Source organism: Trachurus trachurus (assembly GCF_905171665.1).
Source record: "Trachurus trachurus genome assembly, chromosome: 6".
Lineage (NCBI taxonomy): Eukaryota > Metazoa > Chordata > Actinopteri > Carangiformes > Carangidae > Trachurus > Trachurus trachurus.
The window spans coordinates 24802554-24868286 of NC_139897.1; the positions used below are offsets into that span (position 1 = coordinate 24802554).

Genomic DNA, 65733 nt, shown 5'->3' on the forward strand with positions numbered 1-65733 from the left:
CAGAACGTTACCAGACAGAGTTGTTTTAGAGGTAATTTCATGCAAAACCGCTGATGCACGTTCCCGTCGGGGGCAGTTTTTCGAAAACAACTCTGTCTCGTAACGTTACATTATTATCTCGAATGTGCAGGTCACAAATTGTCCACGAGAGCATTTTGGAGTTGTTGGATTGTGTATTTGATGAGTTTGATGAGAGAAACCATTATCCTCCGTAGCGTAGCTCTGAGCAGCTCACGGCTCTGCTCCTCCGTTCTAAAAACAGCTTGCACCGACAATTAAAGGTAACGAACCTACTGCTATGACTATAGGGATTATGGCAATGGGCCAATTTCCCAAAAATGTTGAACTATCCCTTGAAGATCTTCTTGCTTCTTTCCAGGTGGAGTTGTTCCCCATCGACGACGTCTTCCTGGGAATGTGCCTCCAGCTGATTGGCGTCAAACCGTCGCGCCACCAGGGCTTCAGGACCTTCGGCATTCCCCGGCCGTCCGCGGCGCCCCACCTCCAGACGTTCGACCCCTGTTTCTACCAGGAGCTCATGGTCGTCCACAGCCTCAGCGTCCCGCAGATCTGGCTCATGTGGAACCTCCTGCACGACCCCAAACTGAGCTGCCACAACAGGACCAGCCTGACGTCATGGCCCTTTAAGTGGCGGGGGAGGACGAGGACGGGGGCGGCGGCGGAGGGGGAGGGGGGGACGGCGGGAGAGGAGACGGACTACGGTGAGAAGCGGGTATTCATCACTCATTAGTGACCCTCTGCAGGGGCCGAGTGGCATCTGCAAGCGGCGGCTACAGAGTGGTTACACAACTTGAAAGGACCTGTGACGCGTTCAAAAGCACTGTTGAGTCGTAGGAACATTTATCAAAGCTGGCAGATCAACACGGGGGGAAATGAACTGGCAAATATGCTGTAGACTTTTCAGCGAGGAATCCCAAAGAGAATTTAGGAGAGCCACATCTGTGTGTTCACACGAGGCAAGATGATTCTGATCTGCAGAGAGGATGGTTAGATGAGTTTTAAAAAGATCTCTCTTGACTATTGAATGTGCAATTTTTACGAAGTGTTGTGTTACAAACACAGATCGACAACGACAACATCACTAAAAATGCGGTTAGCTGGTTTAACCCCATCCGGGTGTTGAATGCATGTGTTAGTCTGAGACCACAACAATGTCTCTCTTTGGACCGTGTGGACGGACCAGACTGGGAAAGACAGCAGATCGTCTTTTTGTGTGTTCTGATGTGAATCACTTGCAGAGATGCTCCTCTCCTCCTTGTTATGCTGGATGGAAGCACAAATGGACGGCTGCATTATCTGTTCCCTGGAGGAACAACAAATGAAAGCTAAATCGAGACCAGCTGGGACCACAGTACACACACACACACATAGGCAAAACCTCTGCTGAATGTTTTTGTGTACTTTAAAGGGATAGTTCAACATTTTGGCAAATTCGCCCATTGCCATAATCCCTATAGTCATAGCAGTAAGTTCATTAATTATCGGTGCATGTTGTTTTGAGATCAGCAGGGCAGAGACGTGAGCTGCTCAGTGAACACAATGGAGGTGAACGGTACAGGTCCCCTGTCCCTCATCAAACTCATCAAATACACAATCCAACAACTCCAAAACGCTCTGGTTAACAAGTTGTGACCTGCACATTCGCCACGCTATGAGATAATCAAATTATTTAACATTAGCAAATACTGAGAACTGCTTGCACTTTTGAAATCACTCCGCCCAGCAGCCGTGCCTAGAATGTAGTTTAGGCTGAATTTACCTCAAAAACAACTCTCGTCTCGTAATGTTACATGATTATCTCATAGCGTGGTGAATGTGCAGGTCACAACTTGTCCACCAGAGTGTTTTGGAGTTGTTGGATTGTGTATTTGATGAGTTTGATGAGGGACAGGGGACCTGTACCGTTCACCTCAAGTGTGTTCACTGAGCAGCTCATGTCTCTGCCCCGCTGATCTCAAAACAACATGCACCGATAATTAAAGGTAATAAACCTACTGCTATGACTATAGGGATTGTGGTGATAGGCGAATTTGCCAAAATGTTTAACTATCCCTGTAGTGTGAGCACTTGCACTATTATTACTATAATTATGATGATCTGTGTGTTCTATTTATAGCTTTATGTCTTCACCCTCCTTCTACTTTCAAAATGTTCAGTGATGAAATGATTGATTTATGATCATTTTAGTGACAATCACTGTTGCCACTAGATCAGAGGGTCAAGAAAAGTCACAAAGGTGTTGTGACGAAGACACTGAATATAACAAATAATACCTGAACTAAAAACAGCTGCGAGTTTGGATTCACACTTGATCTTTATTGTGTAGCCGGCTCAGCCTGAATGCATGCACACTACTACAGTCAGTGGGTTGTAATTGCAGAGTAGATGTGGCGTGTCTGTGTGTGTGGGTGGGCAGCCGATGAATGTTTTAATTAAAATAATTATAATTTTGTTGTTTTTTTTAATTGTGTCCATGAAACGATCCTCCAGCACAGCCTCATTTGTCACAGTGAAAATTTAGTTCTCAACTCTAACAATGTGAGACAGTGTCCTTCTTTTTGATTGATAATAAACGATGTGTCCCTGCCAGGCTTTGGAGATGCAGAACAGATGCTGAGGTTTGGCTCCTGAGGGAAGTCAAGTAAAATTTGCAGCATGAACTTGATCTTCAATGTTGAAAATTCAACAAAAGAAATATATATGTATAAAAAAAACAAAAAAAACAACTCACACTCTTTTTTTCACATCCACATTTTTATTACTTTTTCATATCCTGGTTGCACACACAGAAAATGAACTTTGATGTCAATGAGAACAGTGAGCATTTGAATTCATAAAAGTCCAAAATGTTGCATTGGAGTTGTTGGAGAACGCACGGCGGCGGCAGAAGCAGCAGCGGCAGCTCATCTCAACAACAACCATCATCATCATTATCAATAAATATTTTTCGCTGGAGCAAAGCTTTCAGTCAAACTAATCCTCCTCTCTGCACTACGTGGTTTTGTTATTGCCTTTTTTTTCAGTGGACATGCTGAATAGATCTACATATTTTTTTTTAATACACAAAGTTATAGTATTCAAAATATAAAACGCCACATTCCAATAAATTGTACAAGTTTGAATTAAGTATAACCGCCCCATTTCCAGAAATGGGCTTCAAATGTAGGGAGAGACCACAAAAAAACTTCCGGGGGGGGATTAGGTTAAGGGAGATGGGCAACAGGACATATGACAATGCAAAGCATTAATATGAGATTAACATTACACTGAACTGAAGCCGTCCATTGTAAATTACAACAATCAGATTATCACAATCACTCTTCCCTCCACTCAGTGACATTAAAAAAATAAAAGAACAAAAAAAAAAAAACAGATTTAATTGAGAAGCCACACAGACCTCCGGCTTTATCGCTTGTTTTTCCATCTCACAAACGTCAGAAAACAAAACAAGGATGTGATATGTCCACCTGAGTTTGGGTGAGATTTTAACTACCTGGCACCCCATAGCTCCTCCCTCTTCCTCTCATTAGCAATGTATCATCATCATCATCACAGCGGTGACCGTCTGCAGCGCTGGGCTAACCAAAGCAGGGTCCATGCATAGAAACAGTTTTCTTCCTCTGCCTGCATCTTAATGTTTGTGTGTCTGTGAGTGTGCTGGGCTCAGTTTTCTGTAACAATTGGACACCTATGTATATATATATATATATATACATCGCTCAGAACAGAAGAACCATCTTGATTTGCTTGTTTTTTCTCTTACTATCATCTTTCACCCATCTGCTCGACTTCACCCTGAGATCTTTTGGGAAATTACCAAACTATTCAAATTCAGCAGAGGGTGGAGAATCTCAGCAGAGGCGAAGAATGGTGTTCCCTCAGGTTTTAATTAGGTTCCCCTGTCAACATGCACTCAGCCTTTTGGATAGCTAGGTTGTTGTTTTTTTTTTGTTTTGTTTTTGGCAGAATTGCTTTGCTTAAGATAATTTTCCATAACAACCCGATGAGCTTTTAAGAGTTGGGAGCATTTGCACATTGTTCAGGGCATTTTAATGTAGTTATAAACACACACACACATACACACACCACGTAAAACAAAGAAACAGATCAAATACAAAACACTGAGATGATGAAACAAAAAAGAAAAAGAAAAGAAAAATAAACCCTGAAAAAGCCCGTCCTGATTTTAGGAAACCCAACTCAACCTGCCATTTTCTGCAGGTAACAGGTAAAGGGGAGAAAAAAAACGACTGCGACGGCCATTACACCATGTTAGCTCGTTGATAATGCTCAGTGACACACACACACATACTGTACTGTACAACGATGCAGTTCATATGCATTCTTAAATTGTATATACAAGGAGTTTCCAATAGAGGAGATAGAGACAAAAAGTCAAAGACAGGCTTGGTGGGAGATGAGGCACAATGTTCAACAGTTTCGTGTTGGTTTTTTTTATTTTATTTTCTTGATTTCTCATATTTGCTTGTACCAAAAAGCAAGTGGTAGTAAAATGTTTGAATATAGCTTTTTTAATGATAGTTATATTACATCTGTTTCCACCTATCCATCTCTCCTGGAACCAGAAACCACATCATCTCACTTTGGGGAAGGAGTTTGGCTACAACAAAGCTGCAGCCAAAGAGAGATATTGTTTCAGTGTAAACAAAGGGATATAAAAAAAAATAAAAAAAAAGCTAGTAACATCATGCCAAAGACTTTAAATCAGATTCTGTCCACTCGACTTTTTCTCCCAGGCCAAATGTGACGATCGATTTCCCTGCCTGTGTGTTTTGTTTCATTGTTTTCTGTGGATCAGTTGAAGCAGGGCTGAAGCATGGTGACGATCTACTGACACCAAAACACATCTGTGGACCTGAAGCTTTAAGCATTACACAAGACAAAAAAAGACAAAAAAAAAAAAAGTTTCAAATACTGAGTGGTCTGGACTTTTTAAAAAAAACAAAAAACAAAAAACAAAACTTTCCAGTGATTGTGAATGAGTCCATTATGAGCAGATGCCTCCGATGTAATCATAATCAAGGAGGAACTGTGAGCCAGCGCCTGAGTCGGTTGTGTCTGTACCAAAGCCGTCGAGGAGATCAGATCAATAAGAAGACGCCAGAATAAGAGCACACGACTATTTACACCATTTGTACATCAACTCCGAGAACATTCGGTCCTGAATACATTTCCAACAAATGTACAGATGAAGAGCAGTAAGGCCGGTCTGAGGAATCACTGGATTTAACGCAGCGTTAGAAAAATCCACTTCTTCAGCTGCTCTTATTTAGACTTGGTCTTGTTAAACGATCCTACTACAGGTCTGAGCCAAGACACAAGCAACTGTAAATAATGGCTATTATTAGTGAAGTTTTACCATTGATTAGGGATTAGAACTAATCTAAAATTTAGTTTTCTTGATTATTATTCAAAGTGTGGTTTAAAGCACAGCTGATAACACAATGTGCTGCCCCCTGCTTTCAGTGAGGGATACAGTTAATTAGTGAATTCACTCACTCAGCAGGGTTGTTGAACATTTACAAGATAACGTACAAGAGTAAAACATCTCACTGAAGCAAGTCTCCATGTCAAAACACATTTAAAACTGCTCTAATTTACGCTACTTCACAACAAAAGATCTTACCCGTGTCTTTTTTTTTTCAATGTTTTTTTTTGTTTGTTTTTTTAATGTTTTTGCAGCCTTAGCTCTGCTGCCTTTAACTCTCGACCAAATCTAATTTATCTCTGGTCAGCACTTTCCACATGACGTCATGCAGACGGGCCCTGACTTCAACCCTGATGCCTTCGCATGTGCAGACACAAAATCAGACATTCAGCAACTGTGACACAATAAAAACAAATGGCATTCGTATCAAGGGACAATAATAAAAAGAGAATATGTGTATTACAATTAATACACATTTTATTCAGTTGCTTGGAAATAATAATAAAAAAGAACTTGTATTCATACATTAGGAGGGAAATGGAAACTGTAGCCGTATATTATAATGAAGGAATGACAACAATGACCACTGTACACTGGTGATAGGGGCGTCTACAGCTGTGATCAAACCGAGCTGATTGGTTTCGAAACACTAACATGACTCAGCTACTTCTGTCTGGTGTAATTACTGTCAGCAGTTAGTGAAACCAGGAGCTGAATGTTTAGAGGCTTTGCCGCAGCAGAGACTTTTGATGCAGGGAGAAAGGAGAGGGAAAAAGGGGCCGAGGGGCTTTTTTTTTCTCTCCAACAGGGGGAAAAGGGTTCAGACAAAAAGATTACAGTGATAACGTCTGCGGATCAAAAACAACAAATCATCCTGAAACATCTTTGGCTATAGCATTTTGGCAATTCAACAAAGAAAAAAAAAAAAAAAAATGCAGACATTGCTGAGGGATGAACTGCAATGCATGAGTCACATGTGGAGATGGAGAAAGCGCAGAGGAAAAAGAAAGAGAGAAGAATGTAACACAGAGGACCTGACTGCAACGCCAATGCCAAACTTATGGATAAAACACATACACACATACACATTTGTACGTAACATTCGCACTTATGCAATTTAACATTCACACATCGACACACACACACACACACACACCACTCTCTCTCGCCACATAACTCCACAAATCTGTCTCCGAGCATAGGGAATCAACCAGTCAAGTAAAAAAAAAAAAAAAAAGTGTGCATTAGTGCAAATGTAAAAATTGATTTGTTTTTAAAAAACACAGAGCACAATGGAAAAATGGTCATGCTGCTAACGAGTGAAAACGGGCAGAGAAGAGAAATAAACCAAACTGTGTCACTCTGTGCCCCTCCTCACAACATGCACGAACGGATAAACGCGAAAGGTCGCCAGGTTTTTGTGCTTTGTAATCGTCTCCTCCCGTTCGATAAAACGTCGACCGAGTTCATGCAAAAAATCTTTGAGTCATGCCTGCGTGTTTCCATTATTTGTGTAGCGCTTCCAAAAAAAAAGGCTAAAAAAAGGCGAGCCAGCTTTCCTGCACTAGAAATACATGTTGATGCGGTAATGAAGGGACTGAAGTGTGTGTGTTAGTGTATGTGTGTGCTTTTTAAGTCTTAAAATGTCAAATTTAAAAAACCAGCAGTCTAACACATGCAGATATTCATATATGTGAGTGTGTGTGTGCTAATGTAACAGCATTGGGTTAATAGAGAGCTCACTGTTTTGTGTTTGTGTTTGTGTGTGTGTGGGCAACCACTGAACGAAGCTGAAGGACGAGTGTGGAGATGAGGAGGGAGGGAGACACTAATCTGGGAGGTGACGTCAGACGTTGGGATCGTTCTGCTGAAAGAGGATTCACATCTTGTTGTTTTTTTTTTGACGAGCTCGTCCAACAACGGAGCCGGTTCCTTCCCGGGGCCTCGACTCGACTCGACTCTCCCACATCCTGAGTGTGTTTGGTTCTCATCTGGAACGATCAAATCTTGTGGATTCTTGTGTTTTTCTTTCTGTTTTTTTTTTTTCTTGTTTTTGGTTACAGTCCTCTGCGGCTCGGTGTGTTTGGCTCTGGGGTCTGTTGGTTGGGCTGGGCTGATTTGGTTCTTGCGGTGTGGATGGATGAGTTCAAGGGTTTTGGACTGAGGGGCTAGGTTTCTGGTTCTGGTTCTGGTTTTTGAAGTTGTGGCAGGAAGACAGGCGGTACAACTGGTTGTGACTGGCAGTGTGTGGTTGGTTGATGTGTAATCAGAAGGGGTCAAAGCCAGAGCAGTTTCCAGCGGCGACGGGCGGCGGCGGCCACGTTAACTTCACGTTAACTCCATCTTTGATCTTTGACATGTGTGTGAGATTTGCAGCAGATGAATTCAAACGGCGTCTGTTATCGGGTTAGGCAGCGGCCATTACGTCTTTTTTTTTACTGGTTGAACCAACGCTGTCCAAACTAACTGTACAGTCGGGACACAAACTCTTCTTCTTGTGTGGTCCTGACCTGGGCGGATGCAGTCACTCGACGGCGGGCGGGCGGGCGGGCGGGACAGGAAACAGCTGAGCTCTACCAGGATGCAGATTTCTCGCAGCACCACAGTAAGGTTTTCCCACACGACTCGTGGAAATAATCTCACTGGTTTTTAGTTTCAAAAGCAGCAATGCTCCAGCACTGCGATGCGACCGCGTTACTAGATTCAGATATTCAAGGGTAGGGTTCGACCGTGTCGGCTGGGAGCGTCTGATTGGAAGGTTAAATCCTAGTACCCCCACGAAGGAGAAGCGGATTAATATCGGGTGTGATTTGGTTGTTTCTCAGTTATCTTGGCTTCTTGTTGGAGCGAGAGAATGACTTTGTAGTTCTGGGTTAGGTCTGCTTGGTTAAGAATCTGGCTCTGGGTTAAAAGTTCAGTCAGTAGAGGTACTAGATTCAGGACAGGCCAGAATGGGATGTGGTTCTGGTTTTTTTTTTTTTACTCGTTCAGTGGGAACTGCTGCTGGACTCGGGTCGGGCTTGACTGGTGGTCCGAGAAGCACCGTAGAGCGTCACTGATGCTATGTGGTTATTCTGCATCACCTGGGAGGAAGGACACAGATCATAAGTACAAAAGAAACAACAGTAATAACCGTTTTAATCATTATATCATGTCTAGGTTTTAAAGGGATACTTCAACATTTTGGCAAATTGGCCCATTGCCATAATCCCTATAGTCATAGCAGTAGGTTCGTTACCTTTAATTGTCGGTGCAAGCTATTTTTAGAACGGCGGAGCAGAACCGTAAGCTGCTCAGAGCTACGCTACGGAGGCTCATGGGATTTCTTGGTTTCCCTCATCAAACTCATCAAATACACAATCCAACAACTCCAAAACGCTCTGGTGGACAAGGTGTGACCTGCACATTCACCACGCTATGAGATAATAACAGAACATTACGAGACAGAGTTGTTTTAGAGGTAAATGCAGAGACTGCTTGCTGAAAAACTGCCGCGAAAAACGCGCATCAGCGGTTTTGCATGAATTTACCTCTAAAACAACTCTGTCTGGTAAAGTTCTGTTATTATCTCATAGCGTGGTGAATGTGCAGGTCACAACCACCGTAGCGTAGCTCTGAGCAGCTTGCGGCTCTGCTCCGCCGTTCTAAAAATAGCTTGCACCGACAACTAAAGGTAACAAACCTACTGTTATGACTATAATAGGGATTATGGCAATGGAGCAATTTGCCAAAATGTTGAACTATCCCTTTAAATTCATCACAGTGAGAACTGAAAATGTCATAGATGTTGTTTCTCAGTAAATTTTGGAAAGCAGTAACAGAGATGTCTTACACAGTGTGATGCAGCCATTCAGACAACCTGTGTGCCGTTTCTCAATTAAAGGGGAACTATGCAAGTTCGGTCGCTTTTCCGCTGTTTTGGTTACGCTCTTCTCGCCCATGTGCATTTGTTTACAACAAAAAAATCCATAAATGGAGCGGTGGATAATGTTACATAACATATAAGATGTTACGACATGTGTGTTTGTGTAGTCTTAACCGTCATAAACAAAAGATTGTGGGTCACAGAGCGCGTTTGTGTCGTGGTCTGCAGAGACGAGAGCTGGGCGGCCGAGTAACTACACTGATGTTGCCAGGTTGATTTTCAGCCATGAGACGCCAGGTGGAAGGCAGAGAGCCTCCGTTCTCACTCATAACAAGTCACAAGCCATGTAGTTAACGATCACAATTACTCCGGAGCTTTTTAATTAAGGTAAAAATGTTGCATAGCCACGGGAAGAATCCTGCTTAGTTCCTCTTTAAAGCTGTGTACACACTGTCCAGACCAGCTACACCCACAGAGACCAAAGTGTTCTCACCTCAAAGATCATCCTCTGCAGTCCAAAACAGAAGGTGGAGCCGAACGGGTTGGTGTTATTGGCTGACGAGGACCTGTCAAACACAAGCATGCGACAAAGACGCTCAATCTGGACACTGTTCCAAACATCTGGTTACAATACATTTCATACAGAAACTCATACAGAGTTTGGATAATGTAGTTGCAAATAACGCTGAGACATTTTCACAAAGGATCCTGGGGATGTGGGAATCATTTAGCAGTGTAAATCTATATTCCAGTATCTGTGCATGTGCCAGAGCATGTATGTATGTGTGTGTGTGTGTGTGTGTGTGTGTCATACTTTACCTGTGCAGCACCACAGGTTTCTCCATCGGGTGACCCAGCAGCTCCTGAATCTGATCCCACTAAAGAGAAACCGGGAGTTAACAGATGACTCAAGCACAAGAAAAAAAAAAAAAAACTTTCTATCAACAGTCAGCGCTGGTTTCACCACAAACCGACCTGTTTAAAAATCACGGGTCAGGACTTTTATATTACTTCCTGTGTAGCAACATGAAACTCAATATAATATACAACAGAAGTCACATCATCCAGCTCCACTAAAACTGAATTTGGACTCGTCTCCACATTCACAGGTCTGGGGCCAATAAAAGGCTCCGCTGATCCAAAACTTTCTGACTGTCGTTGCCAAACAGTAAAACAGACTGGAATCCAACTGTCTTCTGTGAACAGTCAAGAAATACTTGGATATCCTGTGAAACGTTATAGAATATACATATTTCATACTATACAAGGCATGAAATAAATTAAGTTTTGCATCCTAAGGTTATGTCAGGTCACTGTGATCCAACCACGGTGGCATCTTGTGGCAAAACCTGACAGACATCTACCAAAATATACAGAATTTGTGAAATACTGGCTACATTTCAGAAAATATAATTGATAATGCAACAAAACTTTTTTTTTATTCAGAGTTAGTGGCTGGACGAAGCCATTTATTATCACACAACTGTGTTTGATCTTTTTGAATCCTAATGATAAGTGCAACCACCAAAATGGCCCTGATCAAAAGTTTACATACCCTCAAAGTTTTACCCTGATAATATACACACAGATTGACAGGTTTAAATGGCTACTCAGGGTAACTTGATTGCTTGTAATTAGTGTCTGTGAATAAAAAGTCAATGAGATTCTGGGTTCTTGACAAACACCTGCACATTTCATCCACTGCTGCACTGACTTTGCTGGATTCTGAGCCACGAGGAAAGCAAAAGAGCTGTCAAAAGTCCTGAGGGAGGAGGTTGTTCAACTTCATAAAACATAAAAAGGAGATAAAAAGATATCCAAAGATTTGAGAATGCCAATCAGCAGTGTTCAAGCTCTCATAAAAGTGGAAATTGAGGGGTGCACAGTTACAAAATCTTCCAGGGTATGTAAACTTATGAGCGAAACTGTAAGTGTTATTATAAACTCCATCCATGACTGACCTTACTGTAGGTGGTTAAGATGCCGTCCTCTGTCTGAGCATCACTTCCTTCTGATGGAGACAAAACAAGAGACAGACGTAGAGTAAATGAGACGAGGATTAAGACAAACAGATGAGAGAGGAAGAGATGAACCCGAGACTAAAAGACGTGTCTCACCTTTTTTGATGACTAGTGGAATCTTAAAGTCACATCGATGATATCTGTGAGGACACGCAAAACACAATCAAAAGCAGGAACAGAGGCTGCAGTAAAAATAGACTTAATATTGTCAACTATTGTGGAGGAAACTGGGTCAGAGAAAAAAACAAGAGGGAAAACAATTTGTTAGGATATATTTACATATTGAAGTTGTAATGTCCAGGGAAGTTGGTGTGGAGGACAAACTTCTTGACCAGGTGAGATGTCGAGTCAAAGAGGATATCCTGAGGAGTAAAAATAACAAATAAAACACAATCAAGACTACACCATGCTCTCTACAGTCCTATCTGCTGCAAACAGTGGGTGAGTTACTGCAGATAGAGGCAGGACTACGCCCCCACACCCATCCATGTGACAGACAGAGCTGAAGTTTTTCTCGATCAGTGGATCTAAACAGCGGCTGCATCTTGTTTACGTTCTCAGACCAGACTGTCCAAACAAACAGGCCTGGGAAATGAGAGACGGTAACCCACGGGGTCACTCACACAGGCTGAATAGGTTTCATTTAAATGTCAACGTGACAAATCGCTGCACAACCACAGGAGTTATCAGATTGAAGTGCATTAACATGAACAGAAAACACTGTAGGTGGTGTCTTAACTTTATGGCTTCATTTCTGAATTACTTCAAATATGCTAAGGTGAGTTCATTTGTTCCCGAGTATAGCCACAGCTGCAACGACAATACATAATACGCTCGGACATCATGTGTTGGGATGAGCTCACGTACCACTCCGAGGGTGAAGTAGTTGAAGAAGTAGTCGTTACATTTAGACGGAACCTGCTTGTGAGGAGATGGAGAGTGGATCTTCATCTGAAAGAAAAAAAAAACAATTCACAACAATTCAGATTGTTTTTTAATGACAGTTTATGGAGAAGTGGAACTGTTAAAGTGGGTCTGGGGTAAAACAGTTCATGAGCATCAAGATGGGAGGAGAAAACCGAACCGAATGATAGACGATTGATCATTTTTAATGTGAAGGTATAATAATAAGAACACGTGATGTGATTGAAGGGCTCCTACCTTGTCCTCAGACTTGTAGAAGACTTTATGTGGTGACCCCAGAGCCCCCAGTACGTCCTGACAGGAGTCTCCGAAGTAGATGTTCCTCTCTAGAGACCTCACTTTAGCATCAGTCACCCCACCGGGGCCACAACCTGCACCCACACATCACAGAACGATCAGAGAGAAGGAACCAAGACACAGCAGCTATAGTGGTGCTTAGTCATATAGTTGTTGTTTTTTATTTAACCTATATTCTGTTAAGCTACTGTATTTATACATTTTTTATTCATCATTTCCACTTCATATTTGACTATGAATTGAATTTATACATAATTTAGCTGTAATTATAACTGTTTTGTGACACTTTTATACAAACTTGTGTAGTTTAGGGAAATTTGTGATCAATACTGAGCTACAGTAAGTTGTGTTCTCTGTTTTCTAGGAACAAAACCAAACCAAAAAGTTTGTGTTTTCATTTTTTTAACCATCCAGCTACATCACTTAACACTTTCTTAATACTGAGCAAATCCTCCATCTGAATCCTTTGAGATTCTGGCTCATGTCGACACAGTCAAACTTTTATCTCATGTTGATGTTTGGTGTGGACATGAACTCAGGCTTCTGACCTGGGTCTGTATGATTTTATGCACTGCTGTATAATGCACTTTATATTTATGCTTTTATAATTGAATGTAAATTATTTAATGGGTTGCTGCTGATGTTATAAATTGTTTTCTTTTTTATAAATGTGTTTTGATGCAAGCCAAAGACAAATTTCTGTCGTTGCATGCAAAGGTAGACAATAAAGTATTTCTATTCTACTCTGCTCTTAAGTGATTGACTAATAATTGATAAGTCTGTGTTAGCTACAGAAACATTATTCTGTGTTTCTTCCATCTTTGCTGTTTTAATACTGCAGTCCCATTTGTTCCTCGACACACTCACACACACAGATGCAGAGACATATGTTACCTGCAGTGAGAAGGCGGAGCTTGAGCCCCAGAGGTCCGGCCCGATCTCTCAGGACATCCACACACTCTGCATAGATGTTGCCAAGGAAACAAGCCAACGGCATCACTGGAGCTCTGAGGAAATAGAGGGGAAATAGGGTTGGGAGAGGGGGGGTGGTTGTGCCTGTTATAAACCTGAGGGTTTGTATTTTATATTAATAGAGCACACATATTAAAAATGTAATGTTTCTGTCTTTGGCCTAATAGGAGCATCATAATTCATATATACACACATAACAACAACAAACCAAACCACCATTATATTAGTCAACAGCCATCAAAGCTGTGGCGGCTGGCTTATCACATTAGCAGCCGCTTTTTATCTACTGCTCACAAAACACTTTTATCACCATATGAGATTAAAATCTTCTAAACATTTTCTATTATCTCTCTATTGTATTATGTTATTTCTAAGTAATGTGCAGCCTTCACAACAGCGTGTGTGTGTGTGCGTGTGTGTGCACCTTGTTTCCTGCAGGTTGTTGCCAGTGTAGATGTGCATCCTCTTGACCATGGCCCCGTGTGGAATCTGCAGGGAGGCCAAACCCAGGGCAAAGTTAGGCTGCCAAGGCAAAATAACTGGGAGTAGTACCAGACTGGGAGACAGACATTGTGTTTGTGTGTCCAGACATAACAGACATATTATAAAGACGAGGTAAAACGGGGAAACTATTTTGACATGTAGAGAAAGAGGTGATAAAAAGATGATAAAGCACAGAGGTGTCAAGTGTCACATAACACACAGTGACTGACCTACATACCTGTGTTCAAGTGGGAAAAACCAAGTCAATCTAATTTAAGTCTCTATCAAACGGTAACCTTTAATCTGAGAGAGGTGCAGCAGCTAATCAACACTCACTGTGATTCATCTATTCCTCTTAGTGACGGTTCATTTATTCATTTATTCTGATTTTTTGCAGCGCATTCATCAGTATCGAGGCAACAACTGCAGATTGTTTATTTTAATTTTGATTTTTAGAGCCAAGACTTAGAGGTTTTAGGTTGACGTGGGGGGGAAAAAATCAATACAACATAATATTTTGATATTTCTGTGACAATGTTGTGTGGATATACGCACGCTGAGTATCAATCTATTATCATGTCAATTGCAGATATGAATGTAAGTTTATAGTAAGACTGATGAATCAAAAATAAATACGATTTAAATTAAATGAACGGATAATTTCATCTCATTAGATCAAACAGAAGTTGACAAAGTTTATACTATAATTATCCCAGGAAATAAACTGCAATATGTTACTGCGACATGGCTCGGCTTCCACAGAGTCTCAGACACACTCATGTCAAACAAGGAGTGTTTAACAGCTCAGTGTTGGAGATTTTGAGAAAGAATCCATATTATAACTTGGACTAGACATTGAATTTACCGCGTTCTTACATGCACGCATCAAGCACAAGCTGCTGCTCTGGAGAATTTAAACAAATCCATTCAACCAGTTCATTATGCAGCTCCTGGGTGGATGGGAAGGTGAATTAAATAATCAATACTATAATAGCGCAGATGTTGTTGGTGCAGCATTACATGGTGTAGCAGGCAGCTAACATAAAGAGATGAGATATATACACTGCAAAAAGTCAGCTGAGGTGAATCTAACTTGTAAAAAGCAGCAGTGAAGCCATCAGCGGTAGCGAGCTGCAGAAAGGGACAGATGTCAGAGCAGCTGGTTCATGACATACACCACCCAAGACATCCACAGCTGCAGTACAGCATCCAACAAGAGGCTCCGTCTAATTATACAGAGCTCAGTTCAAAGACAAAGCCACAAAGGCAAAAAAAAAAAAAAAAACACTTTTCTATATCCAGCTGCTTTTTTAAAAAGACATGCAGGAAAAATCTCAACCATCACTGCTGAGTATCTCCATCGTCTCTGAGAATTTAATAATGAATCTATGCTACCTGAGTAAACACAGGACCCCAAACTCTCCACTGCAGAGAGGAGATTTCCTGCTTACATAACACTGAGTGTCTGACATCTCAACAGGATAACACTGGAACTGGTATTTGGTGCATTTTTGTAGACGCCATACTGTTGTTGTGTTACTGTGGTGTGATGAAGATCACATCAGGCAGCATTTTCTATCTAGCACAAGCATCCAAGAAAAAAAAATATAAAATTTGTTGCCAAGATTCAACGAGCAGCAACAACAAAAAAATCATTCTCAACATGCATTTTGGCATCTTCATCCAGCCGAGCAAATATCGATCAAGACGATGAAACAGCATGACGTGCTGCTGACGGGGAGGGGGGGGGGGACGTGCTCGGAGCAAAACACGAGGGCTTGACCTCCGGCTGTCCGTGCAAATGGTAATCACTTAAATTTACGAGGTGGCGAAGAAACGACCACTCAGCTCTTCTTTAATCGGCGTGACAAGCAAATCAATGAAGAGAAAAAAAAAGTTCTCACCTCGTATTTTGGAGCCTCGTTCCAAGAGTCCAGTTGGAAGGAGAAGGAGAGTCCTCGAAAGTTGAGATGGAACAACTGCTCTGCAGCATTGTAAACTGGAGAGAGGACGATGATGATGTTACTTTAAAAGCTCAAAGGGTCAAGATAGACAAAACGCTGCTTCATTTGTGAGTGTGTTTTGTTTGGTGAAGTACCTCCAGGGTGCGTGGCTCCAAACGACTGGTCTATTTGCTCTATTGTGGGGGCAATGGCCTGAGAGTTGAAATGGACTCCACTGTAACACAATAAACACACAAGTCAGTCAGTCAGCATTAAGGATATTAATATTATTCATACAGCACCGGACTGCATTAGTGGAGGAGGCACTGTCAGTGGACATAGACAATCCTACACACACACACACACACACATTACAGTGGTTAATGCAGGTGAACATCATCCATTAAGTAGCTGCAGAGTAGGCGTCGTCGTCGTCGTTATGGCTTCTAGTAATTCTATAGTCTGCGTGGCAACATGAAGCGAAACAACAACAACAACCATGGCCATCATCATCATCACCTATCATATTCAACAGGTTATTACTTTGGGATTATATTTCCACTCACCAGTATTTCAACTTCACTTTGCTCAGGTCGTACACTTCAATCACCTGTCACAGATCACAGAGAAGGAGAGCGTTAGAGCAGGAAAAACAAACGGTGAGTTCAATGTCATTAAACCAGGGGAGCGGGGGGGGAGTGGGGGGGCGAGGGAGTCTTAATATCTTTGTTAATTATCTGGAAATAGAGGTGGGAGCAGTTTTTCAGCTGTGGTAAGCTGCTGCTGCTGTGGCTGCTAATTAACTGTGGAGAAATACCACAGCTCTCTCTCATACCTATTGTGCAACTTAAAGTTCGCACAATCTTCCCTACAGCTCCTCTCTAATGTTTACAACTATATTTATTTATGTACCTTTATTTAACCGGGAAATCCCACTGAGATCTGAGATACTTTTTTTTTTACAAGAGAGACCTGGCCAAGGTGGCAGCCATGTAAAATCAGTCCATACAAGATATTAAATTAACAATAAAACAAAACCCAGATACTCACAGACAGTTCATACGAGAAGAACAATGACACTCTTCCCTAACTGCATTCTTTATAATACACTTGAAGTTACTCATAGGTACAAATGATTATAGGTTAAGAACTTCTATATACTACCTTATAATACTGTATTTAATGGCAGCTACTGCAAACACTTAGTGTGTGTTAACACCATAGTGGTAACACACGACTGGTTCTGCTGCTTTTTCTTCCACCTGAGCCACCAAGTAAAAAAAAAAAAGAAAGAAATTGTCACCTTGAGTCTCTGATTTGTGGCATCAAACAGCAGTTTAATCCCATCCTGAGTCAGGTTCAGTATGAGGTCATGGCTGAGTGGCGTCTGAAGGGGCAGATAAACACACAAATTAATTAACAGACAGGCAGGGGGGGGGACAGAGATGCACAGAGATGCAGATGGCCAGACAATCAGATAGAACGGGACACGCTGCATATCTATAGGTGTCACTGACAGTTTCTCGTGATATGATAGATGTTATTTATGTTAATATAAACCACTGCTTCAAGTTGCAACACGATCAGACAGCATTTATAAAACAACCTTGGCGATTTCATAACTACTGAATCTAGAGAAATACTTTAAAAACAGGCTGGTGCCGTCTGCAAGTTCAAGGCTGAGTTGAAAATAAAATCAGATAGCATCAACTAACTACAAGAAATATCCCATAATGAGACAAAGATGGACACTAATGCTGCAGCAAGAGGTGGATAAATTATTAACCTGTCAGTACTCTCTGATTATATTTACAGCTAATGTGCTGAGGTAATTTATCTGAAAAGAACTTGGACTTGGCTGGAGACCTAAACGTGGGATTCTTACACAAGCAGATTATTTTGTTTTGTTTGTGTGTGTGTGAGAGAGACTGAGAGATCATGTAATACTTAGTTCGGCCATCTTACCTGTTCACTGTATAGCACCTGGACATTTTTGATGATGCGGCAGTGTTTCTGCAGAATAGAGATGGCCTGGGCCAATGGCATCCCTGTAAACACAGACACATGCAAACACACATTCAAATGAAATGAGTGCAACAGTATTTTCCTTATTCAGCCTTAGGGATCAACAGTGAATAGTAAAAATTAACCAGCGAGGAAAATCATTTCAAATGTGGTTTTACAAACACAAATGTTGTTATGACACCCACCTAAGGCGAATTCCCATTGCTCATTTCCTAGTGATCTCTCAGGCACCACTTCCAGATCCAGCATTGGCAAGAAGTAAGTGGGGGGGCAGCTCACCTCACCTCAAGACACAGTGGGACCCTCCAAAGGGACCCTTACTCTCTGCCGGTCTCTCCCTGATTACAGTACTCACTAGTCACTATAGTTTATGATGCTACTTTAATTCATAACTTCTCTTTCTAAAGCCACAAAACGCACCAGCGTGTGAGCATCAAGCAGCTACTCAGCCTGGAAGGTACAGTAAAAAAAAAAACTAGTGAGCTCTTTATCACATGTCATGGGTTGTTGACATTTAAAAAAAAAAAAAAAAAAAAAAAGGTGCTAGACAAAATGATGACAAAATGTTAAATATTTAAAATGATATTCCCAAAGGCTGGACACCTAAGGCTCGCAGAAACACATACGTTTTAAATTACAATCTAACAAGTTACCCACAGAGGCTGACAGCTTGCACACAAACAAATTACGCAACCTGTCAGCAAAACTTAAAACGCACAAGGCCAGCTGTCAGTTAACCTCCTGCTTGTTTTCGTGTGTGTGTGTGTGTGTGTATGTGTATGTGTGTGTGGTTTCTAAAACAAAAATCGATACGGAAACAAGAACAAAAAAAAAAATTCAAGGACAAACGAGCAGATAAATCACACACACACACACACACTAAAAAAATTGTCCAACAGGTTTCAATATCATAAGTGAACCTCAGCTTTAGCTACACTTAAACAGCGGTGTTGTCCCGTCCTGTAACAGACCTAAGAGACAAAACTAAAACAAAGCACCTGATCCAGTGACAAAACAGGTTAACAAAACACACCGTGTTATCTGCCTCTTGTTAACGACGGCTACGAAAGCAAAAACAATTATTACAACAACACTGTTTCTTTCTTTCTTTGCGCTATGGAGGGGCTAACGTTAGCTGACGAGCTGCTACTTGCCCCTTTTTTTGTGTGTGTGTGGCGTACTGGCAGTTTGAAGTATAAATATAAATAACGTATATGCAGCAGCAGCAGCAGCAGCAGCAGCAAAGGAAAAACACAACAACTCTAAATGTTAAGACACAGAAATGTTAATACTGTGTGTGTTCAGTTACTGGCACGACGTTAAAACAAAGAAAGCACGTCCAAAGCTGCTGCTGCACGTCGGCTGCCTTTGCTGTTTCTCTTTTTCTTTCTTCCTTCAAGCTTTAACAGCAGCTAGCTCTCTCCTCTGTCGCTGCTAGTGCGCAAATTCAAAGTCCTCGACCGCGATGATGAGACGCTGCTTCCCCCCCGCTTGTTATATACTCATCAACTCGTCGGTCGGTTGAATTGCCCCCACCGTGTTTCCCTTTTTTTGTCTTCTTCCCTCTCTCTTTCTCTCGGTGGGCTTTTTAATGCGTCTTCTTGTGTTGTCAGGAGGACTGTGGAGGAGCAAGATAAGAGCAACACAGTGTCCAAACAACAGCAACTTCAGGGCATCAACAACAGCCAGGGCAGGATCAGCTGATAAATTCAACTTCCTGTGTACGTCGCAGTTTCTCGGCGTACGTGATGACGTCACGGTCAGCTGACCACAGTCGCCCAAGAGAAACCGAGTGCAAAAAGACGATTTGGTCAACTTTACCTAAATTATATTTTATAGTATTTATTTATATAAATATATGTATGTGAATGTGATTTAAAACAAATAATAACATAAACAAATTTAAAACATCATAATTTATTAATCTGACGTTAATTCAGACTATTTTTTATTTATTTTTTTCTATGGAAAAGCAATACTTTCATTCTGTACCCCTCAAAACGCCCCGTGGGTGTATTTTATTTTATTTTTTTTAAATATAGCTTTTAATAAAGATTCTATATATTCAACCTTTAATATTGTTAAAGATTCTATATATTCAACCTTTAATATTGTTAAAGATTCTATATATTCAACCTTTAATATTGTTTATAATAGCCTATGTTATTATAGCCAGCCCTAAGATAGCTAAGTCAAATTATTATAACATCATCGTTTTTCCACACATGGTAGCCTATCCACACTTGTAGATAGATGTTCATCTGTTTGACACACACATACATTTTTTTTTCCATCCACAGATTTTAATTTCTTATAGAGATAGATAGATAGATAGATAGATAGATAGATAGATAGATAGATAGATAGATAGATAGATAGATAGATAGATAGATAGATAGATAGATAGATAGATAGATAGATAGATGAGAATGAGAATGAGATGCAGGTCTCCGTATAGGCCAATACAATTATACAGGTTTATATAGCCTAGACTAGGTTGGTAACTGCAAACTTTTGAAATATGTAAGCATTAGATGCTCAAAATAATTTTCACCTTTAGTAAATGTCAGGAGTAATTTGGCCGTTGGATGCATGGTCCACCAGGGGGCTGGTTGGGCTGCAGGCTTTAGATCAGCAGCCACATAATTTCAAATTCAGGCTTTTTCCCTCCAGTAAATGTCAACAGCAGGAAAAGCACAGATGTAAATAATCATTCCATTTCTATGTGGTAGTGTGATTATTGACCGACTGTCATGCTGCGCTGGCAGCCATTGTTAATGGCATTAGGAACACACCCATACGGATATTGATTTCAATATCAGACATTGTGATATCAACAACCTGCACGTAGTAGTAGTAACAATTACATGAGTGTAATTTGTAAAATTAAACAAATTGCAGATTGAGTGATTGATTGGTGTTAGAGAGGGTGATCCAATGTAAAAAGGGGGGAAAAAAGGACAGACACAAATGGCTGAATTCATACATGTTTATTATGAAAAACATCTAACATTTTGAATTGAGTATCTCATGTTTTCAATTCCTCTGAGAGGACAAGCTCGACCCTAAAACAGGGGGAAAGACAGACCACACACACAGGAAAGAGAAATGTAGAGAGTGTGTACAAGCCACAGAGTTCTTCTTTGGATCTCTAAATAAAACCAAAGTATAAATAACTTAAACAAATAAGAAGATAAACAGTTCAGGTAAAAAAAAAAAAAGAGACAGAAATAAAATGTTTGTGGTTTATGTTTTTGCCTTAATGCCTGCATTAAGAAAAGTAAAGGATGGAGAACCAACTCAGGTGTTCACACTGGTGATGAAATGATGGTGTAATAAGAGATTGGGCTGCTGTAGTAGGGGCAGGGTGGATGCTTATACTAATGTCAAGCTAGAAATGTGACTTTATTTACTATTGATTGGTAAGGTACAGTATAATCATAAGGTAAACTGGCACAACAAAGGAAACCAGTCTGAGAACATAGTACAACTCCAGCAACACTTGTGGTATGAACATCTTTACCTTAACTAACCACACACAACAGGCGCACAAGCCCATATGTGTTGGTTTAAGAGTGAGGTTGTTGGCTGGTAGTGTTATTTCTGAGATTTATCACAGCATGATATTTGTTACAGTAAACCTGATGGCAGGTTGAACAGCTGAGCCTGCTGTTTAATAATAATACATAATGGACCTGTGCTTTCCAGTATAACCATCCCAAACCGTGCCGTTTCTGACCACTACTTGATCTTAACACTGCCAAACCTGAAGGTAAAAAATGAAGTGCGTACAAACACTTAAATGATTACAGATTCCCTTCAATCGATTTGCAGTGGATCCATCCTCATAACAGCTTTCACTAACATCACTCGAGTCTCATCTTGGGCCAAAAACCACTTCCATGCCTCCTCCTGCCCATTCACACTCATTATTAATGCCACTTCACCTGCTGTACTTTTCTTTTCGACTTTACTTTATGCCAAACTGCGCCCAGACTTGAAAAAACCTCTCCACTCTTACAGTATCGCACTGAAGGTGACCTTAGACAGACAGAAAGTGTGTTTTCCCCACATTCTTCAGCCAATTAAGCACCAGGTCACAAGGCCAGCTGACTTTATAGGATCAGTTTGCTCTGAGGGAAATCTCACAAATCTCTGTGGGAGAAATATCAAACAAGGCTGCAAATGAGAAAGCTGATTTTCTCCCCAATTCTGTCCTCCTGTGTAGGATCCACATTAGTTTCTATTGTTGTACCCTGAGCTTTATGTTTTAGCTGGAGATGCAGGGGACTTATCATATTTGACTTTCACTACATTTTCACTTTTTGTTTTATTTTAATTCAAACTGCTGTTGTTTTTTTAGAAACAACCTTACTCCAGGACGTATTGTAAATTGTTACAAACACATGGCTACCGATCATGAGTTTCTCAGTTCATGTAAAGCTTGAACTTCTTAATAAGTCATACTTAGAAGAAAGAAAAGCATGAACAAAGCGTTTTTCTTTTCTGTTATATTATTAAAACCGTTGAAGTGCACATTGCAATTGGCAATTGAAATTGAAATGAGCTTCTCGTTGCACAATATAAAAACATTTACGTCGCCTAAAAAAAAACAGGGCTTGCGTGAATCAATCCACATTCAATGTATCTTTAACCCAGGAAGTGGATTTCCTTGAGAGAGAAAAAAATGAAACAAAAGAAAAAATAATAAAAAGAACATTAATAAAAATAGTTAAAAACAAAAGCAACAAATGTCCTAAAACTCCCAACTGAACATAAAATAGCCTACCGCTGCTGCTACTACTAGTTCTTAACAAAGCTGAAAGATGGACAAAAAAATGAATACATACATAAAGAGAGAAGTAATAGAAAAAGTAAACATCATGACTTTCACACAAACAAAACGATAAGATAACAAAACATACCATTTCATTACACTAGTGCTGTAAAAGGACAGGGAATAGTATTTAGACTGCATTCAGGCTTTTTCCAGTCCTTCATTGATGAGGAATGTGTGGGTGATTGATCGATCGATCAGTGGCTGATCAGTCACATGTGACACGCGCTATTTTGCAGAGGCCGTGAGCTTGAATCTTCTGTATTTATTGGCAGTATGTTAAAAAAAAGACTTTATGTGATGAAAAAGAAACACAACTCCAAAGATCGACTTTTTATAGGCCAAGGAAAAAAAGTTTTCAGCTTGGTAACTGAGAAAAAACCCAGAAAAAACTGGGCTTTTAAATAAATGGTTTATTTGGCTTATGAAGTAGGACATTTTTCTCAGCTTATAAAAAATCCAAGTTTGGAGATGCATGTTTTTACTGCACACCAAAGTTTTAATAGTTAGAATGAACTCAGATAACTAAAAAAACTAAGATAACCGTAATCTTTTTGTCATGAGGGGAAAAAATGTGGGATTGGGACACGATGCTTTGTGCTTTATCATGCTTCTCATGTTTGCAAGGACACACACACACACTCACACAGAGACGACGTGTGAGGACGCAGCCTTGAATCACCCACTCATTCCTGATCAAAGCGCTGTACATAGAGAGATCGCTCCGACCATAAATAGGCTGCATAGGGAACAACAAAGAACATAGGTAGGCCTGTGTTTGGTTTCATGCATATAAAGAAAAAACAAATCCATGTGGAGAACAAGACTGATTGTATCACATAGTGCAAAACCCCCTTGGAAGACAAAGGACGTTTGAGCTGAACCCCAACCCCCCCTCCACCCCAACCCCCCATCCCCTCAGAAACACCTCATAATAATTACTGTACCCTTAATTGCTTCGAGCTTTGTCAACTGTCCTGCCTTGGTAGGTTGTTGCTACATAACCTGTGACTCCTCTGTTGTGGGCGTCTCTCATCTCACCATCAGTGATGTTTAGAGAAATATATTCAAATTATAGTACAGCAAACACGTCTTGACCTCTATACGACCTGGCAAACATCTCCGTGGATGCTCTCCTCCTCCCACCTGCCATCTATTTCTTTTCTTTTTTCTTTTTTTTTATTAAAATGCAACTAAATGTACTCCCTCTTTTTCCTCCCCCTGCCCGCCCTACCCCACCTCCCCCCCTTCTCCCTCCCCTTCTCCAGCAAAGTGAACTTTGGTCTCAGAAAACAGCAGGTTTCAAGGAAGTGAGCTGGGTAGAGTGGGGGGTTAACAAGGGCATGTTCACAAATGTGAAGTGTTGCACAACACTGAACAATGCAAAATCGTGTTTGTTTTTTTTTGTTTGTTTTTTTTCACAGACTGTCAACACCTCACTTTTGATGCATGCTCTACTGGTGATCCTGACCAATAAGCCCCGACCGTGACCCTGAGCCAAACAAAGATTCTGCATCTCTTCCTCCTCCCCTGTTAATAACATATTCACCTCCTCTCTCTCTCTCTGTCTCTGTTTCTATTTTCAACATCTCAACATCAATAGAAAATATACTTTTGGTACTTAAAACTACCCTGACGTATTAAATCCCCTCAGACCTGGACAAAAAATATACTTTTTCTCATCTTCTCTTGCTTCTTCCTGCAACTGCAATGATTCCATCTCTGGATGTGTCACATTTACGATATAATGCTAGATCAACGGCTCGTGCTCCTTCCTCTGTATCAAAATATATTTGAGTACTTTTTGCCCAGGTCTGTTGTGGCCACATCTCTTTTCTCTGGCTTTTTATTCACTTTCAATTCAATCAATTCAGGAGGTTTATTGTCGTCTACATTCAAATATTGCAAAAAAAAAAAAAGCCTGTTCAGAAATAACGATGAACAACTGGTCTACAACTGCAGTTTCGGTTTTTGATTTGTTTTTCCTCAGTTGACTGTGTTGAAAATGAATAGAGTGCCAGCCCTGGTTTTTTTTTTTTGCCTCTTCCTCTCTCCTCCTTATAATCATCATCGTTGTCATCCTCCTCCTCCTCCTTCTCCTCTTCTTCCTCCTCCTCTTCCTCCCTCCTCAGCGCATCTTGTGCTCCACATCAGCGTTGGCCATGTTTGAGCCAGGGCTGGGGTCCTGCTGTCGTCTGGACTGGGGAGAGAGAGAGATGGAAGGATGAAAGATGGACAGAGAAGAGAGGAAGGAAGAAAGAAAGAAATGGGAGGGAAAGCAGGAGAAGGACCAGAGGGAAAGATAAAATAAATTAAGTACAATTTAAAAATTAAGGTACAGAAGAGCTCCCCCTGATTTCTTGTGTTTATCTTATATAAATTATAAATAGTATCTTTTACATTCTCAGCATCAGTCGCATTTACCTGATTGTTATATTGATCAAAGAATACTTTAAACATAAAGTCTTTATGATAGCACATAAATCATTACTAATGCCTTATAACAGCCTTTAATGGTCGTTTTAGGAGTCTTTTAACATGTAGTTATTGATTTCTTTATTGTCTTTATGGCCGATTATCAGCTCATATATCAGAGCTCTCCTCCCGCCTGGTACCTGAACACAACTCGTGGACCTACGACAAGAACCTACTGGCTGTAAATGTTATTATAGGGTTGTGTCTTTGCTGTCAGGTCACCTGAGCTCCAGAAAATCATCTGTCTGAAGGGTTCAGGATAATCATGTTAATAAGATAGCTGATTACTGACACACAAGCTTGATTTAAGCTTGAATTATTCATCATTGTAACCAACTAAATGACAGATATTACTGTAACTGATGTGTGTAATAAACATGTGTTGAGAAATTAGGTCTATGTACAAGATGTTTTACATAAAGAGTTGAAATTGTTTATGTCCTGTCATGGGTTTTACGGCACATTTTTGCATGGGAAATGTTTGCAAGTCTGTCTGTAATACAAGTTTGTCTCTGTGTTCTGCAGTTTTAAAGAATTTAGGACATGATCTAACCTAATGAAACAATCTAATGACAGACAGAACTGATATTTTTTTCCAAGGCTATATAGCAAATAAATCATACCATGCTTCATAGCACCATTTATAACCGTGGACAAAATAAACTTAGACATGGCCTCATATCTGCTTACAGCAAGTCAACAGTGTGTTATAAGCCGTTAATCAGCCTGTTCATTAATATAATTGAGTGTAAGTGTTAATATTCTGTTTGTAAATGTCAAGATGAGTCAGAAAAGTGTCAAGTGGAGCCTAAATGTGAGAATAACGATGCACACTTGGTTCATGTGTTATTTTAGGACTGCAAGAAGTTGAAGTTGCAGTTCCCCTCGCTGCCACTAGAGGAAGCCAGAACGCTTTGTAACAAGTTCTGTGTGACTGTTTATACACTTATACTGATGATGATATTTTAGTCAAGGTGGCTGGCAGACAGACGGGCAGAGGGGCAGACAGACTGACAGACATATAAACTGGCAGACATACAGGCTGTCTGACACAGATAAACACAGACACACACACACACATGCACCGAGGGATCATTAGGTCATCATTAGAGGCCATCAGCATGACAAGACTTTTAAATATATTCCGTGACTGGGTATAGTGTGTATGTGTTTGTGAGCTCGTGGCATGAACCTGCTCCTGCTGTCGAAAAAAATACTTGTGGTTATATGTTTACACTTAAGTGAGAGCTGAGGGAATTTAGCAGGGGGTGGGAAGGTGTGGGGGGGTGGGATGGCAGAGGGAGGAGAGAGGGAGAGGGGGGAGAGAGGAGGTGAGAAAGTGTGGGCAGAGGTGAAGCAGAGAGCAGAGCAGACAGAGTTGCAGACAGAGATAGTAAAGGGGTTTGCTTAGTTCAACAGGAATGTAGTTTGTGTCATCTCAATGACTCACCATAATAGCAACATACACACAGTCACATGCACACAAACACACACACACACACACACACACACATACAGTATGTCATGCTACCATTTTGACTCCTCACAGCCAGACTGACTCCACTTTGTGTCTGTCTCCTGTAGCAAAGCTTTCTGCAGCTTTATCAAAACTGCTGCCATCAAATATTCATGCGTGGCTCAATTAACGCCACTTGATTTTTTTTTTTTTCCATATTTCAAAGCCGACTCACACCAACACAGTCACCAACACTTGATTGTTCATTACAGCACCATCTGTGCTTATACAAGGCCGTGACTGTGTGTTTGTGTGCTGCCAGTCTCCTCTGGGAATAAAGTTCATAATGGATGATTCTGCAGCAGAGCAGCTCACAGCCAACGTCGTGAGGCAGAAGGTAAGAATGTAGAGGAAGGCTGACGACGTGGTGAAGAATTTATAGTCTCATCATACTCATCATATCCCACCCACCCCCCCTTGAGGAGTTGGTGGAGACAAAAAACGGAGCTAAAAGATGAGAGGGAATACGGCCAGATTGACAGAAACACGTCTCCAAATGGACGGTGGTGTGTTGGTGTTGCTGCTATAGATGTTTAATTAAATAGCTGTGCTACAGCGACTTCGTATCTGTAATAGAAAAGTAATAGAAAAGAAGTGATAGAAGAGAATAAGAAGAGCTGAAAGTTTGATGCTGAACCTTCACTGTTTCTCCTGGACTGGTGAGTAAACAGCTCTTAAAGATAACACAACTCACAAAAGGCTCCTTTGTTTTCAGGGGCATCTCCAATTCATTTCATTCAATTTGTTCATTTAGTACTTTACAGGTCATTTTGCCTTTTTGACCACATTTTCCTGACCTCTACCATGGCAACGTTACTATCCTCAGAAACCTCTTTTTTTTTTTTTTTTACCAAGTGATTGTTGCCAAATTGATCATATTCAGAGGATCAGTGGGATTAATAACATTAACATGTGATGATTCACACCACTGTGGCTCTCTGCTGCGGGAACAATCTGTTCAGTTTCACTTCATTTTTTAAAAACTCAGACCACGTGCACCATCTCAATAATCTACATTATTCCCTACTAATTAAACACATAATCCAGGCGTCTTCAACGTTTTCCAGGCCAAGGACCCCTAAACTAATGGAGGGATGAAGAACTTACTTACTTTATATTATTATAAAATTGTGTATTAAATTAAACTGGGCCTAATACCATGTATAAACATACCCAAGATTCAAATACTAAGCTATTCAAACAATACACAGGTTCATATATTCATGTTTTTTATTTTAAAGATACAGTGAGTAGGGTGGCCGTGTCACTGTCATTTATAACAGACCTTCTTATATCAACAATGTCTGTCACTTGCATGATAATCACGCATACAAGCTACTCTAATTGATGTTTTTTATTTAAGCATAAATGTGGAAACAAAATTGTATAATGTCTATGGATATTCTCATTCATCCAGGTCATCGTTCTTTTCTGGGCAAATTGAATCGTAGGCAACTGGACTTGTATTTGTCTGGGATTCAATTTGCCCAGAAAAAAAAAAAAAATTGTATAATCAACCAAAAATTTCATGACCCCCCCCTGCAATACTTCTGCGGACCCCTTAGGGGTCACAGACCCCCTGTTGAAGACCTCTGACATAATCTATTTGTCAAATGCTAGTTCTCCTGTTTACAGTATTACAGTAATTAGATGTTCAATCAAGATTTTAAATGTAATCAAACCAATCCTATTTGCAGCAAAGTGACTGTGGACACAGCTTTAAGTAGTGCCGGTCATTGTAGAAGGGAGTGGTCTTCGCTAATCATCAGGGCAGGAGGAGGAGGAGGAGGAGGAGGAGGAGGAGGAGGAGGAGGAGGAGGAGGAGGAGGAAGAGGAGAGCTCTCTGTATTGATCCACACACAGATGGAAGCTCGCTCGGCCACTATAGGCTGCTTCACCACAACTCAATACTGGAGCAGTGTGTGTGTGTGTGTGTGTAGTGAAGTAGATTTGCTGTATCTGCGATTTGGTGCATATATGTGCCTGTACGGTATTTGAATGTCTGTGAATGTGTGTGCGTGTTTGTGTGTGCGTGTGTGTGTGTATAAGTCAAAGCAGGGGGTCTGATGGCAATCAATACTAATGATATATTAATGCTTTCAGTGCGAGCTCATCATTCACCACCAAATCTCTTTTTGCTGAGCACTCGGGAGGTTGTGCATGTGTGTGTGTTTGCGTGTGCGAGAGTGTGTGTGGTGGAGTTAAAACACGCATTTCTTCTCAATCTATTGCTTTTCCATCCATCACTCTGACAGCTACCTTCTGACCTTGAATGACTGGATATCGCTGCATCTGGATGAAAAATGTTGTATCTGCCAGAATGACAAGGCCTCAGCAGCTGAGAGGGGAAACGACGTCTTTATATTCAGCGAGCGCCCACATGCTGAGCTTTATTAGAGGGAAACCTACACAACTCAATAAACATCAGCGCCATAATTTCCCTCTGCAGCATTTTTTTTTATAAAATATGATTCTTATTGATCATATAGCAATGGTGATCATAGGGATACTACAGTACAGCTACTGTTAAGCTCCAGAGGATTTCTTCCTCTTCTGAGTTAGAGGTCTATAGTTTAAATATTGTTATATGGATGATTTGTTCAGGTGTTAAATATAAATTATACTGGATTATTACCTTCTGTCTTCTATATCTGATAAACAGTGGAGTTTAACTGCGGCTTTAAATTACACAGAGAGAGAGGGAGAGAGAGATAACTAGATCGCCAGCTAACGAGATAAAGAGAGTTGTAGAGAAAGAGAGAGGAGGAGAAGAGGAGAGGTGGAGTTCAGACCACAGATATGCTGACGCTGTGTCTCTACAGCTATTCGGCAACGTTCATCAGTCACACCCAAAAAAAAAAAAACACATCTCAGAGCAGATCTCTGGATTCATACTGTGATTTCTGCTTCTGTCAATCTGAACTCTAAAAATGCGTTTTAAAAAACACATTTGACTTTTCTAATCATCTGAGGTATTTCTCTCCAAGGCATTTTTATTTCATATATTTGAACATACAATGAATTGACAGTCCCCAGTTTATGAATGAAAGACAACAGCCTGAAAAGGGCCGGGATTCAAGTACATACTTTTAAAATTTATGATGCATTTTTATGATGCATTTATAAAGATATTTTTATGTTCTTTTTTAATTTATGAACATCTGGCTTTTGGAGTCCTAACCAGTATGACAAGAATAAATCAGTCATAACCCCAAAATCCTGAAAGAGATCGATGTTTGGTTGGAGTAAAAACCTTTAAATAGCTGACGTCTGGGGAGAACTGCTCTAAACTCGCACATTTCGAACATGAAATACTGTAAGTAGAGCTTCCTTTGAAATACTGATTGATTTAACTTTACTCCTTAGCATTTAATCTCATTATTCACAAAACTGCATTCAGAGGAAAGAAGAGAGTGCAAACTTTGCTCGTGACTCACTTTATAGACCATATTGGTGGAGGGAGAGAAAAGGCTTTCAGAGAAAGTTGGCCTCTTTAAATTGTAGTTAAAACAATAAAGAGGCACCTGTGTTAAAATGGCCTGTGAATTCATTAGCAATAAAAAAAAAAGACCCTAAACAGGATTCATTGATTAAAATGCTAAAACTTTCAACTGGAGTCTTTTGTAGTGTGAGGTAAAGGTTTTGAGACTCCAGGAATCACTACAGCTGCAAAAATACGACTTGTTGCCTTCATATTCCTGCCTGCGTACAGATTAAACAATCCATATATCTATAATTTGTTAATTAAAGTGAACTTCTCATCTCTCATCTAGGCTAATGTAAAGGCTCTTTCTTCACTTAAAGGTTCTGTTGGTGTGATTTTACACAATAACACCACAGCAAACAAATATTTTCTATGTAAACACATCAAGTGAAGTAATGTCACCCACATCCCTCTGTATGTGCTGTGATCTGGATTTCTCAGAGCTTTATTTTTGGTATCTGGGACGGCGGCACACATACATGTCAGCACATGTATGTGTGTTTATTAGTGTACATATTTTAGTCCCTGCTGTTAAACTGTCTCGCCTCCCAATGTTGATTAACACAGACACAGATACAGCCCAGTACAGTACAGTACAGTACCGTACAGTACAGTATAGCACAGTGTTGAGGGGGGAAGTGGCTCAAAAAACATCAAAGTTTTATCAAAGCCTCCAATCTGAACACATAAAATCTACCTGCTAATGTGACATAACTATTGGTTTCCTAAAGATATTCACAGAAAACCAGCTGATTAATGTGCATGAGACAAATAACCTCTATCTTCAAATAGACAACATAATTATCCCTACGCACTCTTACAGTACAACAGCTGTGGGCGTATGTCTGCTTTTTCAAACATGTGCCGTGTACATTTTTCCTCATTCCTTCCAAATCTACCATTAATACTGCCTTCCTGTCTGCCCTTTGCACTAAATATTAATAACGGGTAACATAATAAGAAATTCAAGGGAAATCAGTGAAAGCAGCACTAAAGCAGCAATAAAAAAAGTGCCAAAGCACAGGCTAAAATTTCCTATAAACTCCCCGAGGGTGAAAGACCCAAAGGAAGCTTTTGTTCTTCGCTACCTTCCATCTGTCCACGCTTGTCTCTAATCTAAATAATATTTACTACCACATCGAATTAATTTTCACATACATGATAAATTCTGTTTTTTTTTGTGTGTGTTTTTTTAAGCATGGCGCTTATATTGATTCAGCGAGAGACACGAGGTTTTCTTTTTCCTCCGACAGCCTCGGGGAGGAAACATGAGATCAGTCAGATGAAAGACGACCTTCAATAAATGCCTCTCTTTCCTGTCTTTCTCTTCTCCTCTGTTTCTCTCCAAGTGCCTTTCTCCTATACTGCCTGGTTTCTGCAGAAGCATGCACCGCAAGTGTGTGTATGCATGTGTGTGGGTGTGTGTATATACAGTATGTGTGTGTGCAAATTGTGCAAGTTGGATATGACATTAAAATAGGCATTAAGATAAGCATGAGCAGATATAATACTCATTATATTCATTAGAAACGCATGCACAGTCATGAACATACAGTACACAGACACATGCACACGCATACTCACACATATACATACATGAACAAACAGCTGCCACATACACAAACACACAAAAGAAAAACACAACAAGAATGCACATTTATAAATTAAACAGGTGGACACACACTTACACACTTACACACACACAGGGTGGTTTAGTGCATGACAGTGTGATAGATGGTGAGAAGTGAAGGACACAGACCCTGTTCTTTTCTGCTGGCTGTCTGTCTGTGTGTCATCAGTCCCAGATTTTAGAAACCACAGGGTCCTAAAAAAATAAACAATTTTGGGGTTCATTCGTAGGGCGTCAACTTCGGAAGGATGCCACTGATCTCCCCAAAGCCTTTGGCGGGAAAGTGAGTTTGTCTCAAGTGATTATTTCCATTTCATTTGGGACAGTTACAGAAATTCAGACCTATGACAGGAGAATTTGTGAATCTAAATGATATGTTAGACGCTGCAAACAACACAAACGTATTCATTTATTAATCAGACGCAATTCATGAGCTGTTGTTAGGACAAATTGTGAGATAAATTTACATTTTGAGTATTTTCTTTCGTGTGAGTTAACTACTTTCCCTTCTGAGGCTTTTGGGACACCTGACACCACAACTGAACCAGTCATTCAATAGTTAATTAATATCAAATCAAGTCAAATTATCAGATTAGATTTATTATCATCAAACTGATCATGCACTAAACCTATCATTTCAAAAACTGTGAAAACGGTCTATTTTAAATAAGAAGTAACTGAAGCACACAATCACACGTCACACAAACCTAAAAGCCACTCCAAGCGCTAAGCAAAGAAAATCTAACTGGAAATTTGACTCTGTGGCTTTAATTAAGTCTCCTCTAAACACCAATCATCATATATTTTATAACTTAAGAGGCTATGGAAATTAACTGGATGAAAAATTTGACTTTTTACATTTAATAAGAGACAGTTCTCTTAGCAGCAGAGAAACGGTGAGTAAGCTGCACATGTGATGCTGAGTTCTTATGAACCAAAGATTGTAAAATTTCCAGTTAGGTTAAGTCTTAAGTCTTGCAAAGCCAGGCCCCCGAAAAAACTTTTTTTAATTTCACTTTGTCAAACAATTATAGACAAAACAAAGATCTGCATTTTACTGTCTGGGACACACGAGCTGAAGCGAAACTGAAACTAAAGCCTCGTGTGAATTATCCGTTCATTTCGCATTCTTGTTTTTACTGAGCTCCAGTGATGTCCCATGCAGCGAACTCAGGCTGGGTGTGTTTGATCCAACACTGAATCTCTTTCTCTCTCTCTCACTGTAGGGTGTGGTTTTCGTTTGAAGAAGAGGAGCAAGAGCACTTATGACTACACCCCATCAGTCAAAATAATTGTGGTCAGATGCACAACAGGCTTGAAGTGAAACAAAGCTCTTTAGTTTCACAGCTCGTTTCTTTCTTCATGTTTTTCCTCCTTCCCTTGCACCAAATTCTGAGTGCGTGCCACGGAAAACGTTTTAGTCTTGTCTGGCTTTGCAAGGCTGAGATAAGTCTAGTGAGGAAGCAGTTGGAGCTACACGGTCCAGCGACAGTCCCCATTGTGTTTGAGATAGCAGATAAGTGGATAAGTCCCCTCTCACCTCGAGGTCCTCTCTGTGTGATCGATCTCTGTCTTCAAAGTCTCTGGTTCTGCGTCGAGCCTCTTCAAAAGCCGCCTGGGCCAAAGCGTCCTCATGCTGCACAAACACACACATAAACACACACACATGAAAACAAGGAGTGAAAGAGAGTTGTTTTCCATCACAAAGAAGTAGGGATTTGATTTGATTTGATCAACTTTATTAATCCCAGAGGACAATTAATTGATCGTAAAGATTCCTAAATACCGCCACTTTCCGAAAAAAGATTATGTCGGAACCATATGGGCAGATGTGGCACCAAAGTAAAGGAAGATGCACGGATACTGGTCCATTTATCTAACGTAACACTGAATTGGTGGGAATTTAAATGTTAGCGTGTCATTTGTAATGTAAAAAAATGATTAAAATTAACTTAAACATTTGGTATAAATGACAATTAATGACTTAAATATTTCAAACACTGTCCCCGGGGGGATTAATAACTGGTCCTATATTAAGAGATTAGTAATGTAATTATATTTTGACTATATTTGATTTTACACATTCAAAGTCTTGTGAAATTTATTGATGCATAATAATCGCGATTATTTCTCTGACAATAATCGTACCAAGAAAATCTATAATCGTGACATCCCTACAAAGAAGTTGAGGACAGGACAGAAGTAATACAATTTCAAGATGAAGGTAAAATGAAAAGAGGAAGTGGATGTGGACATAGAAGACGCCTCAACATGTGTCACACCTGCGCCCTCTCCTCGTCGTACTCCAGGTATCCCATCCCGTCCAGCCTCTGTAGGTCGATCCAGCCTCTCCAGATCACGCACACGCCATTCAAGATCATAGGGGCCTTTAAATAGACCTGCAAAGACAGACAGGGACACAGAGAGAGAGGGAGGGAAGGAGGGAGGAAGAGAGAGAAAGAGAGATTAATGCCAGCAACAGTTCATTTGTACAACGTTTGAAAGTTTGCAATTAGTTGTGAGACTTAAGTAAAGTTAAAAATCCATCTTTGAGATGTTAAACTAATCTGGCAGCGTGTCATATTAAAAATAAATTAGACTAAAAACAAACCTAACCAATAAACAATCTGAAATCTGATGCCCTTTCTTAGAAACACACACAGGGATCCATTCAGTGTTTCTCATGACTCTGGTAACAGTACTGGCCGTACAGTGATCCTGCCCGAAGCGGCAGCAGCAGCTTTAACATGACCTGGAGTTTCACACAAAATTACACTTCTTAAATCAGAAACCGTCAGCGCGTTTTCTCCAGAATAATACAAAGCTCTGTGTTGGGCCTCCCCCTCCCTCCTGCCCCCGCTCTAACTGCTGTGAATAAGAAAAACCACCAACTACGTCAAAACGTCTCCTGCACAACGGAGCGTGTGGACTAGTAAATCTCTCTCTTTCTCTGTGTCTGTGTGTGTCGAGGTGCATTCACATACTGTACTGCAGCTATGTGCGCATGTGCACGCTCGTGTGAGGTTTGTGCATCTTTAAAATGTGCGTGCGTGTATGTGTGTATATGTGTTTGCTGGTTTTTGTCATTCTGGGTTATGGGTTATGGCCTCTGCCCCAGATCAGCTCGACCTTGTTCACACACCGGCACAACTCAAATCTGACTCTGATCTTTTTGCGTGCTCGGTGATGAGCTCATCCTGCTCTGCTTTGAAGCTCTTGTTGTACTTATTTATCTATTGAAAACAAATGTCATGTTGCCTCGGTCCTCATGTGTCTCCAGTTAAGTCTGATAATACGGACAAAAAGGTGCACGGACAACACGAGCAGACCGATACTAAGCCACCACCACCACCACCACCACTCGTCTTGTTTGACCTTGTGCCGAGTCTGTTTTGTCTGCGTGTGAATGAGAGAGAGCAGGAGGGGGGAAATAGACGTGATAATAAGGCCACTACAAGTGCTCACTCATATTCTATTAACAACTTTCTCTTCCTCATGCATGCACAAAGAGTCAGAGTCAGAGTCAGACGGACAGACAGACAGAGGAGGGTCAGTCAGGCTTTGTCTGCCTCTGCCTCTGCACTCCAGGTTATATTACACATGGCTCTGTGCCAGGAGGGGCTGCAGACTTTAACCACCAAATATGTGAGCGTGTGCATGTCTGTGTGTACAGCCGTGAGGTGAGGGAATGTGTACATCTGAGGAATCGCAGAACCGCTCCTCTGTTTGGATTTCTCCGCTGCTGGAGGTAAATCCACGCTGCTGCAACGTGGTGGAGCAAATTCAACTATTTCTCAACATTTGGCAGGAGCTCAAATTTTGTCAGGGGAGGTGGAGGGGGTGGAGGGGATCTTTTTTCCCGGTGTCATTTAAAGTGGATCTATTATGCTCATTTCCAGCTCTGTGTATTGTTTTGTTCTTTTTTTCTGAAATTCCTGGACTAGTTTTGCATTTTTTTTTTAAAGGCAATTGTTTATCAAACTGCCTGTTATGCAGCCCCTCATCTGATCTGCTGAGTTAGCTCCTCTGACGCCCGGTGAACATCTGTATGAGCCTGAAGAGTGCCCGCACACCCTCTTACTCCTCATCCTCTTCTAAATTACTGAGAAACTAGGAACTAAAACTAAGAAACACAACATGATATATAGGAAACGAGAACTTTGTATGTTCACACAATGAATCTTTAGTATGAGAACAGAGAACAGGATGTCTCTTTGTTCACAACCTAAACTGTCCGTAACTCCAGCAGCTGTTATAATTACTATAATATCAACAATGGATCACATGACTAGTTGTATTTAAAAAAGGCCTAAACTCAGCTTAGTGGAGTATTTTGGCATCTTTTAACTCAGTTTTTTTTTGGTTTTATAACCTGCAGATTCGCTGTTGACTCATTCGCCGCTCTGTCTCTACCACACAATCAATGAAGCTGAATCCTGCAGACAGTTCGTGATTGGTGCATTTAGCAGCTGAAGATCCAGATGTGGTGGAGTGGTGGAGACCAAACCAGAGCTAAAACAGAGCAGAGAGACTTTCATTTTCCAGCTTGACAGTTTCTCCTCTGTCATTTCTTCTGCTACCCGCCACCCACCCACCCACCCTAAATGAGCAATAAGCAGTTAAAGGTGGAGAGGTGTGGTGGGAAGAGGCAAACGTCTGTTTCTCTCTCTCTCTGCGTCTCGTAGCCGTCCTCTTTCCCACGACTCGACTCTCCAGGAGGAAGAGACGACCGACAGCGGGAGGCGGTGAATCAGGCCGTCTGTTTTTTTTCCCAGGGTAGAAAGTTTTTTAGGTGGTATTTTTGTCCGAGTAAACAAGCATTTAGGAATAAATTAACAAAATGAAACAGCTCTCTTACTCTCTCACACACACAGATGACTGGATTTTTCTGTGTGACACTGGGCGATTGCCACGTTCCTGCATTTTTTACTCAGGCTATTTTTGGGCAGCCTCTCACAGGGACCTCTTTTACCACAGCTACCCACAGTGCACCGGGGTAGCAGGGGAGAGACCGCACCCCAAGAGACTGTGGGTTTTATGTGTTTATTCGCATTAATGTTTTTTCTGGGGTGTGTGAGAGCGAAAGAGAGGGAGATGTGAGAGAAATGGGTTCCACATCTGTGAGGCTGCACATTGCTTTTAAAAGAAAGCTTCATTTGGCCTGATAGGGAAAACGTGTGTGTCTGTGTGTGTGTGAGGGGAAAATATGTAGAAATGGCCCAACCACAGACTTCCTCTGAGAGAGAACCATGTCAACCCCCACATCCATTTACCAAGACTCACACACACACACACACACACACACACACACACACACACACACACACACACACACACACACACACACACACACACACACACACACACACAGTGAATAAGAAAAGCAAGCATGGTAAACTGCAGTGGAAATTCAGACCTGCTTTAAAACTGAGTTTGGGTTGATATAAGTAATAACTTGCGTTGGTCCTCAGAGTCGACCACGCCTCACTGCGACGCTTTATATTGGTTTTTCCTTCATTCATCCATCCTACATATGTGTGTGTATGGTCGTGTGTGTGTAGTGTGTTGTGTGGTCTTACATCATTTCTGCATGTGGACGGTCACATGTTTGTCAGGTTGTGTGACAGACGTGATGAGAGAGTTGCAAAACATCACTTTTACAAATATAAAATATAAATATCTTTTCGAAATATCGACTCTCTTATCTATTGATAAGGTGAATGCCTATCAAACATGCCTCTTCATCCATAAGTTTATTAACAGGAAACAAGATCTGCCTATTACTTTTCATCATGTCTTTATTCCGACTGCAGATATTCATTCCTATCAAACGTAGTAACAACAGCTTATTTTTACCGTCTTCCTGAACATCAAGTCATCAATTCAACATTACCAATAGAGGCCCCAAGCTCTGGACTGAATTAAACTTATCACTGAGGTCCATCTCCTCCCATTGCACTTTTAAAAAGAATCTGAAGGAAATTTACTTTCGTCAGGAAGGAACCAAATAATTATCTTTCCCTACTCACTCTTTAACTATATTTTCTCTGTCATTGTTCTGCTTTTGTCACATATTTTTTGCTGTTAGTTGTTTCAAGTACCTTAATTCCTGCTGCTATTGATCTTTTGTCTTTTGTGTAGCTCATGTATGTTGTCTGCTTGTCTCTTGTTTTGTCTTACTGAACCTTGTACAAGTTCACTAGGACTTCGTTTCCTCCTTGCGCAGCGTTATACACGCATTTTTTTGTGCAAAACAAATAAACCTAACCCTAAAAGGTACAAAAGTGAATGTTTGCATCTTTCCCTTTTGATCAAAACACACACACACGCTACTGTATGTGTTTTCTATAGTGTGTGTGTGTGGGGGGGGGAGAGAGAGAGAGAGAGAGAGAGAGAGAGAGAGAGAGAGAGAGAGAGAGAGAGAGAGAGAAAGTGTGTGTGTGTCTGTGTGTGTGTGTTGGCAGACAGTGTGTGACGCAGATCGAGAGGGATGTGTTGGCACGGTGCCGCTCATTCAGCCTGGTGCCAACCATCTAGTCAGCACAACTGCCCACTGACACACACACACACACACACTGACCAGTGCCCACGAGGTGTGTGAAGACAATGGGTAACAGTGTTTCAGCCTCGTGAATTGTGACAGTCTGTTTCTCCCACACACACACACACACACACACACACACACACACACACACACGCACACGCACACACGCACACACGCATGCACAAATAAACAACACAAAGATGTAAACATCGTTTTTGAATTCGCCTATTCATCTTTTTCTCTGTTTTATCTGTCTTTTTCTTAAAGGGATAGTTCAACATTTTGGCAAATTGGCCCATTGCCATAATCCCTATAGTCATAGCAGTAGGTTCGTTACCTTTATTTGTCGGTGCAAGCTATTTTTAGAACGGCGGAGCAGAGCCGTGAGCTGCTCAGAGCTACGCTATGGAGGCTAAGGGAATTTCTTGGTTTCTCTCATGAAAGTCATCAAATACACAATCCAACAACTCCAAAACGTTCTGGTGGACAAGTTGTGACCTGCACATTCACCACGCTGAGATAATAACAGAACGTTACGAGACAGAGTTGTTAGAGGCAAATTCATGCAAAACCACTGATGCGCGTTACCGTCAAAGGCAGTTTTTCGGCAAGCAGTCTCTGTATTTACCCCTTAAACAACTCTGTCAGGTCACAACTTGTCCACCAGAGCGTTTTGGAGTTGTTGGATTGTGTATTTGATGAGTTTGATGAGGGAAACCAAGAAATTCCCTTAGCCTCCGTAGCGTAGCTCTGAGCAGCTCACGGCTCTGCTCCGCCGTTCTAAAAACAGCTTGCACCGACAATTAAAGGTAACGAACCTACTGCTATGACTATAGGGATTATGGCGATGGGCCAATTTGCCAAAATGTTGAACTATCCCTTTAAATGTATGCAGAGTATATGCGTTATGCATTTCCATTATGTGTGTGCGCATGTGTGCGTGTCAGTCAGATAAAACATGAGCCGTTGTGTATATCTGGAAATCTGTGTGTGTGCATTATTCACACAATTAATGTCCATTAGTGTGTCTGACTCAGCAGCCAGTCATAGATGTCTGTCTTTCTTCTTCTTTCATTCTCTCTCTCTTCCTTCTCTTTGTCCTAATCGCACCAGACGCCGTCACTATGGCGATCATCCATCCATGATCTTCTCTCCAACGAGATCATAAAACACTTTCAAGGAGAAGAAGATAAAAACTACGTCACGAAAGCTGCCAGGACAATGAGCCGCACTCAACTGCATCTTACATTAATCATTGCTGATTCATGCTTCTTCCTTCCCACCACAGCACAGCACACACACTGAAACACACACAAACACACACAGCTACACAACGGCCCTTTCACTGCCAACAACAAAGACATAACAACACAAGTCAACGCTTCTTCCAGCATGGACCTCGTGTGAATGAAACGGACGTTGAAAGATGGGAGAGCAGCGACGGAAAAGAGAAAATCAAAGTATCAGCGACATAATACATTTGGTAGGACTGCGTCATATTGACACACCATCAGCTTTTTGAATGTTAGCAGTGCAATATATATGTCAAAGACAACAACACTTGAATTAGATAAGTGCACTGTAACAGCTTTAAATACATGAACACCATGTGAGTTGTTAATTTCATATTGGAGTATCTATCTATATATATGTGACTATATTGGAGGTTCTGGCTGAAAAGACCCTGAGATACTAAAAGGAGACACCACTGAGTAAATGCTGTGTTCATTTATTCATGGTATTTATTCACTGTATGTGATCATTGCATTTATTGTATTCAGTATATTTTATCCTATTCCAAAGCCTGACCAGGGACAAAGTCTGCAAATTAGCTGAAGCTAGATGTCTTGCATGCATCGCATTTTCCGTTTTTTGTGGCAATGTTGTATGTAAATAAACATTGCCACAAAAAACGGAAAATAAAAATAAATAAAATAAATAAATAAATGGTGGATAAATCAGATGGTAGATTGATTTTAAGTAACGTAGAAAAAGAGAGGGTTGCCCGCACACTCTTGCAGGAGGTCACAGTGATTTATTCAGCACAAACGTTTTCGAGATTGATTTTAAGTGTCATAGACAGATGTTAGAGAACCACTGGATACATAAAGGAAACTCAACGGTGCTCGTCAAGCTGCCAATTTACACTCACGATGTGATTCATCCTCCCAAAACGGCTTTCTATCAAAACTAACTTGTTTTGTTTTTTTAATAAAATGTGTTTATCTGTCAAGGCTCAAACTGTTTGTTTTAAAGTTGTTGTTGGTGAAAGGTATTTTATATTTAAAGCTTTTTAATGTCAAACTCAGACAAATAATAAAAAACTACTATGGAGAAAGTGATGTAAAGAGAGCGACAGACAAACAACTAGAGAAACAGACAGAGAGGGAAGTAAAGGAGACAATAAGAGAGGAGTGTGAAGCTATAATCAGTGTGTGTGTGTGTGTGTGTGTGTGTCAGGTGTGACAGCAGCAGGTGGAGATAAAGCACGTTACTGGCCTTCTGTTCCTAATCCCAGACTGAATACAGCCTAACGTCCTCTGGCCTATTGTCTGACACACTAACACACACACACACACACACACAGGCACTCACTCACACACACACAAACACACACCACCTGCCAGAGCAACGTAAGTATAATAGCACGGTACTCTCCAACTGCATGATCACTCTCTCTTCTTCGGCTTTCTTTCCCACCCTGTTATTATAGAGGCTGCAAAACAACACAGTGGGACACACATAAACACACTTACACAATACACACACACACGTCACATGACACCGACAGCCAAATGTGCACTGTGTTTGTTTTGCAATGTTCATTAAGTTATCTCAAACTGAACTGAGGGAAAACAAGTGCAAAAAGGTATCAAATATTCTTATATATTTATTTCATTAGACACAATGTTCAAAAATAAAATAAAAACTAAAAACTTTTCTTCTCTATTGTAACATAATTGATCACTGGCAGTTTGTGTAGCTCGTTATGGGAGTCAATGGACACACATGAGCTGCACTGTTCCTATGCAAAGTCTCTCTGCACTGCAGGACTCAAAGACCCAGAGCTTGGTCCCCGTGTTGTTCACAGGTTATGGAAATATTATGCAAATCCTGCAGACGGAGCTACAAGACGAGAGAGAGTGGAAATAAGTTCACAGTCAAACTATCTTCACTTCACAAATGATTTCGCTGAACCAATTATGAATATAATTTAGACCTGACGACACACAGTCAGTTCAACTTGCTGCTCGCTTTTTATGTGTTTATCCCCTCGTTGCTCATGAACTCTCTTGTTATTCTACGATTTATACGTTGTTTTTGTTTCCACTGGGATCAGCACTGTTGTCATCAAATGTGCGGAGAGAAGGGGGAAAATAATCATTGTGAAAAATAAAACTGGCCACATGTTCAAACAGCTGTAGTGTCTGTCAGTGCTGCTGCTTCGTAATCCCCCTTCGCTGGGTCGTTTTGTGCTGAGCTGGAGTTTGATTCCTTGTTGATACAGTTTGTGCTGCATTTTTTTTTTCCTGTTTTCCATTTTCTGTGTGAATTTTTCTTAAAATAGATTTTTTTTTTGACAAATGTCCATTTCTTACATGGGAATTTGTATTTCCCTGGGCTTTTGCTGGTTGCCTTGCAATGAGACAATAATTGTGCTCTTCCTGTTGCCTAATTTGTTTTGTCTGTATTTACTTGTGGTGGTCTATTACGAGCTCCGATGTATTAGGGCCATTTGTACCAGTGTCTATTTTCTCACATCATAAAGTCATAAATTAATGAGAAACAATTTGCAAAAAAAAAAAAAACATGTAAATTTGTGTTGCAGTGGAGGATCTCATCATGCTCTACTATTCAGCAATAAGGAAATACTTCAGCCCAGAGCCACGACGTCATCACGGAGCCTGATGTTTATACGCCGTCGTAACTCTCTGACTGTCGAGACTAATATAAAAAAAAATGTGCATGTTGATAGAAACAGTTGTATTGACAAGTTTTTGTCCAGCTCAGGGAAAAACTGTGGTTTTGGTATTTTAAAAAATCAATGTTTTATTTCCAAAATATTTGAATATCTAACCGAAACCAAAAAAAAAGAGGCTTCGAGCTGCTTAAATCTGACCAGAAAAACCAGCCGTCATCACGCTCCAGTTGTCTGAGGACGATAGAAACGCTGACACTGTAAACGTTCAATAAAAACTTCACTTCTCCTCGTCATATACTGTAAGACGTTATCATGGTGGTATTTCGTTTTCTTCAAAACAAATCTGATGTTTTAGCTGTATGAAAACTGTTAGATGGAGGCCAACAAGTCAATACATTTATTTTATTTTATTTTATTTTATTTGCCCTTTTGTTGAAGTCAATATGTCAAAATGAAAATGTCTCTCCTTATTCATACGGAGACAAATCAATAAAGAAAAAAATCACGTTTCTATCCTTAGCAACAGAAAAACGCACACACACACACAGGTGAGCTGCGTTACACACCTCTGCAGTTACTGGAAAAGAAGCACCAAGACAAGAAGAATGACGCTCACACACTCATGCAGGATTTAACACCAGACTGACCAACTCTGTAGTTTTCTGTCTGACCTGTCTGCATGCACACACACACACACATAGGAACGTACGCATGTACGCTCACACACACACCTCTCTACCATGTATGCACAAAGAGATTCAGTCAAATGATGCCAGCATTAAACACTGACACCCACAAAGAGCTTATAAATGGAGAATTATGTATGTTTGTGTGCTGCAATGCATGATGGGAGTGGGTGTGGTCCCATATCTAAGGCCTGGAGCTGGAAATATGATACTCAGTGGGAGGAGACGGACAATGTGTGTGTGTGTGTGCGTGTGCGCGTGTGTGTGTGCCATGCTTGTGTGTGTGTGTGTGCCTGAATAGGGAAGAGGTTTTGTGTAACGCAGAGCCTCGACTGTCTGTAAAGTTCACTTATACTCATTTAAATTTAAAAAGCTTCATCGCAATGTAGCGAACAATCACACATGGGTGGACAAGATGTTAAACACAACCCTGCGCGGGCACGCACACACTCACACACACACACACACACACACACTCACACAAACATAAACACACAGTCAGATGCAGGGCAGCAGTAGCAGAGGGAACCAATTAGTGGTCTGGCTTTGATGATGTCACTGACAAGTCACGCACTGATGGCACAGCTTCCGTTCAGAGGGAAACATAAAACCACACAGAGCGCACGACGTACACACACACACAGACACACACACTTGATGTTGATACGCCTGTGACAGGGGAGACTCCTCGAGGCTTAAAGCTGCCACCGATGACGACGGCGGCGGAGGCGACGGCGGAGGAGGCGACGTCTCAGTTTGATGTTCGTCTATAAAGCACCAGGAAGTTTCTCTCTTTCTTTCTTTCTTCAGGCTGAAACCCGAGAGGTTCAAACAGAAAAACCTGAACACACAGCTGAGCTTTTTTTTTTTTTTTTTTTTTTTTTGCAGACACTCAGTCATGTTGACTTTTTGTCGTGTTTAAACACTGCAGCTGAATGTGGTGCTTTCCAGTGACTGGACTGGACTGGAGCTACAGCTGTGGGAGGATTTGAACAGTCACCACATCACAATCTGTTACAGTCTGTAAACCAGGACACACTGCAGTCTGCATCGGGCTCTGGCCATGAGTGCTCATTTATTTATTTCATTTATTTATTTATTAATTTGAAAGGGACAATACACATTACAGTAATGAACATCAGTATGTGTATACAAATGTAAATGTGTCGGAGTTACAGTAGCAAGCCTGGCCTGCTAATTTACATCCGCAGTCCCTTGGCAGGTAATAAACAAACAGACAGAGGAATAAGAGGCAGAGTTAAGAAAAAATAAAAAATACGAGTTGAGTTGAACAGTGATTCACATCATATACACATTCATACGTATACATAAAGTGCAGTAAAGTCAGCATGAGTTCTATAAAGTGCCAGTTTTTCAATTGCAAGTGCAAGTTTAAATAGATAATGAATAAATAGATGGATCCAAATGTGACGGCCCTCTCCTGCCGCTTAGAGTGGACCAAGACATTGGAGATTTAGCAGCGGATATATAAGTCCCATACACACACACACAAAAGTTCTCACACACATGCATACAAGGACAATGTCCACAGTGCAATATAGAAAAATAAGGCAAGTGCAGTGCATGCATACATAACGTACTCATGTTCTGCAAACACTTTTAATCACAAAAGAGGAAAACTTTTAATTCAGCTTTTATCAAATTCAGCTTCAAAAATATGCATGAGTGATGTATTATACGTGTTTTATCGTGACAATCTAAAAAAAGCAGTGCGTTTGCTCTGGGTGTGGAGCTGCAGGGCTGCACAGGTACAATAAAAATATTGACACACTTCACTCAACAGCTGTGTCCACACATCTGCCACATTTTCATTCTTTGTATCGGCTCTGGGACCATAATGATATCTGATCGTATGGCAACAGAATAAACACGGTCGACGTCAGTGCGGGGGTGACGAAGCAGCTAGAGTGCAAAGAGCTGAGGAGTGACACAGCAAAACAGAGCGAACCACCAGACCAGACTCATCCGAGCTTCTGCTACGAGCGTCTCCTCCTCCACCGCAACTTGGTTGTCACTGGTTGCCATAATAAACCTGTTATTGTACCAAGTGTCGCTATAGTTACTACGAAAACAGTAATGCCTTGATTAGGTTCAGGCACAAAAACCATTTGGAAAAGATTGTGTTTTGGTTAAAAAAATAAAAATAGAAAGTACTTCCTCCACATTTGACGTCCGTTGCTGTCATGGTTACTATAATAACTCAAATAAAACCCGACTCATGCCTGTGTTTTACCGACCCATCCAACCTTGCACGCTCTTGCTCTTTATACTACGTCACCGCACCGCACGTCTTCCTCTGCTCCTGTCATAATTATCGTGACCACTAGGTGTCCCCTAGCAACAAAACGTAACTATGGGTCATCATCATAATAATCTGCTGCATAAAACAACAGGAGGACGGTCTCGACTCCTCAGACGACTCGTCACAACTCCAAACTTACTTTCTCTGTTAGTAAAGAACTTAAAGGAATAGTTCACCAAAAAATGAAATTCAGTCATTATTGACTCACCCTTCATGCTGATGAATACTCTGGAGTAGTCTTTTATTCCTCAAAGTGCATCTGGAGACCCGGGAGGCCGGTTCGTAGTCCAACGAAATCCTTATATGAGAGTCAATAGCGCCCGACACAAAAACGTCCATAAAACTACATAAAAACCTTGTAATCTTATAATATTCCTTTCGCAATCGAACGTGAGAGTGCGCCAAAGGCAAATTCAATACAGGACTGTTTAGGCTGTAAAAGTGTCCTAAATGACGTTGTTTCGAGTAAACTCTGGACTATATCCCTTCAGGACACTTGGATTGCAGTGGACGAGCAGTAAGGAGGAATATTACAAGGTTTTTGTGTAGTTTTATGAACTTTTTGTGTTGGGTGCTATTGACTCTCATATAAAGTTTTCGTTGGACTACGAACCGGCCTCCCGGGTCTCCAGATGCACTTTGAGGAATAAAAAACCCCGGAGTGAATTTCATTTTTTGGTGAACTATTCCTAGCAGAAGTGAGTGATATATTTGTGTTAATATAAGTCTTAAAGCAGCACTAAGGAACTTTTCAACCTTCATAAAATATTTTCATAACTTTTGTGATGATACATCGACTTACAACAAGTTGAATGACACCTCTGTCATGGCCTGAGGGGGTCTGTATCTCTTTCTCTGGCACTAAGCAGCTTTGAGGAGCATGGTAGGAACCCTGCTCTCACGCTAGTGTTCATGGGAAATGGAGTCTTCCTTCACTTTCACTTTTGCGAGTCACAACAAGGAGGGAACAGGCAAAACGGCACTTTAGCAATGGATTATGTTTGTGTTTTCACTTTGAAATGATCCACTGGAAACAGAAACTTAGTTTTGATGTCTTTTGTTAATTTTAATGCAGGATATTTACAGGGCTTCACGCTAGTGTTCATGGGAAATGGAGTCTTCCTTCAGGCAAAACACTACCGCTTTGGTCCACAGGCGCCGCCAAACTCAACCAAAACTGAAAGTTCTTTAGTACTGCTTTAAATAGTTATATCTTCCGACAGCAATCACTTACATAGAGTGTTTGGACTGAAACGCGGGTCTCTCAGTCCCTCTGCTCTGCTCTGAGCCGAAGAGAAAACATTTATCGTATCCTACAGTTTTTATCCAATGAGGAGAGAGAACGGCATGCAGGGCTGTGTGTGCAGCCAAGGAACGCCGTGAATGTGGCGACGTAGGGACGAGGACTGTTATGGTGCGTTCAAGGAAACTCGTAGACTCGTGTTTTTCCGTCCTGTGAAGTTGTATCAGTTCGATCTGGTACGAGTTCACCGGTCGGAAGTTACGAGTGGCCGTTATAGTGACTTTCACCGGTAAAACAGGTCGGAAAAACACGAGTGGGTTGCCTGGAACGCTACAAAGTTGTAAGTTGTGACTTGAAGCTGTAATTTACGATTTCAAAAGCCTGCCTGGAACGCAGCATTAGCGAAAACGACCGGATCACTCACTTCTGCTTTAACCCAAGATGTTTGACCCGACGGCTTAAATAAAATAAAATATCAAAGTCACAGCTTTATGTGCAGATGTTGAGTCTAATCAAGATGCATGTGCTCCACCAAAGTGATTAGGTACGTACAGTAAGCAGGTGTTAATTTCAGTTTATTCATTACTGAAAAACACAACATTGCAAACACCTACACACTGTACATACACCTCTGAGAATGAGTGAAGCTCTAGTCTACACATGTGTGTGCTCATGCTCTGGGTTTAATATGTGAGCTGCTCTCAGAGGGTCCACCCTCCTCAGTCATCTGCATCTCATTCCCCCTCCTCCTCCTCCACGACCACTAATCTCTTTTCTTCTCTTTCTGCTGCTTTTGACTCTTTTCTCTCTGTTTTGTTTACTGTTTACATGTTGGTGTGCTTTTGTGTGTTGTGTATGTGTGTGTATATAGACTTGCATATATCTGTGTGTAAGGCTAAGCAATCAGTCTGGCGCCACCACCTCATCAGCATGCAGGGCCAGCGTGCAAGCACACTTACTGTTGCACACCAGTACGCACACACTAACACACACACACAGAGTAGCTACCTACAGCGGTGGGACTTCCTGTGGCTTAAACCTTAACGTTATTAATATCATAACCTCGTCTAGAGTCACATCCTCAAATATGACTTCTCTACCGGCGGACCATCTGTATCGGAGACGATTTCCAAACCAAATCTCGAGCTATTTCAAGAGTGCGTTCACCGGTGAGAGACCAGTTTGCAGCCACAACCGTCGGCTCCATGACGGCTCCTTCACCTCGACACTCTGGTGTGAGGCTGTAATGGGAGCTTAATGAAAATCAGCAGCAGCGAGCAGCGACTGCTCCCGTTCATCACTTCAACATGTTTTACTCCAGCAGCACTCAAAGCTCAAGTGCACTTCATTTTTATTTGGATTCATCTTAAAAGCTGCGGCACAATCGGTGCAGCATCTGGAAAAAAAAGTGAAAGGCTCAGTGTAGATTTCTGTATAGTTTCAACCCCCGAAAACACTACCACACACACACACACACACACTGCAGGGATGTAGCACAGGACAGGACAGGAAGGAAAGAAAGACTAGTATCTGTTTTATCTGCAGGAGACACAAGAGGCATGGCCATGTGTTCACTTAAGGGAAACCACAAACAAAACAGGAAACGGTAGAACGAACGAATGAATGAACGAACGGCCGAATGAATGAAAGAAAGAAAGAGTGAAGGAAAGGGTGTTGTCAATATGGAGAAATGTAAATCTGTGATTTATCAAAACATTCATGAACATAAGTGAGTGAAAGGTTTTCCACCAAAGGAGCAACAAATGTGTGCGAACTACGGAAACCATAAGAATATCATTTTACAGGATAATAATAAAATGAATGCACCGAAGGAATCAGCGTGAAAATTATAGTTTTTCCTAATTTCACAACAAAAAAAGCAGCAAAAAAGCAAAAACATGTAGGTTATACGCTTTTATAACCACATTTTACATCCAATTATACTTCGTACCTATTCACCGCCTTTTGTTTGCTTGAACATCTCGGTGATTTTCATGCTTTTAAGCTGCAAAAAAAACCTTAAAACTTAAAAATGAATGAGCTGCAGCTACAGGTCTGTTGCCGCTGAGGCTTCTGGGAAATAAGTCAAGTCCAGGACAGGGTTAATGTTTGCTAGCACGTTAGCAGCTAGCACTAAAATTAACCTCCTCCACAGCTGGCTCCCATTAGGCTGCAACGACACTGAGAGCCTGTACTTCTACTCTCTTTCTCCCTCTGTGTCTCGAACACACACACACATGCACACAGAGACACACACAGGCAGACACACACACATTATATTTAGCCGCCAAGTTTAACCTGGCTGTGCTAGCCTTTTGGTTTGGCACAGTCTGTGTTTGGAAATGAAAGGCGGGAGAGAGGGGAGGAATGGAGGGGGCAGAGCGGATGGAGGGAGGATGGGAGCGAATGAAGGAAGAGAGGATGAAAGGAGGGAATGGAGGGGGAGATGTATGGTGAGAACGAGGATGTATGCAAAAAAAAAAAACCCATAAGGAATGGAAAGAAAGAGGAAGGGAGGGAGGGATGGATGGAGGAGAGAGAGAGACATGCAGTGTGGATGTTCATATAAAATCCCGCAAGAATAACAAACTGAGGAAAGAACAGGGAAGTCGAGCGAGAGAAAATATGGAGGGAAAAGTAATAAAAATAAAGAAAGAGAAGCAAAAACAGCAACCTGGTAGCTCGGCCTGAATCACAGATCAGGAGCTTTGCTTTCTCATCCCTCTCTCCGCCACTTCAATTCATCTTTTTTTCCCCAAGAAAATGAATTGTAGCCTAATTATTTCATTATTCACATTCATGTCTCCTGCTCCTTTGGTCATCAGCGTCTTTTATCTATGAGGAGAAATAGAGTTAATCAAAAATTAATTCCTTTTCTATTTTTCTTTAAGTATTTTTTTTGGGGGGGTTACACCTTTAATTGATAGGACTGTGGGGGGAGATAGAAAGAGGGAAATAACATGCAGCAAAGGGCCGCCGGGGGAATCGAACTGGGGGCTGCTGCAGCGAGGACTATAGCCTCTATACGACGCCCCAAAAATGAATTCCTTTTCTATTTTGCATGAAACAATTTGAGGTTCTGTGGCGTATAAACGGTAAAAAAGATTATAATATTGTAGGAGGTAACCATCCCAAGCATCAGAGATCTGTGTGTGCATGTGTGTGTGGGTGTTTGTGTGTGTGCATGTGCGTGTGTGTGTGTGTCTGTGTGTGTGTGCATGTGCGTGTGTGTCAGTAATTAAGAGAAGAAGTTGCAACGTACACAAGATTTCTGCCTCGGCCTGACAGTTGTATTCTACAGGGAGGTCCAGCGGGATCAGATCAGCAGGCAGGGTGTGTGTGTGTGTGTGTGTGTGTGTGTGTTGTTCATGCGAGTATGAAACTTAAGCTGGGATCCTGGTCGAGCAACACTCTAAAAAATGCACACTAAGTACACAATTAAAGGCTGTTACGCTGCTCAACAATACCTCTTTTCTGCAGCACGTTGCGCTGGAGAGAAACCACACTGTGTGCACTCGCCTGTCTCCTTTCATCCACTCAGGATATAAATGAATATTACATAAAAGTGAAGAGTGGAAACCTTATACTTGTGTTTTTTGTTTTGTTTTTTTGTGTGTTTTTTGTTTTTTCTTTGTCGTTTTGGACGAGGATGAAAAAAGATCAGCGATCTGGAGCGACTTAGCGCGAGAAGCATGACTTGTGTTTTTCAGTTCAAAAAGATGATTATGGATGAAAAGAGCAGCAGACTGTCAGCATGTTGATCAGGATCCTGTGTCTGTGTGTGTGTGTGTCTGTGTGTGTGTGTGTGTGTGTGTGTGTGTGTGTGTGTGTGTGTGTGTGTGTGTGTGTGTGTGTGTGTGTGTGTGTGTGTGTGTGTGTGTGTGTGTGTGAGAGAGAGAAACTTTGACTTTGGCGCTACACAACTGTGAAAATGCTTTACATTGACAACTCCTGGCCTCATTAAAACCAGCACAGATGAGATGACAAAGAAGAGGATATCGTCTTACAGACACAAACACACACACTCTTGTCTGAGCCATACACATGCATTCTTTCTTTCCTTCTTTGTCTGACACCCATAAACACACACACACACACACACACACACACACACAAACACACACACACACCGTTCCCAACTATCAGGGCACTTGTGTTAAATAATTAACAGTGTGAGATTAGTCCGTCAGCCTTGGGGCATGGAGGTCCATTGATTCCCGAGAATGCATTTTTAATGAGCTGCCAGCCGGCATTCATTTCAGCTGGCCAGTGTCCGTGGAGGGCCTTCTGACACACACACACACACAGAGAGACTCACAAACACACACACATACACATACACAAGTCCAGGCGTAGCGCCAGGGGAGACAATTAACATACACATAAACACAGCAGCAGCAGCAGCACTGTACAGCACCTTCACCTTGACAACAGCAGCAAACTCACATCGACTCGTCTCTTTAAGTTTGTTTAACTTTGATCTTAAATAACCAACAACAACACAACTGAGCTCTTTGTGTGTGATGAGTCTTTGTTGTTGTTGTGTGACAGTGGGATGCTCAGCTCAGCAGTGATTTGCGCGGCGGAGCTGTGAGGCAGCAGGTAGCTGTCGTTCACCCGGCGCACTGCGATTTAACGGCTCAACATGGCACAACATGAAGCCGATCGCAAAATTGATTGATCACTTTAATTTGTCTTTGTGGACTCTGTGTTCAACCTGACACCCAAATCAATCTGCACTCTGTCGAGGGTTGTTAGCTCGAACAAGACCTGTTAGACGTCCCACACACACACACAAACACACACAGACCGAATATCCTGTCTGCCTAGTGTGTTCACGCTTACAGAAAAAAAGAAAATCACATGAATGATTTCATGATATGAAAGAGGAACAGAAAGCAAAAGAGGAGGCAGCGTTATACAGTGTGCGTTTCTGCAAATGCTTTTTTTTTTTTTTTTTTGAGTTTCACATTGTCAAGTCGGAGTCGTGTGAACCCAGAGCACATGACTGGATAGAGACATTTTGAATCCAGTTGATGTTGTAATAATGTGCTAATAGTTTTTGGGGCGGTTAAAGATGAACTTTGGGCATCTTTGTCTCATCTCTGCCAGATCTGTCTGTCTGTCTGTCTGCGGCAACTCAGACCTCATGACCTTGTTTGCAACTGAGAAATGTGTGTCTGTGTGTGCGTGCGTGTGCATTGCACTTGTCCTACCTTTCCTGTCTCTCTTTCAAAGTCGACGTATTCCCTCGTAGGAACCTGCCGCTGATCTCCGTGCAGGTTGGCTGGAAAGAACTGGAGAGAGAGGTTGGTACCTGTAGCTACAAAGGCCTGTGGAGAGAGAGAGAGAGAGAGATTTAATCATTTAATCATTTAATATGAACTGTATATATATTATTCATTATATATATATATAACAACTTAGGGGTTAGGGTTTTTTTTGTTTCTCCTGCACATTTGCTTTATCTACTGTATACTTTGTATGTTTCTTTTTTTTGTTGTTGTTCCACTTTTTAATATGCTGTTTTGTATATCTTTCATGTGCTAATAAAATACAATACAATACAACAACTTGCAACTGCCGAATGACTCCCAATCTGTGTATAAGAGAGAGACAGCACGTCGTCAGCACACACACATAGGGTATATAGTATAAATGTATACTTTTTTATTTTATTTTATTTGTATAGATTTGATTCTGTGAGTTGTATTTGTTTTGTTTCATTGATTCTTGATGCTTTGGCAACATAGTTCTCATAACATTCATGCCAATAAAGTGAATTTGAATTGAGAGAGAGAGAGTGGAGTATAAAATCAACAGGGAGCAGAAAGTTTATGAAATAAAACTCACAAACTCAGCCTTGGGTTATGATTGGTTGGTTGCTGAAATTTGTTATGGCTCTTTTTGTGTTTTTTACACAAAGCAACATAATGATCCAATTAGTGCCTCTCTCCCCCTCCCCCCTATGTGATGAAATCAATCACCTCCTGTAAATAAATACGATTGTAGTGGTTTCAGCGGCGCTGGGCAGCCAGGTAGCGCTCTGTGGGCCTGTCGGAGTCTGTTTACGGTCAGAAAGAGTTTATTACAGTTGTAAACAGATGTTTGACGAGAGCGGAGAGACTGCAACTTACAGTCTATGAGCTAAAAGAAGCTAAAAAAGCACTGGATATTACACAGCCTGTAAAAACCAACTGTAGGGGGAAAAAAATCCATTACAGTTTCAACAAGACATAAAGGTAACGTCTAATGAAAGATGATTTGTCAGTTGCATGATGGGAAAAGTCTCGTTTTTGAAGTTTGATCCAAACTAAAAGGTGGGCGATATTTTACTTCTTGCAACTTCCCACATCTTTATGGAAATCAGTGCTACATTTGCCAGAAAGCCACTTTTTAAAGTCAAAACTATGACTTAATGCAGGTTCAAACACTTTAATCTAAGATCAGGTTTTTGAAATATTGATTTTTAAGTACGTTACACTTATCACGGTTTCGTAGAAATGTTTTCAGAGGGTTCTTGCATAACTAAAAGAAATGTTTGAATAAGTTTAAATGTCTTATTTGGATCTGAGCCTGTGAGGGTTTTGAGTTTGATAGACTCAAAAAGTTGACATCAAAGTTTTTCTTTCTCTCCTTTTCCTCGGCCGCTCTGTGTTTCTTCATGGTCTAACCACCAGAATAAAAAGCACAGGGTGAACCATTGGCTTTCTCCCTTCACACACACACACACACACACACACACACAATCATATCAAACTGAAGCTTTATGATTGAACTCAACCGTCGTGTCTAAACACAAGCTTAACCCAAACCAAACCTAACACTTACTCTAAAGTCCCAAAGTCTTAACCCTTTGTCCCCCCAACACAATGACACGGGTCCCTACCAGGATATAAAAAAACAAGCTCCGTCCTCTCACACACACACACACACACACACACACACACACACACAAACACACACATTTGTGCATGCACACACGCACACAGAGTAACAGAAATAAAATTAAAACCAATAGAGTACATTTCTCTATTGCAGTCAGAAAGTAATGAATTACAGAGAGGCAGAAAATCAAGTTATAAATGGTTGTTTTTTATGTGTATCTGCATGTGTGTGTGTGTCTGTTGTGTTGTGTTTGCTGGGACAGATCAATACTAAGGGCATTAGGCCTGCGACTGAAGCTAGAAGCATATGAATTATGCACCCTGTCAAATCTGTCCCTCATCAGAGAGAGTGAGAGAGCATGAGAGAGAAACACTGAATGAAAGAGGAGAAGGAGAAAACAGCGCTGAGGAGCGGAAGAGAGGAATAAAAGGAAGGGGAGAATTGAAATTACTGAGTGTGTGTATGTATGAACACACAAAGAGGAAAGCACACGCACACATACACACACGCACACACACAGAGAAAAAAGAGAGCTCAAAGAACACCCGAGTCATCCTTTCTGCTGTATTTGAAGTATTGGATTACAACCATCTGATACCAATTTGCTGCCTACTACTGCTGGAAAGAAAGAGAGGGAAGGAGAGGCTAAGAGAGGAGAGAGATGGAGGGAAACCGAGGGACAAAGGAGGAGAAATAAGAAAAAGAGAAGCAAAAAAAAAGAGTGAAGACTGAAGAGAGAGAAAAAAAGAGGAAGAGAAATGAAAGGAAACGGGATAACGGTGTTAAAGACAGACGGCGTGGTGGTGGTGGTGGGGCATAAAGAAAAGTCGGACAGAGAGAGAAAGAGAGAGAAGGAGAGGAAATGGAAGTGAGATGGCGAGAAGACAAAAAAGAACAGAACAAAGGAAATGAAATAAAAGAGAAGAGAGGAGAAGGAAAGAGAGAGAGAAAGAGAGAGAGAGGGAGAGCAGCTTGAAAATCAATAGTAGTTTAGAAAGCGACTCATCTCTAATGAGCTGAGCAGAAGATAATTTACTTTGAATTATTGTCCCATTTATCAGATCAATCCTGAACATTTTAGAGCTGCTCTGTGATCTCAGTGTGTGTGTGTGTGTGTGTGTGTGTGTGTGTGTGTGTGTGTGTGTGTGTGTGTGTGTGTGTGTGTGTGTGTGTGTGTCTGTGTGTGTGTGTGTGTGTGTGTGTCGTTTTGAAATTCCTACAAACAGCTGCCTAATTTCATTTGTACATGATGCAGTATATGAACACAAAGTCGTGCAGCGAAGAACAAGACTCATTACTTTTTAATGACGGTGAGTTCAGACGCACCACATTTCTAGTAGGTATATAATATATTAATTAACCAAACCCTGATTATTCAAATAAGAATAAAATACATATAACAGCATACACAGGACAGAAATGTACATGTATTTACAGTCTGTTTATCTTTGCAATTAAATCCCTTAAGAAAAGGGCATGTGAAAATAAAACTATGACTTCACATTAAGCCGATATTATAAAGTGTTTTATTTGATGCTTTATTCAACCTTCAGCCTTTTATGACTTCAATTAAACAGCTTCTTCTGCAATAACAATTAGTTCTAGACTTGAATATATTATTATATATTATACGGTTACCAACACATGAAATCTTAAGTTTATCTATCTATCTATCTATCTATCTATCTATCTATCTATCTATCTATCTATCTATCTATCTATTAAATGGAAGCTTTGACAAAAGAAAGATCATATTCAAAGACGTCTTTTGCGTCTCTGCTTGGAATAATTATTTGTTTCTGATCATTTTTGTTTTGCAAAAAAAAAAAAAAAGGTTGTGTAATTGTGTAAAGTACCTAACATTACACCAGCTTGATTTTTTTCTTTTTTTTATTACAAAACTTTAACCCCTTGACTTCAACCTAACCTCCGTGCATGCAGTTAACACATCAAACCGTGTGTGCGCTTCATTCTGGACCATGAGGCCTTTCAAAACTATAACGTCACATCTTCAACTTCAGATTCAAAGTGAAGAGAAACTTTAACTTTAATAGATAATAGTAATAACAATAAACAGGACACATGTTTGAGAGCAAAGAAGAAAAAATAAAAAGACATAACTTGAGCTCTGACCCAATAAAGTGTCCACAGCTTTACCGCTTGTTTGTTCTTTGTTCATCTATGTCGTCTATAAAAAGTGATCCTTGACAGCACGTTTGAGTCTCATTGTGTCTGATGCTTGTCCACACTGGACATGAAAATAGCAGGAGGTCTTTAGCAGCGTCTGGCCGATAGATAAATCAGCGACATGATGTCACAGCTGCCGTCAAACCATTAAAACCGTGGCCATCAATTCTCACAGCTAGAAGAGGCTTATAAATACAGTGAGGACAGACAGACAGACAGACAGACGGACGCATCATGTCCCACTATAAGATGGTAAAACTAGATGTGACCCCCCCTCAACCCTCTCAACCCACCCTCAACCCCCCCTCTCGGCCCCTCCCCCTCCTGTGATGATGACAGCATGTTTGTGAAAAATACCTCCAGGATGACTAAGACAGCAGAAGTCGCCATGCGTGTGTGTGTGTGTTGGCGTGTGTTTGTGCCAGTGGCAGCAGAAGAAGAAGGCGTTTCGCCGGAGCTTCACCTTTTATCTGAGGACACGTTTCAGGAAGTTTATTAAAAAAAAAAAAAAGAAGCAAAGGGACTTCACGCAGCAGCAGAAATTACACACCAATACACAAATACAATATGCATTTTGTCCTGACTCGCTTTTAAGTTATAAACAGCTCGTCACAGCCGCCACACCTGGCCCGTGTGCGTGTGTGTTAAAGGAAGCGATAAAAAGGTCAAACAAGTTCAACCGTGTGTTTCTGCAGAGAGGTGAGGATGTGAACTCCCCCATGAAACTTCTCTTTTTTTTAAATAGTTTTCACCTGAAATGGTGTAAAAAATAAGCAAGTACAATACAGTTCTTCTATTTTACTCTGCTGGTCGACATGTTAGAAACACCAGAGTGAGCGTTACGTATTTAATATCAACAAATCAAACCTCAAACAGCAGCTCAAGAACATTTTTGCTAGAATCAGCTTCACCTCAGTCCAGATACAATATTAAAACGCTGCTGACATGTGCACAAGCAAAACTATCACCCTGGAAGTTTTAGCATCTATTTTTGTGGTGTTAAAATGTGGAATAGACTAGATGAGGATATAAAAATGTGCAATAACTTAAAACAATTTAAAAGTAAGTACAAACACACACTCTTGGACAGTTATTAAGAACTGGACTGCTAATTTTACTCTTTTTTTTATTTATAATCATGATCTTATTTCATATTAAAGCAATATGTTTTTAATCTTCTGAATTGTATGGAACTACAGATGTATGACATGAATCACAATGTAAGGGAGGGCTGAACTTGATAAGCTTTGCTTCTTTCAGCCCCTTCTCAAACTTGCACAGTATCATTGTTGTTTTGTTTCTTGTTACATAGATTGTTTGTCTTTTGATGTGCTTGTTTGAGACAAATAAAAATCAAATCAAATCAAGACTGTAACAGTGACAGAGAGAGACAGAGAGGGAGAGAGAGAGAGAGCTGCTTTTACTTTTATAAACTTCAGTGATAACAGTGAAGTGATATGTCTGGATGCTTGTAACGTAATGAACTATATTGGATTTCACACAGTTTCACTCCTCACACGTTAGCTGCTTTGTGTTCGAGCCGAGAGGCGTCCATCTCAAAGTTGGACGGATGGCAGGAGAGAGACGACTGCGACGACGATGACGACAGTGGTTGTGGTTTTGGAAATGGAGGCCGATGGACTGAGCCCACCGACCCCGACACGGAGCAGACCGTCGCCACAAAAACTATCTCTGTCTGCTGCTGACAACTACTACACACCGGTTTACTGCTGCCACATGTGTGTAAATGAAAGGAAACCAAATAATACTGATGATAATAATTGTTATTATAATAAAATATAATAATGTAGTCTGTGGATATTCAGTTGAGTGAGAATCTGAATAAAAAGCAGGCTGCAAATATTGATTATTTTTGATTTATCAGTTGATGTTGTTTCCTCAGTTATCAAATCATCTGGTCTTTAAAAACTCTGCTTGTTTTATTTCACTTGAGGACAAACAGAAAAACAGCAAATCCTCACTGTTATAGCAATTTTAGCTTCTTCTTTTTTTTTTTACCACTGTTGAAAAAACATTTTGATTGAATAGTAATTACCACAGAGCTGTTGCTTTTTACGGTATTTGTGTATTTCTGTTCACTCGGTGTCTGTTGTGACCGTATCCACCAGACTTAGACGTGATGACGGGTGATATTTACCTCAGGTCACCGGTTTGAGGATCCAAAAATGACGGCCCTGACACTGCATTACTGTAGTAGGTGTGTGTTATAGTTAACCACACACAGGGGCCACAGTGACAACATGTGTTAGTAAAGTGTGTGTACTGTATGTATGGGTGAGTTTTTTCTTTCTGGCGCACAAAGCAACAACGAGTGCAGCTGCAGAAAGAAAGAAAGAAAGACAGAATCTGGAGGGAAGAAGTGAAGTGATGAGCCTGTGTAGTAGTGACGCTACTGTAAAAGCCTGGTGGGTCTCTGCATGTCTGATAACACGTCTACTTCCTGGTTATAAAAACATCGACACACACACAGACACACACACATGGTCCATGAAGGGGAATAAACTGTGAACTTTTGCACAAAATGAGCTGATTTGCAGGGTTTTTCAAAATAAGAGTTGACTTATCTGATTAAAATGGAGACAACATGGTGGATTAACACTCATTCCTGTGAAGGATGTTAAAGTTTCTTTCATTATCTTCCAGCTACTTTATTCTTTATATACAAAAAAAAAAAAACCTAGATTAGACATGATGTCTGCCTCAGTGTGCATGTGAGTCCTACACCCTCACACATGCACACAGTGACTTCCTTTCTCTCTTTGAACCGTATAATATCAGTAATTAGGGTTACAACCCCCCCCACAACCCCCAACCCCTCTTGAACTTGCAGAAGACAAAGAATAAGAGAATATATTTAGTTTTGCACTCACTATTTCTGACCGTCCGTCCCTGCAGGCATTCTGGAAACGGGCTTGTCGCTCCTCATGGGGTCGGTCTCTGAACCCAGTGTATTTAATCTACACAAGAAAAACACAATAATTAAAACAAAACTTTAATTAAACACAGACTTACTTATATGCATTTTATTTATTTTCATTTATTTATATATAAAACATGCTTGGTTTGCAGTAGAAACTACTCTGTATTTGACTGTTCGACGATGCTCTCATGGCTGCAATTTGAAGATAAACCACAAGAATTTTGATTTAAGGCACAAAAAAAAAGGGGGCATCATTCTTTCTTTGTGCTTTACTTCAGATCTATAACAATTAAAGCAGATATGTCACTTTTTGACTTATTTGAGTGCTGGGAATGTAAGAACATTAAAAAATGGTAATAGAAAAAAACAATATAGGCTACATCTGTCTCAATGTGAGCAGCAGGACACACATGAGCCCATGCAGCACCACAGCTTCGTGTGAGGAGGGATTCCTATTCAAACATGAATGAAAGAACTTAATGTGGAGGCTAGAACAGTTCAACCACGCCAGCATGCTTTTCCTTCCCTCCTCTAATGAGCCTTCTTCTCTCTCTCTTTTTAATTTTTTTTTTTTTCGCCGTCTGTCTGAATGGATCCAGTGTGCACAAACACACTCACTCACTCTCACTCACCTCACACTCCCTGCTCAACTTGCGGAAAAACTCCTCATTATCAAACTTGCTCCTCTGGTCCGGAACTACCCGCGGCATCTTCTCTTCTCCGACACTTTCTTTTTTTCTCTCTCTCTCCCGTGGGTGGCCTCTGTGAGTTTTTTTTTTGTTTAGTTCTTGTTTTTGTTGTTGTTTTTCACTTTTTTTTATCCAGTTGTTGATGTTTTTCTTTTTCTTTCTTTGAATTATCCCGCACAGTTAAAAGTTAAACTGTGTTTCCTGCCGTCCGTCCGTCCCTCACTCAGCTTCTCTTTCACTCAACTCTCTTCCGTGTCTGACTCTCTGAGTGAGTGTGTCTGTTGAGTGCGAGTGTGTGTGTGTTTTTTTTTTTTTCTTCCCTGTGTGGAGCAATGTGTTTTCTGCTGCTGCTGCTGCTGTTGCCCCTCTCTGTGATTATCACTGCTGCTGCTGCTCCTGTTATGATGATCTGCCCCTCAACGCGGTTCCTGCGCGCTCCGGTTCGCCCCTGGCTCCAAATGGCTCTGATTAAGTGACCCACTGCGATAGATAAAGCTCAATTTGACCGTGTGGCGCGCTCTCTCTCTCTCTCTCTCTCTTTCTCTCTCCCCTCCCTCGCTCTCTTTCTCTTTCTCAGTGCCTCTCAACCTCTCTCTCTCTTTCTCTTGACGAGCGTGTGATCTCAAGCAAGTGGCAACAAACGAGCGCTCCCCGCCTCCCTCCCTCCCTCTCTTTCTCCCCCTCTTTCTTTTTAGTCTACCTGTAACTTTCAACTGCTCGCCTTCAAAAGGTGTGTCGATTATTCCTGAATCAGCACCTGAAGGGAACAAAAAAAAAGGCACAAAGGGATTCTGACACACAGAAAGAGAGGTGGAGAGACAGAGAGAGAGGCTATATTTTATCATGTGGCTGCTTTAATTAAGTCATGAATCATGTGGCACAGAGCTGTTTAGGAAATAACTGATTGGCTTTAATTTACAGTGTCTAAATCTAATAAGCATGATTCAGTAAAAACTGATAAAATCAGTTGTGATTCAAAGCCATAAGGAAAATTTAAAGCGAAAAACAAACATCAGCATACGTTAACATACAGACAAAAATAAATAACAGTCTGTAAACACGTCGTCTTTTCCCACCAGTTGCTGATTTATTCTTCCTGCAGAGCTTTTTAAAAACAGTTTCCTTGTTCTTTGTTACACTTTTTTTTTTAAATGTTCTAAATTACGGCAGTTTGAAAAGTACTTGAAGGCATCAAGAGTCTACTTCCTGGCTCCGTCGAGTCGCTCTTGTGACTGTACACCCAAAATACCCCCCCCCCCCTCCTCCTCCTCCTCCTCCCCCTTTCCCCTCCTCCTCCTCCTCCTCTTCACCTCCTCCCCTCCCTCTCTCTCTCTCTCTCTCTCTCACTCCCCCATATCTCCACCCCCCCATTCACAATAATAATACTACTACACACGCGTTACTCGGGGCCTCCTCCACTGCGCATGCGCCGACTCTAGACCGCAGGAACTTTATAGGATCCTTATGTGAAGGGGGTGCAGGCAAAAAACTCAGATGAAAAAAAAAAGAGGGGGGAGGAGGGTTATAAAACTGTATTTGCACGAGAAACTATTTTCACAAGATCAGCCAAACTTTTTATATATTAAATAATGACCCTCTCCATTTAAAGATGATTAGGCCTATATAAAACATAACATTCACTTTATTCATTTATTTATTTGAACGTAAGAAATTCAGAGGTTGTAATCATCCACCCTGGAAGCAGCTGCAACACAGATCAGGGACAGTTGCACCAAATTAAGGATATAGCCTATTACATTTCTAACTTTGGCTTTGATGCAGCAATCTGAAACTATATGCATTGTTTTGTGTATATAATATTAATTTATTAGTCATATTGATTGAATTTTGTCATGTGTAGCATTTTCTAGGCTAAATTTATCAATGAAAGGCGAACAACATAACACAAAATAACTTCAAGCATTAAAATGCAGCGTGTTGTTCCCTCTGTTAGCTTCGTATGTCCTATTTGTCGCTGTAAATGTTGAAAAACACACAGTTGTGTCTGTTTTAACATGTCTTGACAGTTAACAGAGACTTTTTGCAACTGTCTCCACCCTATCAGCCATGACAGAGCATCATCTGCCAGATAGAGACACACAAACACATGATTAACATGTCGCTGAGAACAACTACAATACAATGATCCATACACCAAGTGACAAAAAAGTTTTCAGTAAACGTTATTTTTGAATAAATAATATCTGCTGGTGGGAGGCTCAGAGCTTCAGCGTCTTTCTGATTGGATAAACACGACTTGTTGCAACCATCCTAAATCCTAAATGAAGAACACAGGCCTAATTACAAACTGACGACGAGCACCTATTCAGTTCAGTCGTACTTCTTCACTCTTTATTGGGTTAATTATAGGGTGAGAGTGACACATCTTTCCAAAATGATCCGCCTGAGGACATTGAACTCCAGATCAGAAAGAAAGAAGAAAAAAAAAAGAAATCTTGTTTTGTTGCTGAAGACTTTTTATAGGCCGACTGACATTTAAAAGAATGTGCGAGGAGGCCACATCAGTAAAGTCCCGTCGATTGTTATATTTCAGTGAATTTCCTCTTGTTCAATCCTATAATAACTCTATTTAACTTTATAAAAACAAGTTGATATAGTGCACTTTTGCATATTTACACATCCAGATGTTAGAGAGAAATATTTTTATGTTATGTTTGTGACCGCTCAGTGAATCTTAAGTCCAAACTGCTGCTGCTCTCCACCAACATCCTGAGGGAAATATCTGACTCTTTAGCAGCTGAAGTGATGCCTCTCACATTACACTTTGTCATTTGACACTTTGTTATTACATAAATATAGATTAAAGCCACTTTGTTATGACGGCACTCCGGCTCTATGTGTTTCTTTTTTGTTTTTTGTTTTTTTTTGCGTTACCTTTGCATGTTTTCTGGCAGGTCACAGAGTTTCTTCTGCGTGTGACCGGGAGCACCTGGCTGCTCTCCCAGGAGAGATCTGGCTGTCTGTCAGTCTGCACACGATGCTGCTGTTTGATTGGCTCTGGCCTCGTAAGTTAAAGTTTTACACTGTACAACACTTCACACAATAATAACTCACATCCTCACTTTTCATTTAAAAACACTGCATCTCTACTGTTGCCTTGTTACTACGCTGTCATTATGACACAACAGGCCTTTAACAGACATTTTGACTTATTGTACTGTTGCAACAAAAACGCAGATGTTGCTAATAATATGAATAACTGTTCTGCTTCTGTGCAAGTGAATCATGATGCACAACTGACCTTTCAATTGTGATCAGTCAGTGAATTATGAGTGAAACCCCTGTAGTTCCAGGGTATTTTCCATGCAGAATCTATCACAGTTTACTGAGACATTTAACCGACCCATTGTTTCACCTGTGTCTTTTTACATCTCTGGGACTTCCTGCTGTCACTACTCAAGATGAAAAAAAGACAATACACAAATCACCACCGCACTTCAGGGTGGTCTCTGGCAATTATTATAAAATACATCTGCCTGTTTCAGAGTCAAGTTTTTATTATTGATATTTACGGCTCTGCAACCAAGACGTATTGGCACTTGCAACATAATAAGGAATGAATGTTTGATTATGCAATGAACAGGCGGATTAAAACACGCCCCTGAAATGAGGCTCAGCTTCTTTTTGTGTCATCACACCTACACACACACACACACACACACACACACACACACACAGTGTAAATATGACTATTAGACTCCCAGGAGATTTTCATAATCGCACTCACAGACCTTAATTAAACAACGAACAAGAACCTGCAGGTTGGAAATGTGTGTGTGTTGGCTACAAATCTCATGTGTGCATCTCTGTCCTGACATGTTTTGCTGTTTGTTTTGTTGGTGTTTGTGAGGCTGTACGTGTGTGTGTGTGTGTGTGTGTGTGTGTGTGTGTGTGTGTGTGTGTGTGTGTGTGTGTGTGTGTGTGTGTGTGTGTGTGTGTGTGTGTGTGTGTGTGTGTGTGTGTGTGTGTGTGTATAGAGACTAGAGAAATGTACGTTCGAATAATAATAAAAAATCCCCTGAGACAAGGGAGAAAATAAAACACACATAATTAAGCTTTAGAAACACACACGCACACACTAACAGAGGAGAACTGAAGGTGTTTGATCAACAGTGTTTCTAACATCTACATTTGTTTCCATGTAACAGCGACTAATCAGATGAGTTTAATGTCCTCGGCCTGTCTGTGGTGCATCTGTGCAGGATGACGAGTTAAATGTTTCAGTCGCTTATTCTCTCTTCTTCTCACCCTAAACAACGGTTGGAAACGAGGCCTCGGGCCACAGCATATGCTCCGACAGCCTCTGATGAGAAGAAACCCTGGTTTTATGACGCACCATGTCATTGATTTCCACCAAAACTCGCATGGAGAAGATGACACACAAAGAGTTCATCACCAGTTTTAGTGTCTTCCACCATTTGGAGGCTACATCTGTATGTATGCATGTGTGTGTGTGTGTGTGTGTGTATCTGCAGGCCAAATAGTGCGTGAGTGATTAACAACAGTAGCTGGTGGTGGTGATGATGCAGTAAACGGGTAAAAGGTTCATTAATTAATCAGGTAATCTGCGGTTGCCATGGCGAACTGTTCTGACACGCAGTCTGGTCTCATCCTCACACAGCACACTGGGCACAGCTCACTTTTTTTTTTTTTGTCCATGTTATGTCATTTTTAAAATGAGACTCGTGATAATTATCAAGTCAAGTGTGAAGTTGAGTTAAGTTCATTCGATTTTCATACTTTTTTCTTTTCTTTTTTTTAAAGATTTTTTTTTCCTATTCTGTCCAAACAAAGCGGGTTTTGTTTTGGTTTTAACCGAGTTTGTTTAAGTCATTTGTTTTCACTCAGTTTAAGTTATAGTTTTATTCTTTAGTGTAGCACTTTGGTCTTGTTTACTTTCATATGACATACATTTTACATTAACTTAATTTGAGCCTAATTTAGCAAAGCAATTGTAAACCATATAAAACATTCTTGTTTAGAGCTGAAAGTCATTATCTGTAATTCACACCAACACTTTCTCAGATCTTACATTAACTCTATGATTCTATGTATACACACACACATGAATTTCTATAAGACAGTGGATGAAGCTCCATTTCACTCTGTCTCTCTGCTAAACAGCTGATCTCATGTCTTAAAATAATTTGGCCAATATATTTTATCTTTCCAAACTCAGGCTCATGTTCTCCTACATTTGTGGGCCTGGTAAATATGTGTGACATTTATTTTCTGTTTTTATTTTTCCTTTCTATTTCTGATCATATAGCTTTTTCTACATTCATACGACACCACTACAGTATGAATATTCTGAAAGCCCAGGTTGTCCTGAAAAAAAGGATGTCAGTTACTTGATTGTGCATTGCAGGGCTGAAGTTTTACAAGCATAAATACACAAGGAGACGAGGCGAGAGAAATACACAAGAAAATACCATAGACTCTGCGGGGTTAAAGGATGTGAACATGTGCAGTAAAATGACATCAATGATGGATTACCTCATAAGAGGCATGTTGGACAGGTGGACATCTGGACAGCCCTTTGTCTACTACAGTCTGCAGTCCATTTATAGCTTTGATGTGCTGGCCTGCAGGTTTTTCAATCTGTTGAATTATTTGCTTTGTTAATTAATGTCTTGTGAAAAAAGGAGGGAATTATTGAGGATTATTCTTCTTTCTGCTCCTTTTTATTCAAGATTCAAGATATTGTGCTGCTGGCATTTTAATGTTTTGTTTGCTCAATGAATTTTAATGAACTTATATAAATAAATATAATAAAGACAGGTCTCAGCAAATAGTGACATACATACATAGCACATAATCATGCTAATATGTTCAAACCTATTCACTGACTGATGTTAAAGCATTTAAAGTATGTTTACAAGTAGGTTGGTGTTTTAGCATGATAGTAGCACAACATCTTTAGCCAGGTGGATTAATATGCGAACACACCGGCATGTTCACAGTCTAACGTCTAAGGTGATGTGTTAGCATTCCCACAGACTGCGAACACGCTAAATGCTAAAACATCAGTGTGTGAAATGAACAGTTTTGAGCACTGCAGCTTGACCTTGTTTTTCTTTCACCTTATCATGTTGTTTTTCTGCCTCATTTTGTGTCTCTTGTTTCCCATCCTTCACACTAACACACACACACTGGAAGATCAAAACACATCCAACATCACATGACTTGTTTTTGTCACCACCAAAACATTTATACAGCCCGTCCCTTACATAACCTCCCTTGTTGTTGCACGCAGATTTAAACTTTAACTGTCTTTCATTTTTGTTTTGGGTCATTTTGTCATTTTGTCTCCTCTGTGAAAATCCTGACTCTAAAGGACACTGAAT

General features: G+C 40.7%; 3 protein-coding genes across 4 annotated transcripts in view; 1 reads left to right on the forward strand and 2 right to left on the reverse strand.

The window, feature by feature from the left end:
• Positions 1-2652, forward strand: part of b3gnt9 (UDP-GlcNAc:betaGal beta-1,3-N-acetylglucosaminyltransferase 9) — a gene marked incomplete at both ends in the record, with an annotated part of 6169 nt that extends 3517 nt beyond the window's left edge. Inside the window, 2 exons of the mRNA XM_083974356.1 lie at positions 380-722; positions 2612-2652. Of these exons, the coding sequence (XP_083830482.1) occupies positions 380-722; positions 2612-2652 (384 nt within the window). The remainder of the gene's footprint in view (positions 1-379; positions 723-2611) is intronic.
• A 5271-nt stretch (positions 2653-7923) lies between these two features.
• Positions 7924-19674, reverse strand: phaf1 (phagosome assembly factor 1). Its single transcript, XM_083973078.1, has 16 exons — positions 18186-19674; positions 17941-18023; positions 17279-17362; positions 16542-16585; positions 16131-16210; positions 15937-16031; positions 13974-14038; positions 13472-13584; positions 12518-12651; positions 12224-12307; positions 11636-11718; positions 11453-11496; positions 11297-11346; positions 10155-10213; positions 9829-9901; positions 7924-8553 (listed from the first exon to the last, which is right to left on the reverse strand). Exons 1-16 carry the CDS (start codon positions 18247-18249, stop codon positions 8458-8460), a joined length of 1251 nt encoding a protein of 416 aa, XP_083829204.1. The 5' UTR covers positions 18250-19674; the 3' UTR covers positions 7924-8457.
• A 4943-nt stretch (positions 19675-24617) lies between these two features.
• cbfb (core-binding factor subunit beta) lies at positions 24618-59790 on the reverse strand. Of its 2 annotated transcripts, XM_083974023.1 has the most exons (7): positions 59309-59790; positions 58627-58713; positions 51877-51993; positions 34225-34341; positions 33483-33578; positions 32072-32137; positions 24960-25037 (listed from the first exon to the last, which is right to left on the reverse strand). In XM_083974023.1, exons 1-6 carry the CDS (start codon positions 59384-59386, stop codon positions 32108-32110), a joined length of 525 nt encoding a protein of 174 aa, XP_083830149.1. In that variant the 5' UTR covers positions 59387-59790; the 3' UTR covers positions 24960-25037; positions 32072-32107. The 2 variants fall into 2 exon arrangements, with proteins under 2 accessions (XP_083830148.1, XP_083830149.1); XM_083974022.1 differs by lacking the exon at positions 32072-32137 and having other exon boundaries at positions 24618-25032.
• Positions 59791-65733: the final 5943 nt, after the last annotated feature.

Bases quoted from the DNA above. Each gene is read 5' to 3' on its own strand.
- phaf1 (XM_083973078.1), bottom strand. From the start codon at position 18,249: ATGCTGGATCTGGAAGTGGTGCCTGAGAGATCACTAGGAAATGAGCAA. The intron at 18,024-18,185 runs GTGGGTGTCATA...CTGTGTTTACAG, and splicing joins GCAATGGGAATTCGCCTTAG to GGATGCCATTGGCCCAGGCC. The intron at 11,347-11,452 runs GTGAGACACGTC...TGTCTCCATCAG, and splicing joins TCCACTAGTCATCAAAAAAG to AAGGAAGTGATGCTCAGACA.
- cbfb (XM_083974022.1), bottom strand. From the start codon at position 59,386: ATGCCGCGGGTAGTTCCGGACCAGAGGAGCAAGTTTGATAATGAGGAG. The intron at 58,714-59,308 runs GTGAGTGAGAGT...TTTCTTGTGTAG, and splicing joins AGTTGAGCAGGGAGTGTGAG to ATTAAATACACTGGGTTCAG. The intron at 51,994-58,626 runs GTGAGTGCAAAA...CTCTCTCCACAG, and splicing joins GGGACGGACGGTCAGAAATA to GCCTTTGTAGCTACAGGTAC.